At 41.2% G+C, this 71,266-nt stretch overlaps 4 protein-coding genes across 6 annotated transcripts; 3 read left to right on the top strand and 1 right to left on the bottom strand.

Annotated features, from left to right (window-relative positions):
- The first annotated feature begins 13,734 nt into the window (after nucleotides 1–13,734).
- On the top strand, nucleotides 13,735–17,345 carry LOC138203633 (protein FAM177A1-like). 2 transcript variants are annotated; one of them, XM_069158638.1, is made up of 5 exons: nucleotides 13,735–13,869; nucleotides 14,123–14,338; nucleotides 14,507–14,573; nucleotides 15,869–15,966; nucleotides 16,054–17,345. In XM_069158638.1, exons 1-5 carry the CDS (start codon nucleotides 13,801–13,803, stop codon nucleotides 16,273–16,275), a joined length of 672 nt encoding a protein of 223 aa, XP_069014739.1. In that variant the 5' UTR covers nucleotides 13,735–13,800; the 3' UTR covers nucleotides 16,276–17,345. The 2 variants fall into 2 exon arrangements, with proteins under 2 accessions (XP_069014739.1, XP_069014738.1); XM_069158637.1 differs by having other exon boundaries at nucleotides 14,123–14,344.
- A 20,509-nt stretch (nucleotides 17,346–37,854) lies between these two features.
- LOC138203632 (proteasome subunit alpha type-6) lies at nucleotides 37,855–43,184 on the top strand. Its single transcript, XM_069158636.1, has 7 exons — nucleotides 37,855–38,026; nucleotides 38,939–39,033; nucleotides 40,059–40,140; nucleotides 40,674–40,829; nucleotides 40,923–41,101; nucleotides 41,884–41,978; nucleotides 42,980–43,184. The coding sequence occupies exons 1-7, from the start codon at nucleotides 37,951–37,953 to the stop codon at nucleotides 43,035–43,037; spliced, it is 741 nt and encodes a 246-aa protein (XP_069014737.1). The 5' UTR covers nucleotides 37,855–37,950; the 3' UTR covers nucleotides 43,038–43,184.
- Nucleotides 43,185–44,476: 1,292 nt separating this feature from the next.
- Nucleotides 44,477–46,839, bottom strand: nfkbiaa (nuclear factor of kappa light polypeptide gene enhancer in B-cells inhibitor, alpha a). Its single transcript, XM_069158635.1, has 6 exons — nucleotides 46,550–46,839; nucleotides 45,906–46,011; nucleotides 45,583–45,790; nucleotides 45,380–45,468; nucleotides 45,005–45,265; nucleotides 44,477–44,906 (listed from the first exon to the last, which is right to left on the bottom strand). The coding sequence occupies exons 1-6, from the start codon at nucleotides 46,801–46,803 to the stop codon at nucleotides 44,877–44,879; spliced, it is 948 nt and encodes a 315-aa protein (XP_069014736.1). The 5' UTR covers nucleotides 46,804–46,839; the 3' UTR covers nucleotides 44,477–44,876.
- A 14,748-nt stretch (nucleotides 46,840–61,587) lies between these two features.
- On the top strand, nucleotides 61,588–69,616 carry brms1lb (BRMS1 like transcriptional repressor b). 2 transcript variants are annotated; one of them, XM_069158633.1, is made up of 10 exons: nucleotides 61,588–61,867; nucleotides 62,122–62,212; nucleotides 62,466–62,593; nucleotides 62,749–62,828; nucleotides 63,890–63,986; nucleotides 64,677–64,766; nucleotides 64,894–64,958; nucleotides 65,025–65,091; nucleotides 65,333–65,462; nucleotides 67,782–69,616. In XM_069158633.1, the coding sequence occupies exons 1-10, from the start codon at nucleotides 61,732–61,734 to the stop codon at nucleotides 67,897–67,899; spliced, it is 1,002 nt and encodes a 333-aa protein (XP_069014734.1). In that variant the 5' UTR covers nucleotides 61,588–61,731; the 3' UTR covers nucleotides 67,900–69,616. The 2 variants fall into 2 exon arrangements, with proteins under 2 accessions (XP_069014734.1, XP_069014735.1); XM_069158634.1 differs by having other exon boundaries at nucleotides 61,589–61,867; nucleotides 65,052–65,091.
- The last annotated feature ends 1,650 nt before the right edge of the window (nucleotides 69,617–71,266 follow it).

Raw genomic sequence — 71,266 nt, 5'->3', positions numbered from 1 at the left:
GAGGTTACTAGAGGTCAACCTGGGGCCGACTTCACTTGTTTGTGTAGTTGATTTTTTTTCCTCGCAGAAATAAAACCTGTCCAAAAAATGTTTTGCCTTTAGCTATGACAATCACAGAAATGGTAATAAGTGCTTTGTACTATTTATTATCAAGACATAAAAGTGGCTCATATAAATTAGAAAACTTTTGCTGGAGACAAATGAAAAAAATCATACATTTCCCATCATCAATAATTCACAACAGCCTAATTATTTGCTCATTTATACTCACTTTATCTAAAATTACATAATTTTTTTTAGAGGAAATTCGAATTAATGTGAGGAAATAACAAATCAGCACAGCTACAAGAAACATTTTTCAGTTTCTTGCCACTGAAAGTGCGGCTGTCCTCCAACAAACAAATCCTTGGCACAGCTACAGAAATTTGGCAGCTGAATTATCAGCTCCGGTGCTGAGCATCATTTCATCTGATGCGAAGAGTGCATCGGCCTTCAAACTCATGATCCCATCCGTCTTTTCAGGTTCCTCTTTTATTCGCCGGCCTCATAGCAGAGGGACACGAGTAATAAGGTCTATGCAGAGTTGAAGTGAAAATAATCCTCAGATTTTGGGTGTGCTTTTATTTTTATTTGTGTGTGCGGTGTCCTGCTTTGGACTCAGACACAGTTTCTCAAGGATGTCAACAGACGACGCTCCAGCCTTGGATGCCGAATTTCAGGCAGCGAGCCATAAAACTGCTACAGTAAAGCTGCTTTCACCTGCTTCGAGTTTCCTTTTTGCTTTTTCCACGAGTTTCCTCTGCACCAAAATCTGCAGCACGTTGCAGTGCTCCTCCTTTAAGCGCAGTCACGTCATATAACTTATTTGGGAGTAATTTTTATGGTCGTGACCGAGCAGCGGGAGGCGAACTTGGCTCCTCTCGGCAGCAGAGGCCCCTCAGTAGGGCTCCCGCACCGAACGGAAGATGGAAACATTGATCTGTGCCATTCATCTTCATGTCAGAGATGTGCATGTGTCTGTCTGCGTTTGTGTGCATGTGCATGTGTACGAGCGTGTCATGTGTTTTATTGATAGATGCTCTGACAGCTCAGTTGTCTTAAAACCTATCTGAGGGAGAAGAAGCAGCCTGTTCTGATTTGTGCGGAGCTCCGACGCTGCAGATGTCAGTAAGAGGGAGCAGCGAGCGGTTTGTGAATCTCTTCCTGTCTGTCTGCTCTTCTTTTTTTCCCCCTCCTCTCTGTTTCATACATGAGCGTGCAGCTGCAGCACTAATGCAAAATGTAAATATTGATAGAGTGGAAAACAGATTTGCAACCGCAAGAACGTTGAATGAAAAAACTTTCTGAAAAGGTACCTGTGCTGACTTTAGTTGACAATGTGTCATATTCTGCCACTTAAACAAACAAACATTAATAATGAGAAGTGTGTCAAATAGGGCTTCTGCTTGGCAACTGTGTCTGTGGTTTAAATCCCATTTTAAGTTGCCAACACGTAAGCAAAGGTTTGTGCAAGGATTTGCACGTTTGTGCAAGGATTTGCACGTTATCCTGTTAATGCAGCCGCACACACACTGCTGTCACACCGTCCTAATGGTTTGTCCGCATGTCTGACAGAACAGATATACATCTAATGTATATTCATGTCTGCATACACTGTGTGACGGCTCCTGTTTAACTGACAAAACACAGGTGACCTTATAATGTGGCTGTTTTAAATTTATCTAAAGAATCTTTGTTTGTTCTTTTCTGTCTGTTTGGGTCGATTGCATTTTGGATGGAGTTCATTATCCTTAGGTCAGGTCCGGCCTGGTTAGCTTTTCCACATGTCTGATTTGGTGTGTCACAGTGGCTCCACCCCCAACACTGGTCCTGACCTAGCCTGAAGTTGTGGCCTGTTTGGGCCCACAGAGCGCGCTCAGTGAAGCCCTTCTTCAGATGGACCGGTTTAGAGCAGGAGGGGCTGAGGCCTCTGCTCACCGAACAAGTTGACTTCCTGTTGGCTCCCCACATCTGAGAATGGCAAAATTGATAAAGCACTCAAAGAATTTCCAAATTCCAGTGAAATGAATCAAAGTCGGACACAAAAGTTTTCAAAATTAAGTCGAATTTTTACACCTCCTTTTCCAATTGTAACAACCGGCTCTAATACACAGGTCATTTTGTTTTTTTTGCCCATTTCTGTTTCTCCCTTCGTGCTTAATTTTTTTACTCTCTGCTGTCCCTTTCAGACGTCTTCACCTCCTGCTTTCGTGTCGGCCTTGCCCTGATTGTGTGCACCTGTGTCTGTTGTCTGCCTGCCCTCATATATACTGTATATAAAGTCTGCGTGCTCCTTACCTTTGGATCTCCTCGTGTTTCTGTGCAGTTTTCTCATCTCTCTTGTGCCTCTGTTTTGCCTGTGTTTTGTACCTGAAGCCCTGAGTTAAATGTTTTTGACTTTCATTTTTCTGAGTCTTGGTTTGTGCTTTTAGGTTCAGTCTGCCTTGTACTCCTTGCACCAATGAGAAAAATGGCAGTGTCAGACGTTGCAGTTACCCCACATGGCCACTATACCACATTTCACATGTTTCATTGGTCCACAGGTTCAGTAATCCAAATGTGTTACAAATGACTTACCCCCCTTAATACACTCACATATAGTACTCCTACATGTTAGTACTCTTACTTATGCAGTTCTTGAATTTCAACATTGTTGTCTCAAATTGCACACTGCTGTTATGCATTTACCAGAAATAATTTGAGTGCATCACCTGCCAAAAGGTCTGCTGGGTTCAATTATTTTACCCAGAAATCAATGTGTTTTCGTGCCCTCTCTTTAACGCACACAATAAACACACTGATGGCTTCTGTCCAACAGCAGTATGTTGGTGCTTAGTAAAAAATAAACACTTCTGTGCAGTGTTCTGCAGCTGCTGCTTCCTCAGACGCCGCAATTAGGTTGTTGGTCCCTCTCTTTTCCGCTATGTAGCCAAGATGGCGCCTGTTGAGTGTGGAAAGTGTCCAGCGTTTCACACTAGGTTTTTGGACTGTTTTGAGTGCACCATCCGGCTACTGGTACTGAGTGTTACTACCTCAGTATGCTGTTTGGAACATAGCATATAGGACTCAGTTACACCAATGAGAAAAATACTATTTTACCGAGTGCCAGAAGTTGCAGTTACACTTCGTGGCCACTAAGCCACATTTCACATAATTCATGGCATGGCCCAGCTCAGGTCTCAGTGGCGGCTCCAGCTTTGCCTGCCGTGAATAGACCTGGCACAAAAATAAATATCTGAAATAATCCAAATTTTAATTTTTTATTTAACATACAGCAAAAACAGCCACATCATAAACAACCATGTGTCTGAGTGATGTCTATGATTGAACTAAAGACTCCTCCTTCCTGAGAGAAATGACCTGAGCCCTCTTCATACTGTTTAATCAGGCATTGCTGACTATCATCTTCATCCTAATGGCTCTGGATCATCAGGACTTTAACACAAACTGTACAAAACCTGAAACGTGTGTGGAAGAAAACAGCTTCACCAAAATATGGTAATGAAAACAGTGATTTACCTTCAGAAGTCAACTGCCAAGAGATGTTTACGAGGCTGAAGTAATTCACTTCACGCTGGACGTCACCGTCACTTTCAGCTGCTGCACCGTGACAGCTTCATCCTCTTAATTTAATAAAGTCCAACATGACGAGCTCAATACTGCTCCCGACCGACTAGACAAAGAAATCAGAGGGTGGACCAGGTGAACTGATTCGAGAGGACATCTGGACACAAACAACCCAGCTGCCCAAAATACTACAAAATGATCTGTTCATTAATTTTTGGCATATTGATTAAAATGATTTCAAATTTTGAAGCAATGTGCCTTCCTTACGTTGTGTACACTGCATCTATATAATCAGAGACACTCTTGCCTACTGATTGAGTATATCCAAATCAATGAAATTGATTGTGGAGACTAATTTCTTTGTTTTACTACTAGTAATGAGGGCGGCTGAGTGCACAGGAGCGCTTGCTTCCACAATGAAACTGTAAGCAATGCGAACACATTTATTCTCATCCTTTTTTTAATTTTTTTTTTATATATATTTATGCCGTCTGCATCTTTATTAAACCTGCAAATGATTCCAGACAACGTTTGATGTCTCTTTAAAGTATTACACCTTTCAGTTATCAATAAACGTCTGTCTGGAACATGCTGAATATCTTAATAGCTCATTCAGCGCCGGGGGCACAGAGGAAAAGTATTTGAGTCAAGGTTTTTGGAATGTGGAAATTTTTCAAGTGCATTAAGATGATTCGGATTCGAGAAGCGCGGTGTCGAGTGCCCGTAGTCGCAGACAAGTTTCTTTCACTTGCAGGTGTGTGGCTTTCTTTGCTTGTTGTGAGGACTATTATATCCTGGCCCTTTTGCTCTGTTGATTCAGTTGTAATGAGCTGCATTAATATGCCCACACAAACACCGAGGCCCTGAGTTAACTGGATGTTTTGATGCCTGGACTCAGAATGCAAACAGGGGAAAATGAATTTCTTTGACAGACAGTTCCAATGGCAGAGAGATTGATAAGAGCTGATGAACACCTTGGAGAGTCACAGGCGCTGATTAGGAGACACAGAGGATGAGATTCTGAGTGTTTTTTCTCTCCTTCAAACTAGGTGTTGATGAATGCATACTTGTCCATACACACACACATGGAGAGGGTTCTTCGTGCTAGTGCAGTAAACAACCTGTGACCCACCACCCACCCACCCACACACACACACACACACACACACACACACACACACACACACACACACACACACACACACACACACACACACACACACAGGTATGTGCATCCAAGGTTGTTTGTTTTTCATGCTTTATGCTCTGTTAACAATCCAAATGCGTCTGCTGCAGCACACACACACACACACGCACACAGACACACACACGCACACGCAAACACGCACACACACACACACACACACACATGCTACCAAACTGTAAAAAAGGCAGCTGATACTCTTCCTGGCTTTCCTTTCTGCTTCGGTTACATTCCCTCGCAGAATCCACCCAAAAGCAGAGTAAGCAGTGAAAGCCTTTTATCAGCACAGCTGGCGCGCAAATATCCTGTGAAATACTATTTAATATTCCCTCCGTCTCTCTCGCTGAAGAGATGCCCCCTCATTTCCTTTGTGTTGCTGGAATACAGAGCTGCCTGTGTTTATGTTGAAGGCTGCTCGTCACATCCGACTCTGATGTAAGCTGTTGTCAGTTTGTAAATTATTCCTCAGTTTAGTAACAACCATGTTCAAATGCTCTTATTGAATAAAACCCTTCCATAAACAGTGATGTTACAACCGTAACTACTACTGTGGGCACTGCAGACCTGTCGAGCTTCACTTTTATAATTATGTTATTAAGATCATAACAGTTTTTTTTGTTTTTTTTCAAGGAATAGATGTTTACAACAAACAGGAAGAATCATGAACTGTGTTAGCTGTGGGCTACAATTTTAGCCTAATTTTTGGCAAGATATGTTCATGTTTCAAATTAAGTGCCACAAATTAGCCCATGCACAATATATACCATTGGATTTACTGTCAACTATCTGTAAATGATGCTCATATGGAATTTCAATTCAATTTGATCTGTCTTCAAGTGTAAAATCAACATGCAACATGGTCCTGAAACACTTTGCAATTACAAAGAATAAATAATACCAGCAAACAAAATGATAAACAACCACATTAGAATATCATCCTGTTCTACTTTTGAAACTACAGGAACCACAACGAAGCCTCTATTAGGATGATATGGTACCACGAGGTGCTTGAAATATGGTGGAGATAGAAAACATGATGATTCTCTGGCCAGTTCTGGACTAAAACTAGTGCATTTATTTCTCTCTGATTTCAAAGCAGCTTCAAGGACGTATTTGGTCTTCTGAGTTCATGATCATATTAATGTCATGCAAAATGCTCTCCCTCTGCACCTCACAACCACTCAGTCTGTTGGGCTGTTTAATGAGCTGACGTGGATAGCTGCGGTAGAGTCGGGAGTAGCCGGGAGCCGTTCAGTATCCAGCGCCTGGAAGTTGCCAGGTGGCAGCCGCAGCACAAACTGTTAACTGTCTGAAAACATTCACAGCTACACCTCATTACGCAGGCAGCACGTGAGAGTTACATATCGGTGGTCCTTTATTCTTAGAGCCTTTTCCTTTGTTAACATCAAAAGCAGAAAAATACAGTTTGAAAACACACTTGTGTATAAACTGAGCAGTCAAACAGTGTGTGGAGCTGCAGCGCTGCCACCTTTCAATTGTCCTTGAATAGTCCTTTTGTTTTGAGAAAATAATACGAAGTGAAAATTGTTTAGTCATACTGCGCATCTGTCAGCATTTATTAGAAATAGATTTGAATACAATTAAGAATGTTTGTCTTTTATTTCCTTTGCTGTGTTCCAACAGAAATACTTCCCTTACTAACAAATGGTGCTCTTCCATGTTAGGACTCTTACTCAGTAGTGCAGGAATTTTGACAGCGTAGTGTTGTTTCAAATTGCACACTGTCGTTCTGCACTGTCCAGAAATAAAATACATATCTGCAGCTTTAATTACTTTACCTAGAAAGCAATGTGTTTTTGTTTCCAACCTTTTTAACACACTCAATAAACACACTGATTCGTCTGTCCAGCATCAGCAGTGAAAAACAAACACATTGTTTGGTGTTCAGCAACAGCTGCAGCTTCTTCAGACTTCTTAATTTGAAAAGTCTTTACATCAGAAGCCCCGCCCCTTCCTCTATGTAGCCAAGATGCTGACTGTTTAGGGTGGAAGGTGTCCAGCTTTTTACGCTTCTTTTTTTGTCTGTTTTTAGTGCATCATCCTTTTAGTTCACTGCATGTTTGTGTACTTGACAGTGTGAACGCACTTATGTACCCAAAATAGTGAGAGTACACGAGTACACCATTTGGAACAGAACATATGAACTTCCTGTAACAGGTGCTTGACAAATGAGTGTGCAGGTCCTTCAGCATTTGGCAAACAGGTGACCTACGGCTGCTCTCTGATTGGTTACATCTGATTTTGAGCAGAGTGAACACTCCCTACTAATTTTTCTGTTGGTTTTCGGAACGCTGTCTCTCATCAACACCATCATAGTGTTTCTTGTAAGTGGACAGGTACTTAAAAATAGTTTAGCATCCGCCACTACTGGTTAGCATGAATGTATTATAATTACCATACAATAACTAATTAGTTCAGACTAGTTTATCTCCATGTGTTGTACAAAAATCATCAACTTGCAGACTTTTTTCCTGGGACATGTAGCTTCAGTCTCAGTCTTTTCGCACACTATCATATTTATAGCCACCAAGCGCACATTAAACTCCTTTTACAAGATTCTTGGTTTTAAAACGAGTCAGCTGGAAACATTAAAAAGTCAGCTTTCAACTCACAAAGCTCATCGAAAGGTATCTCAGCCAATAAAACAGCAGCTAGAAATGAGAGGCCTGCTTTTGTGTACCTCCATCTAAAATCATCATTTCAGGAAGTGCACAGTGTTAAACCTGTCACGGTTAACATTGTGAACTGCATTTTGTGTCGTGTACGAATGGGAGGCTTGACAGGCGCAGCAACAATAATCTTAAATCTCGAAATGGGCTCTGCATTGCGGTCCTGCAGGATTAAGCTTCTCGCATGCAGGACTTAGACTGTGTGGTTGTTTCCAGTTCTAAAGTTTGGAGTCTTTTCTTTTCCTTTCACACATAAGCAGAAATATTTCTCGGACAGAACTCGTGTGTTTGATTGGTACAGCATCCAGTGAGGAGGAGGAGTTCAACACGGCGTCGTTCAGTCTGACTAACCATGAGCTAGTGTCAGTGAAGACAGAGCTCAGTAAATCCTGGACAAGTGCTGAGACATTTGTTAAAGTATGTGAGGAGTTAAGGCAAGTAGAAGGAAAGTCAGTGATTCATTGTGCATCTGACTAGACTTTCATTAGTGAATGGAATGGAGGGTCAGAGCGCACAGAAAGAAAGTATAAAAAAAAAAAAGGTTCATTTTCTCCCTTTTTTGACTGTGTGTCTGCTGTGGCATCTTTCTGGCCACATCGCATCACATTACATTTCATTTAGCTGACGCTTTTATCCAAAGCACATCACCTTGACTGATGAATAAAGAAACACTCCCAAGACACTTCCTGTTGTCTTAAATAAAAACATTTAGTCTGATCCCAGGAAAACAGGCAACATAGAATCAGCTCAGAGTCGGCCTTTCATACTAAACAAAAATGAGGACGAGGTCGGAGTTGTTTTCTCTCTTTATTATAAATTCCAGTGAGAGCGGTTTATGAGACACTACGATCTTCATGACCGGACCTTCTGGATCTTTTCTGAACGTCCTTATGTGGCTGATCATTTATCAGTGATTCAGCACCTTCACAAAGACTGAAACCAGCTTAACTACATTCTGAGTGTGATGGATGTGATTTCCAATTGCTGAAATGATCATTTGAAATGTGATTAATAAATAAGGATGAATACCATGTGTTACAAAAAAAAGAAACAGACAGTTTTACCTGCTGTTCTTGAATTGATTTTTATTCACATTTTTGTTGTTTTTTTGTTATATGCAGATGATTTTAATTGTGTATGAGTAGAGCTGAAAAGGTCACAGATTGCAGTCAAGTGTGGTAGGTTGTCAAGGCGACGTCACGACTGTGATTTAGTCGCATCATTTGTGTTTCAGTTTTGATTTGATTTCTGTTTATTATCAGAATATCTTTCTACAAATGTGTCCTGCATCCTGATTCGTAGACTGTTACACATAACTAGCAAACACATAACATTTAACACAGAAAACAAAACAAATATATTACAGCTATTACATTCAAACATTACAAATACCAAAATTTCATTTTCATTGCTCATTGCTTTCATCGCTTTCTGTCCACGTCTTTGCGGGGGTTTGTAAAACTATCCGTTTAATGAATTTTAAATATATAAATATATTTAACAATATATAAATTATCTATATATATATAACAATATATTATATTGTATATAATATATATAGATACATATTGTACTGCATATACTGTATATACTGTGCATTTTATATTTTATATTTTTACTGCTATTTTACTGCTATTTTATTGCTTTTCTATTGTTCTATTATTATCTTATTGCTTCTGTATGCTGCTGTAGTGAAAAAATTTCCCCTCGGGGATTAATAAAGTAACTACCTAACCTAACCTAACCTAATATACCTCAGAGATCCTGTGAGCAGTGGTGGAAGAAGTATTTAGATCATTAAGTATCAATACTGCAGTGTACAAATACCCTGATACAAGTAAAAGTCCTCCATTCATAATCCTACTGAAAGAAAAGTAGCAGCATCAAAATGTACTTAAATACCTCAAGTAACAGTGCTCATTCTGCAAAATCACATATATTATAGCATTGGAGAATAATTATTGATTTATTTTTCACCTAAATGTTGCTGCAGGAGCTAATTTTAATTACTTTACATACTGCTGGGTCGCTTGATAATAATAAAACAGCATAATTTATAAGTTAATATATATTTCATATATTCATAACCTGGATGTGTAAAACAAACAAAGCTTTAGGGTAGATGTAGTAGAGTACAAAGTAAAATATTTGAGTAAAGTACATTAAAGCTGTACTTCAGTATAGTACTCCAGTAAAAGTACTTGGTTACATTCCAGCCCTGCATGCGAGCGAGTTGTTGGTTGTACGGTGAGACTACAAGCAGCAACATTTTATTTCAGCTGTTTTTGTTGTTCCACCGCCTCTCAAGGCCCTCCCATGTCTGTTCCCATGTTCTGCAGAGCTGTTAACAACACTCCTCCAGCCTCAGTGAAGAGCGCGCGCGAGGCCGTGCAGACCTATAACTATCTAGAAGCAATGGGCCAGTGAGAGGGGATGATTCACGTCGACAGCAGCGCTCAAATCACTGCGGGTGTGAAGAAAAAACACGGGACATCACTGAGAGGGAACTTGCCGTAATATGGATGCCACCATTAAAAACAGCGAAGGCGCCCTGCTTAGCACGAGGCACACAAAGCGCACAACACACACACTTTCAGTACAAAACTACACACGAAATATGCACAGTGCACGCAACTCTCCTGCACACACACACACACACACACACACACACACACACACACATAATTTCCACGATGTGCAGAGCTCGCACAGGACACCTGAATAAACTTTCCTCAAGGTTTAGGAGTAATAGCCCTAATATCTGCTCCCACCTCCATCATTTGAAAGCCATTATATTGGAACTGATTTCAGAAATGTGCTTTTATCCAGTCCAGGAAGTTAAATCAGGAGGTCTTTACTTGGCCAGAAAAGGTGAACACATCCACAAACCTGGAACTACTTCGCCCGCTACTTTTTTCTTCTTCTGTTTTTTTAACACCATATTTGGTGCAGCTGAATCAGATCCTGGACTGTTTGACCTCTTGTTTTTTTCGGCTCCCGTCAGGAGTGGAGAAAGCGCCAATCAAATCAAATCTGCATGAGACAGCAGCTCCCCAGCCTGCCCGACACACACAGGTGATTTCACGCCACTTCCGAGTGAATCCCAGAGGTGGCAATTTAAGGTGAGAATCCAATCAGGAACATGTTCAGTCGCCTACAAAACCCACAATAAAGCTGATTTAATCATTCCGTTTGACTGCTGTAATTTCTGCCCCTTTAAAGTTGCTTTAAAGTCACAGTGAAATTAAAAATAACTTCCAGATATTTGTCTGTCCTTTCTTTTATTTATAGTACTTTGTGGAGAAATGCTGTTTATAGTTGCGTCTGAAAGGTTATGATACAAAAATCCATCTAATAACAGACCTGCTGCCTCTCAGAGTTCAACAACATCCTACGATCGCAGTAACCTTTTCCTATATGACACAATAGATGCATCCCAGGGGTTGTCATTTTACCTTATCAAGAAATCCATAATATTTGACAGGCTGAGATTAATAATGTTTCGCCCAATGAACAGCTGACCTGAGCAGTCATGTGACTGATTACAAACAGCCTGCTTAAATGCCAGTGTCAGTGGTTAATGGCAAACAAGGCCGAGCCAATGAAAAAGCAACAGCACAATTTCTGCAAACGGGCAAACTAGGTGTGAGCAGAGGTAAGACTGTAAATCCTGAGAGAACGCAAGTTTAATATCCACAGAATAATAGACTGATGCAAAGAGAAGCCATAGAACGAAAAGATCCAGGGATTTCCTGGATATGAGGAAGTCTATTTTGGCTCAGAACTAATAAAAGTGTTTAAAAATGGAACTTATTTCCTTATGCACCTCCAGCAAACATTTATGTGAGGCCACAAAATGAGGCGGACATGCAGTTTTTATGGGGCGACTCCAGCTTTTACATCTCATGACATCATCGGTCTGTGAGTTAGTCCTGCGGTTTGTGGCCTCCAGTAAATCCTTCCCGCTGAAGTCGCTTTGCAGCCCTCCAGGGCGCGAGCAGGTAACTCAACAGAATGAGTGATTATTCGATGTGCAGATATTCAGGTGCCTGCTGGTGATTTGCATAAATCCAGACCCAAATAATTCACTTCCCACTCAGAGGCACAGCTGCCTCAGTCAGGTTCAAGTGTTAGATGAAGGTCTACTGACATCTAGTGGTTTGAAAAAGTAAATTTGGGTTGGGGAAAATGTGAAAGCTGAAAACGCAGACATAATGCTGTCCTCTCTTCAGACTCCTCTGAAATAAAGTGGTGGAAAGTTCTCATATGGTTTCATTTTAATACATTTCCAAATCATCCAACATTTCAGCAAAAAACAAAGATTAGAGGAAAAAGTCCAAAAACTGAAAACAGATCTGTGAATAGAACTTTGTTTAAATCTTTCCTCTCCCACACTGTAAACTCAAATGTTAAAACTAATTAAACAGATTAAGTAGTGAAAACTTTAATTAAAATACATTTTACCAACTTAAATATTTTGAGATCCTCTGACATGTTCTCCTTTCTTAAGTAAACTGATCATTTTTGATGAATTGAACTATTTTGCAGATTAAGTAAGGAACACTTAAATGTGTAATTTCACTGTACTTATTGTTTTCACATTAGAAACTGGTTTATGTGCACACTGTCAGGCTGTATTATGCACGCAATCATACGTCATATTAACTATGATCAAGAAAAACAATATAGTATGAACTCAGGAAGACCACTGTTCAGAGTTAAAATAATATCAGGATGTCCAACTATATCAGTTTTTTTGCCGTCTGCAGGCCGGCAGGCTTCTCTGGTTGTTCTGACCCACAATCTTCTGTGCAGCGGAAGATGCATCACATCAACTGAGTCGCCGAGAGAGTTGGTGGCTGTAATGCTCTGCCCGGTTGCAATTCACAAAAGGATGAAGAAAGAAGTATGTAAATTTAGTATGTTTGTTTGCGTGTGTGCCTGCAGGTTATCAGGTGTGTATGTGAAGGCTCCATCTGCAGCTGCTTCTCCTGTGATTGGCACAGCTGATCCTCATTCCACTCATCAACACAGCAGTATATCTATACTTCTGGTCGAGCGCTCAACCTTTTTCCTTCGTGACCCGTTTGGTGTGTGCACCAATCTTCATTCAGCGGTGTCTTCAGCAACAGATCCGTACTGTCCAGCTCCAGTCTGCCTCCCAGCCCGTCCAGTCCGGCTACAATGAACAGCGACCTCCTCCCCTCCCTCGTTGAGCCCCTGTCCATCACCTTTCCCCTCAGGTTTTTCCATTGTTACCAGTGAAGTCTGTTAAATCGGAGAGAGCAGGAAAAATGCTGTCCTGTACCTTTTTGCATGAATACTACATGCAACAGTACAGACATTATACGGGTCGCTGCAGTACTCACTAAAAGTAAAAAGAAAAACTATGCGATTCGGAAGGAAGCCCAAGTATCCCCAAGTCATGACACTGAAGTAAGTTATCAATATTTTAAAAAAAGGAATATATTTTAAGACTGAACAGTTCTTCCTAATACAGAATAATACTTAAAAGAGTTAAACAGTTGTAGCAGATACATATCAAATGTGAAAGATACAAATACAAATGTGATATCATAAAAAGACAGGACCACAGGGCAATGACCAAAAACATAAATAACAAAAAAAAAGAAAAAACAAGGGTATATATATTAGGATGGATCATGTGTAACTCATTAGTGTTGTACATTCCTCCTGCAGAGTATGTCACAGTGCTGTCCAGCGTTTGTGCGCAATAGGAGCACTCTTGAAACTTATTGATCCACCCTCGTATATATTCACAAATATAAACATATTCAGTCAGAGCTGTCAGTTTATTAATAGGCTTTTTTGCCGTTTAATAAATAGAATGACTCAGTTTGTCTCAATTTTTTTTTTCATTCTATTTTTTTTTGTATTCATGTCGTTGTCCTGTAGTACTGACTTTTTATGAAATTATATTTGTAACATTTACATTTGATTTGTATGTGCTACTTTTATTTATCTTAATTTCTGTATTTTCTTTTTTTTTTTCCATTAAAATAAACAGCATTGGTCATAATATCCAATATAGTAAAGCAGACTTAGGTAGTGATTTAAAAAAAAAATTATAGGTCAAGTTTTTTTTTTTTTTAATAAATACAAATCAAACAACATTTAAAATAAAATGATCATAATAACTGTAATATAATTTGTTATAATCATTACAGTGTTACAGTATAACGTGATGGCCGTGACGTCACGCCACTTCCGGGTCTGGCCGTGCAGAGGAGAGTCGTTGTTGTGGGCGCAGCATCCAGAGATACAAAGAAGACGGCGACAATGGCCGATATATCTCTGTATCTCACCAACGTGAACGTGTCCATAGGACGGAACATGGACGTGGGCCCGGTCGGTAAACAGCTCTCTCGTTTATTTGCATTAATACTGCTGTGCGTCGGTGCCTGCAGCTTGTTGTCACCTGTCAGCTGCGTCATCTCGGGCTTCTTGCTGAAGATGTCACCCTGTAAATGCACCGATTTTTTTTTTTTTTAATAGTTTTCCTGAAGGCAACCCACACCTCACATGTGTCTTTCCTCCCCTGAAGCCGAGTGTTTCTGTGGCTGCCCTGTGAAGTGTTGCCTTGTGATGTGTCTCTCCCCAGAGCCAGAGTCCCAACCCCGGGAGGGACTTTGAGAGCGTGGAGCTGGGGGAGCTGGGGGAGCTGGACAGCAGAGAGGAGCAGCAGAGGGAGAAGGCGCCCCGCCGCATCATCCACTTCTCCAGCGGGGAGACCATGGAGGAGTACAGCACCGACGAAGAGGAGGCAGAGGACAAGGAGCCCGAGAGGAAGGACCTGCTGTCATCCCCGGTCGATGCGGTGAGGGTGAGCAGCTCATTAGTGTTTGTGTTTTTGTGTTTTTGTGTGTGTGTGTGTGTGTGTGTGTGTGTGTGTGTGTGTGTGTGTGTGTGTGTGTGTGTGTGTGTGTGATTAGGATTTCAGTTTCTCTGATTCTTCTTCTTCTTATTATTATTATTATTGTTGTAGACGAAGATGACCTGGGGGCCTTATTTCTGGTTCCACATGTGGAGAGCAGCCACATCCACCATCTCAGGTGTGTGTGTGTGTCAAAAACACGTTTACTCCATGAAACCTCTTTAGTTCACACGTGATGATGAGCACGACGCCACGCCACAGACATGTTTACAAAAGTACCACATGTGTGAGGCTGTACATGGGCCTGTGTTTTGGAAACGCTGCGATGCCGGTAAACTTTAGTCGTTGTCTTATTCACGGACATATTTTCAATCTGTGTGGGATTGTGGTTACACTCACCAGCACGTATGAAATATTTATTTAGCTCAGGTTTAATATTAAAAAAAAATTCGGACACAATTTACGGCCGGCGTTAGTGAAGCAGTCAAGATCAAAAATGAACTGGTCTCACAGCTTTCCTTTGTTGGATTCCTTCATGGGTTTTCTGTCTTGTCTTGTCGCGTTTTGTGTGACATCTTGTCAACGACGTGCTCAGTTTTGACCAACAGCAGGTCTTCACCGGTGCGTTTCACCTGCACGATGCTTAAGAAGAGACAAACTGGCAGCGTTTCAAACCCAGATCGCACATCTTTAATTAAAACTGCTTTAACACTGATGTTTGTGGAACAGCAGTTTTACTTGATCACACTTATAAAGGTCAGTTGTCAGACTCCTGCGTCTTCCTGCCACCGATCGGTTTGTAGTCTGACATCAGCGTGTCGTCACTTCAGCTCTTACCCTTTATTGTTTGAATGGATGAAGATCATTGAAACTTTTTCACTATACTATTATTTATATGGCATCACTACTAGTTACGAGTTTTGGTATTTTTTAACGTCGACTTTTGATTTCTTGACCAACCTAAACACCTTTGTTTCCTCCTCTCACTGTGTGCAACTCAGCTTTACTTCTTTTTCCGTCTTTTTTTTCTTCTTCTATTATTTAATGAATGTTGATAGCCTGCCTCAACTTCCTGTAATTGGTCCAAAAGTCCAAACCGTCTTGAAAGTGTTTCACACTGTAAACGAACCAAACTGGGGTTCAGTTTGATCCGGACTGAGAACACCTCTTTTGGTCAGACTGAATTTTAGTCGTTCGGTCCGAACCGTCGTCTGAGGCGCCTTTCACAGCCGACATTTTACTTCAAACCAAAGTGAAAAGTCTGAAGCTGTTGACTAAACGTGGTACATGTGAAAGCACCTTAAAATTCCCCTCCTCCCTTCTAATGCTGTTCTAGTTGAAGGAGAAACTTCTATCTCACTGAAACCTAAAAAAAAAAACAGCCCTCTTCTACTGTCACGTTAGAGATGGAGAAGAATAAAAAATAATCAATGTAAACTTGTATTTTATCGTCGCGTGTCTTCTTCTTGCCAGCGTGTGACTACCTCGGGGAGAGGATGGCCTCCCTCTTCGGGATAACATCGGCCAAATATCAGTACGCCATTGACGAATACTACAGGATGAAGAAAGAGGTAGGAAGCTCTGCAGTTCGGATGTCCCTGTCATTTCTGTGAGCATTAACCAGGCTGATGTCATTCTCCCTTGTGCCTCTCGCTCAGCGGGAGGAGGAGAAGGAGGAAAACCGGCTGTCAGAAGAAGCAGAACAATCTTTTGAGCAGCAACAATCTCAGGAAGGCGAGGGGGACGAGCCGATCGCCCTGACGGACCAGCCGCCGGAGGTGGCGGCCGCCGCTCCTCCGGACGTGGCCTATCAGGTGGAGAACGAAAATCAGGCAACGTCGAGCACCATCAGAGTCCCCGCTATCGTCACGGCAACCTAACCGTCCCTCAAAAGAAAACAAAAGGGCAGTTTTTGCGCTTTGGTGTCTGTTTGTTTGTTAAAGAAGGAACACTGTCTTGTTTCACCGGGCTGTTTGGTTTGTGTATGACGCGGCTTTAGACGGGCGGCGCTGCTGTATTGTGGTTGAGCGGCGAGTACGGGAGGGGCAACGGCAGAGCAACCGATACGGAAGCTGCTGGATAGTGTGGTGACATATTCAGATATTTGAAGACATTAATATTAATAAGATATGTGTAAAGAAAAACACACAATATGGGTCACTTGACCTGCTAATGATAGCTTATTAGACTGTCCAGCATCTTCTGCCTTACCCGTTGCTATGGCAGCCTCCCAGTTTGAGTGAGGGTTAAATGGTGCTCCCCTGTGCCTCTGATGAGCCGGATACTGTGCCTAAATCCCCAATACAGCCAAGTCAGTGCCAGATCTGGACCAAGCAGCTATTTGAACATGATTTGAAGTCTTTGAAGACACAAAACAGCCTTTAATTCAGCGACGACACTCCGCACGTTTTAAATATCTACGGCTATTTAGTCCAGATGGGGTCGAACTGATGCGTTCCTGGTACACCTGGCTGCACCAAAGAGCTGGCCGTGTTAACACTCCCCATCACATGTTGATTCGTCATCATCTGTATTTCTGTATTAATGCATCGTAGGCTTGCTTTGCACTCAACTGTCTGTGGAAGCACTGAGCAGATTTAGATGTGGTTATCAAATCATCTGTGGAGCACGAGACCGACCGACATTTAGTTTAAAAAAAAAAAAAAAAAAAAAAAACGGGTTTAGGTGTTGTGTGTTGCTCTTGTTATCTGCCTTACTTACTGTGGACATGGACATAGTAGACGTGGTGCGGAGGCCTTCGATAATGGCAGGGAGCATTGTGACACTAAGTCTGTATAAAGACATGCAAACTTACATTTTTAACCTTTTTTTAGTACAGTTTTTTATATTTATGTATTTTACTGAACCGACTGAGCACTTAATTTAAGCATTTTTCTATTGATTTAACACTGTAATAAACTCTTAATAAAGTTATTGTCTGACTTTTAAACTCGTCTCTGTGCGTGTCGTTCATGTCAGAATAGCAATTATGAAGTTAAACGGGTCCAAGTGGAAACATTGGTTCAATTTTCCGAAGTCAACGTTGGCAGCTGTGCTAGCTTGTCTGCCTGTTCAGAGGCTCACGGTGCTGCTACAGTATGAGTGATGTGAGCGATCGCCTTTGTCAGTGGGAACAAAGAGCGCCTGTGTCACTGTGTGTGCAGACAGCTCTGAGGTCAGAGCCCCTCGTCCACTCGCTGCACAACGCGTCCATTCTCAGGCCGGAGTGGGTTTCTGCAGTCCAGAAAGACCGCTTCAGTCACGCCCTCACTGCTGCCCGCGTAAACAACAGTGACACATGCCTCCATGCCTGACTCCACTCACAAATGGACAACATGCAGCGTGACCGGCTGGTACGTCTGATGGCAGAATAATGCATGTGAGAATCCCCGAGAGGTCGGCAGGGTCATCATCTATTATCTTGGTATGTGTCTCCCTACAAGGAAAAGCATTTTAATGTGTGACGTCAGTTACAACTGCGGTGACGCAAATGGTTTGTAAATCATGAAAAATCTGTATCTTATTAAATCATTTCCCGGGCCCATTTGTCCTTTCTTAAGGAATGAAAAGTATACAAGCTTTGTAAGATTATTTCAGTAGTAGTTGCCAAGGCCAAGGCCTGTTTCAATACCAAACCAAACCACTGTTCGGCAACTTTTTTTAAATAAATAAAGACAGAATTAGGCAGATTACTCCTCTGTTCCCACTGTTGTATGTTTCCAGTCTTCATGCTAACATAAGATAACTTAAGCTCCGCAGCTACTGGCTCTATATTCTGTATTTAGTGTGGAAGTCTTGGCAAAAAATGCTAATAAGATTTATTTGTCAAAATGTTGAACTTTTCAGTCGAGTAATAAGACAAACCTGTTTATTAAAATAATATTAGGTTCCACCGACTTGGTTTTTTTGGAGTTTGGAGAAAAACTAGTAGGTACGTTATGTAAAGATTATTTTGTCAAAAGTTTCTGAGGTCAAGAAAGAACATGATGTGATAAAGTGGAGATGTTTGAAGTGTAAAAATCTTTAGTCTTGTTCTTTCAGGAATCTTAATTTGGTTTCAATGGTTTTCAACAAAAAAAAGTGGTCAACAAGGCTCGAGCAGGATGTTAGTATTTTAGGGCTTAATGAGAGACTAAGTGACTTGGAGATGTTTGGTGGCGAACATAACAGGAAAACTAAATTTGACTTCAGTATAATCACCGTTTTAGAATCACTGTTTCCTTCGTGAACGAAAGAAAACAAAACTGCAAAAACGTTGTCCTGCTCATTTAGACAGACTGTAAAATGACATATTTGAACACTTTATGTGTTTTGAACTTTTCAAACTCACAAACAAGATATGAAATCCTGTTGGTGGACGTCGCTCCATTTGGTGGCGGCTTACACGTCGCACCACGTCGTTGCAGCGGTGCCACGATAAGGCAGCTCATCTCTAACAGTCAGATAGTGAAGTGGATCCACGCCGCAGCCGGACAGCCACACAAGGCAGCCTCGCACAGCAGCCACACGACACACAGTAACACCCGCTGACACTGTGTCAGTCCAAGACTCGTGAAACTCATTCGTCATGCTGCTTCTCATAACTCAGCGACAACACAGAGAGACCGGGCAGATTTTTAAATGATGTTTCCAATCTGAGCAGAAGAACATTTTTGTCAGGACCATCGATGAAGATGTGAGCCCCGAGGTTCAGCCAAATCAGTCCAAACCTGCTCTAATTGAATAATTCTGGTTGGATGCTACAAAAACAGATCCTGTTTTTACATGATTTATTTATGTGCTCTTGAGTGAATTATGTGCATACTTAAAGTCTCAGTTCAGCCCGGGGCTTTTGTTTCTGATTGAACAGATTCTTCACAAGTTGTTTGTTCACACAGTCTGATATTATATTAAAGGTATCAGTTAACACAAATGGGAATTGGCTGGGCTAAATATTTGATTCTTTGTTCCTGAAGGGGCAATTTGAGGTAAGTGAGTTTGCTAACACAAATACATGTAAATAATGTATTCACTCACATACAGTGAAAAAGGTTTGCCACAAGTTAAAATACACAATATGCCCTCCTTGTTTTTCATGGGTTTTGCATCTATCTCTCACCTGGTAGATGCAAAACCCATGAAAAACAAGGAGGGCACTTTCACTGTTACAATATACTCTGACCACATTGTGTTTTTCCTCTGAAACTTTTCCATCCCTGGAAGTAGACTGACACCCAAAGGACTTGTTTTTTTTTTACTGGCTGCCAGCAGCCAACACACTACTGGAAAAACAAATCTAAATGTGAGCTGTTTTATGTTGATTTTCAGCTGAGTCGGCCCAAAAATAATTGGCTGCAAACTCGCTCAACAGACTGTAAAATGATGAGGATTAAAGATTTACAAAGAAAAAACAGGGCTGGAAGCATTATTGAATTTTTAATTAGTCAGTATATGAAAGTGGAAGCACAGCCAATGTATCAATTGTACCTTGGATGCTCCCATTTACTGCTTATATTTCCCGTTTTGACAGTGTAGGCAGGTATTATGGGTTATTTTTATTAGACTGTCTGGTACGTTATATATACCCCCCATCCCCCACCCGTCTCCCTTCTTTTTTTTTTTTTTTATAAGTTTCTCTCCAGTGTCGGTTTATTAATGGCTGGTGGGGAAAAGCTTGAAAAGTCAGAATTTAGCAGTTTCTTGTCAATCCACTAGAGGGCAGTGCTGTCATTAACAGGAGAGGCCAACTGGGGTTACCACATATCCATCAACACGTTCAAGTTCAAACAATGAATGTAAATAAACTGACTGAAGTTTGTCAATAACTTTAGGATTTTTTTTTTATTTTTATTTTTTTTATTGTGAAGACAAAGTAATTGTCAGTGTGAAGATGAGGCAAAAGACATAATCCACATAAAACTAGAAATCCAAATTGTGTCATTTTTTTCAACAGTTAAATCTAATTATGAGAAGAAAGTTTGACAATCAGTGTCCATCAGTGGTTTTATATAACTGTGAGGTGTTGCAGCAGAAAGGAAATCGACTCTCCATCCGACCAGCTTCCATCTGGGAGATGTGAGACACACAGCAGTCATCGGGCAATCAGTGATTAAGAGGGAAACTCCAGAGTTGAGAATCCACAACGCCACTCCATGTGACTGAGTGTGGGAGCATGTGCTCAAAGAAGGGCACAAAGAAGCGCACAGGCGGGCGTTTCTGCATGTATTCGCGAGAGGGTCAGTCCCGAGCTCTGCTGAAACGCTTCGTGTACCAAACTCCCCCCTCCGTCTGTGTGTCCACGCGTCGGACTTGAGAGGTTCAAACATACCTGACATTTTTGTGGGCTTTGAGGGGTGTGGGAGGTGGGGACGGGGGGGACCGGCTGGTACAGGAGGAGTGTGGTGATGTAGGGGGACCAGTTTAGCAAGCATTTTCACTTCTGATTTACTCAGAAATGTTGCACAGGTCTAACCACATGTCCTAAAGATACATCACACCACACCTGACTGCCATTATGTGCTGAAACATGCAGTTTAGTCACTTTTATTCTTACATAATCTTTCATAATGGTTTCTTCTGTAGAACAATCTGCTACCTGCTCGACTGCAGTTTCCTCGAGATGCCGCGTGGGGAAACAGACATGTACATGAATGGAAACAGAAGTGAGGAAGTAAAGACACACAGAGAGACAGTGAGACATACAGAAAGACAGGAGGAGGGAGGATGATGAGAACAGCAGCAGCCCCTTTGATGTGGGCCTCAGCAGGGCCTTGTGTGTCTAAGACAGGCAGGCCTGCTGAGGGAAGGGGATTTCCAGCGCTGCTCGAGCTCCTGTCTCACCCTCTTCAGCTTTTAGCTTCCTCCGTGGGCTGCAGCTTAAAAACACAAAGACGAAGCCTCCTGCAGCCGGGGCCTTCACTCTGGAATGACAGGCATTGTCACACGGGCGTAGGACCACATCGCTTCGTGGAGTTGGATGGTGGGCTGCCTGGCTGTGGGGCATCAAAGTCCTTTCACTATGGTTTTACATCTCCTCAGTGAAACATTTGCATCGTTTGTTGCATGAATATCCTACGTCAGTTTACTGTTTTCATTTTGCCCCAAACACACACACACACACATTTATTTTTACATGCATAGAAAACACTCTACATGCATGATTAGGAGCTCTGCTAAAATAACACAAATGCTGTTCTTCTCACAGTTGTTGCAGTTCACACTTCACTCACTCACTGTCTGTGCACAGTGCCCTTCATACACCCAAACACACAGGCACACACCCAGATGCAGAAACATGCACTTGACTGTCAAATACTGTACACACACACACACACACACACACACACGCGCGCACGCACACACACACACACACACACACACACACACACACACACACACACACACACACACACACACACACACACACACACACACGCTGCGCTGTGGAAAGTCCCTGGCCCTGCCTCCTATCTCAGCTGCACTCTGCTCGTACAGGTGGCTGCTACAGTGACAACAATGCAACGACAACATGACCTGGGACGGTGCTCACACTTTTATTGACCTGCTGCTTATCTACAAAAATGCAAACAAGTTGAATTAAATGCAGATTAAAAAGAAAAGGCTTCCAGGGTTTGAAATTAGCACCACCAGCCACCAGCTAAATGTGGCTAACAAACATCAGTTTGTATGTGCATGGGTTTTTCCATTTTGTACTTAATCATTTATCTCTATAACTGCAAAAACATATTTTGGATAAAAGATCATTTTGAATGCACAGAAGTTTGTGTCTCACGCCATATTTGTAGCCACACTGTCGTTAAGATTTTCAGATATCTTATATCTTAGTGAAATACTCCTGATTTAAATATGCATTAGACATTCTTTTGATTTAAAACTTGAACACATCAAAGACTGTAATTCTGTGCAGCCTGTTTCTGTACATTTTTGGTCTTGCTATAAATTAATACATTTCTTCTATCTTAAAATTTCAGTAAAAGCATCCCCCCAACTGTAGGTCTGACTCAGTTTATAAACGTTTCTAACTGACCAACCGTTGGGGATGTTTTTACTGCTTAAAGATAAAGATATTAGATAAATGCTCTCTTGACTTTGCATATGAACTTAATTGAATTCTGCAAAAAAATTCAGCTAAAATAATGAAAATGTCCTTTTATCCATTATCTATACCTGCTTTATCCTTAACTGGGTCATGAGGTGGCTGAAGTCTATTCCAGCTGACTTTGGGGCAAAAAAAACCATGTCAAAAGTAAATAGTATTTATGAGTCAGTTCATTCCATCAATAAAATTTACTGACAGATTCTTATCCTTTTCTGTGACTGTCAAACACATCATGACTCAGGCTCCCGTCATCAATCAGCCAGCGTGTCCTTGATCCCAATCTCTAACTGTGTCATTATCTGGACGCAGGTCACCACTGAAGTATGTTAGCAGTTTGGGAAAAGTTCCAGTCTGACTGGTGCCTCGTTTCTAAAAGAATCGGATGGCCACGATGATTAAAAGTGTATTTTATGCTGAAGAGATGTTTCCCAAAAACAACAAAAGACACACGCTACATTAACAAAAAGATCAGAGTGTCGAGTGGGAGTCTGATGTCTGTATGAGGTTTATATAAGATAAAACTGACATACATAAAACTTGATTAAACTTGATTAATCTGCCATTTTCTAGTCACTCTCCTCCTCTCTCGTCTAACTCAGTATATCTGCCTGTTGTGGCCGATGCAGCTTTCCTGTGGGTATATTTTGAAGCTCTAGTGCTGTTTCGTTTGCTTAAATACAGCAGGTTTAATACCATGCAGAAACAATCACTATAGCTGAGCTGCGTTCTCATTAAACTTCTAAGTGCAGACATCGCTTCAATTTAGGAGCAATGTTAGTTTAACAGTAACGTCTGGCTCGAGCAGCAGGTATATCAAAGTTTCCCTCCTAACTGACTCCCACTCAGTGACATGAACTATATAGTAAATAGCAGCACATTGATGTTTACTGCACATAAAGTTTTGTTTTTATACTGTCATCATAATCATAAATCTGCCTGACCGCCCTCTCCCTGAGTCACAGGCTGGTTGGTAATTGACTTGTTACCATCATGGATGGATTGCACAAAAGAATCACCACAAAGAGACGCATATCGACCGCAAAACTACCAGAAAAGAGAACTAAAACAACTGCAAACATAAAGCAACTACAAAAAAAAGATGCAAAGTGACTGCGCATGGAGATGCTAAACAACTAAAAAGAAAGAGAAAAAGACTAAAAAGAGACATAAAACAACTATAAAGAGACAAAATGACTAAAAAGAGACACAAAACATTTCTTTAGTCTGTGTCTGAGGGGTGTTGGAGCTTTTACATGTCCAGAGATCTATGTTATGGACCAGGGCCTTAAAATGCATTCAAAAGCTATAAAAAAATCTTAACGCGGTGGCAAAGTATAAAGTGTGTTTTTATAAATAATTATTACACTCAAGCTGTGCACCTTTTCTTTCCGTACGACAACTCAACTGTCTTTCTCACTTGGAAGACGCAGCAGCGAGTCGTACGGTTTCGGCCCTTTGACTGACTGGTCAGTGGGTGTTTTGTTTTGCAGGGTGGAGGGCCTGACTTATGTAACTGCTGGTCAGGGCAAAACGGCAGTGAAACATCCTCTGCAGAATAATGTGCCTGCATGGGCGGAGTTTGGTGCTGCAGCGGACATTGAGGCTCCAAATGTATACTTTAGGTACTTTCCTCAGTAAAGAGCAACTCCCCACCGCCCCGACCCCGCTGTCTGGCGCTGTTCTCTGATGTGAGATACACAGCGAACAGTGTGAAACAGAAAGCATTGCAATATACCAGCTGAGGCAAATAGCTCAGCTTATGGTTGTCGGTTTTGGTGACAAGAGAATCAGAATAGGGACTCTTTGAAACATCACTATTTATACATTCATTCAACAACAACAAAAATCCACGAGCAGTACTGATAAAAGATGGTATCACAGAGAGAATGAAGGGAAGTCAGTAATCATCTACTTTGCATTTTTCACTGTTGTATAAAGCTGCACTGTGGGTGGCAACTATACTTTGACATGGATGAAAAATAATGGCACAAACTATGTTAAACTCAATTGTCCTTAGCCAGTTAGTTTCTTATTTTTGGAGCACACTGCCTGCTCTTATGTGGCTATTATGACGTCCTGTGTTTTGAGATATATAGTAATAATAATAGTTAAAAAAAAAAAACACCAAACCCAGATTTAAACAAGTAGCACAGGTAAATCCATGAGATGCAGATTAGATAGTTTTGTATCGTGTAGCGATGTGTTTCGTTGTAATTGAGTAGATTAGTATTGAGAATAAATCTATAATAAATCCATAAATAGTATGCAATATGCAGGAATGCATTAAGCAGTTTATGAAGAGATACTGTATGTTGAACTATATTTATGTTATGTTTTCAAGCCATATTTTAAACTTTACTTCACTCAAACAAGAGAACAAACTGATCCAAAAGTGAAAACATATAAAGAACATTTCATTATATGCAACAATTTTATTTAATTATTATTTTCTTTTTACAACAAAATTGTCAGTTCTGCTGGAGACAATAGAAAAGTTGATCATTTAAAGCAACATTCAAACTGGTTCTTTACTTTTGGTTTTCACTTGGTTGCAGCACAACAAACGTCACCCATCTTTTGTGAACTGCAATTTCAAAACTGCAAGCTCAGTATGTTGTCCGTGGCCATCTTGGTTTTTTTTGGAGCCAAAAGTGAACATATTTTTAAAAAGCTAAGGAGAAGCAGGCAGTGGATCTGACTCGATCTCTACTATGAACCCGAGGATATCACACTCGCCAACCTATAGCCCAAAGCATGTCAATCAAACTAGTCAGGCCTCCAAATTTGGAGTTATCTAACGTGTTAGCAAACAGTTGCAACATCAAGCAGAAATCATAATTCATTTGCGGTTGTGCTTCTTAGTTCTCGCTGAAAACTGGTGTTGAAGAGTGAAGCACAACGGTGAAGTTTAAAGCCAAAAGAATTAGCCAAAAGATGCTAAAATGGTTGTGTCAGGTTAACAGGAAGTGTAATCGTGTGATTTTTCTCTGGATTTGTCTCTGAGTGACACCTTTCACTGTACAAATAGACATTTGAGTCATTTCTAACATAAACATAGTGCTGCTTTCAATATAACTCATCCCTCCGATGGGCCAATAAGCCAGATGGATCCCTCACAGTCTGCACTGACGTATATACACTGGATATGAGCTTTGACTAATGCAGAAGGCACAGAAAAAAAAACCACCTGAAACTCAGAGGCTTTTCATTTCTATAGTTAGACAGACTAATCCTGAAAGGAGAACATAAAGCCCCGTATTTATAGCGTAGCTTTCTGTCCGTGAGACATCTACATGCCAAACGAAAGCATGGGCAGAGACACTGACTCATGTCCTTCCACAAAAAGACCAAAATATGTATGAGGGGCACATAAAGGGCACATACGTCCTGAGCAGCGTTCCCGTTCAATCTCCACTGTCACTAATAAAATCCCCCAAAAATGAATCTTAAAAAGATAGCCCAAACTGTGTGTATATTTCTGGGTGTGCCCGGTCACTGGAATAACAGAGGTGAGGTTTAAGTAAATGGAGCCTATGTGAGTCTTCAGGAAGTGGCAATGTCCTATTACTGCCCACATCAAAGGGACAACAGGAAGACACCACCAACATGAACACACGAAACACAACGGAGCATGATTTTATAGAAAAGATAATACAAGACCAGCTGGCATGTTTTACTGAATGCTTTCGATGCTTCATGTTCCTGAACTGATTCCATAAGAAATATCACAATGTGAAGAAGTCGGCGTCACTGTGGAGGTCGAGCACTGAAGTGTATCTCAGCGTACATCTCGTCCTGAATCTTGAAGTGCTGGTACGATGAAATCTACCGACATCCTGGAGAAGAGGAAACTCCCTGCCTTTGTTGTGCTGCGGCCGACCCACGCAGCAGCAAAAACAATAGATATTTATAGCCCCTTTTGTTAAATTTAACTCACTTACCAGCGCTGTTAAAATTAAATTACTATTTTCATTCTTCGGAGGCTTTTGAGGCAAGCGGAGGCCTGTCTCTTCCTCACCGCTTTGATGAAGCACTTGTGGCTGAGATCGTTTTTCCTTTGTCACCGTAAGAACATGTGCAGTGAGGTGCGTTGAAAGCCCACGATACCAAAACACAGTCTCATAGCTATAAGTGCTTGTTATGTCTGCGCCTCGTACGCGGCACTCTACTGTATATTTACGGAAAGGTTTGGCTCTTTTATCTTCCCTTTAAATGTCCTCAATACAAAGGATCCCACGCCTTCTGGAGTCGCTACCAGATGGGCCTGTTTGTGTGTCTCTGGGGACGCAGTTCATGACACACAGGAGGGAAATATGAGAGGAAGAACAGAAGGGAAGCCGTCGGGCAGCTCATTGTCCGGAGACGAGGATTCAACGGGACAACATATATGGAGACGTGCAGTGAGAGGAATTCCCCCAGTCAGTTCAAATGATTGCAGATGTGCGCCTGGCTGACTGCTACTGCACACATCTGGGCCAGAAAGCCCCCCCCCCCCCCTCCACCACCACCTCCTACACCTCCTCTTCCATCCTCTGAGCCCTCCGTGTCTCGTCTCTATAGCGCTGCCCTGTGCTCTACCCTGGAAAAGCAATTAGGTGGAACACATGGCCGCAGTACGCTGCTACTACCTCGCCAGGCAGCCAGCGCACCGGCTGCGGTGGATCCAGCAGCAGAGCGCGTGTATCATTGGAGGCCTGAAAAGACCATTATCCTGGTGGCTGGGAGGAGAGGTTTGGCGAGGGGGAAAGTTTTGGGGATTTCAGAAGGGAGAGACGCAGCCTCCATGAAACCATGCTACTGGAGGTCAGCAGTCGTCTGCAAAACTACTCTTTTAACATGCAGTTCTGCAGGCAAGCAAGCTTTTTAATCTGTTGAAATGACTTTGCTAAATAAAGCAGCTTTTCACCATATATGTGTGCTTTCATTTTGGAATGCACAAAAGTCCCGATGTGTCATTAAGTCTAAAAGAAGCTTAGAAGAGAGATATAAATAAGCGGCAACCAACGGTGACGTCACCCATTGGTTTCTTAACTGCTGTTATGAAGCATCGAGTTCGTCTTTTGGCCGGCACCATCTTGCTTGTCACGAGCGGTTTGATGCCGGTAGGGACCACATTTGGACGGGCTGGGGGAGAGCGATCGTTGGATCTGACTCGATCTGATCAGAAACCCGACGATACTACGTTACACCCAGCGATAGCTGTAAGCTGACTGCACCACAGGCCTGTCAATCAAACAGACACGCCCCCAAAAACATGTCTTTTTGAAGCTTATTTTTGTAATTAATTAATGGGATTATTTTCAGATGGACCAACAGAAAACGAATGAGTAACTTTAGCTAACAACACCGAGATAACTCGTGGAGAAATTGTATTGACTGCGACTTGTATGAGAGAAGTTGAATGGGAGTCTATGGCGCCAGAGGCTATTTGGAGACGACCTCTAGTGCTTAAGGCATTTCTGCATCAGCCTCATTTTTCAGACCCAGAAGCAACGTCCACTTTTATATAAAGTCTGTGGGTATAAATGAGTAATTGTGCATGTCTGGGTAGCTTGTTGTTACTTTTAGAGTACAGCGTGTCCTCTTGAACAGGGAACTAGCTTCTAACAATAGAGCATAATTGACCCTGAAATAGCATTGACATACAATCAAGAGGCATTTTGGCACCTCTTACTTGCCACACACTTGTTTATCTTCTTAAAAGTAGACGTGCACCTGAGTCAGTTTGACTTGTTTATGCTCCCTCAGCAATAGCAGGCGCTTCACATGAGGCTGGACACACACTGCACTCGTGCAAACACACACACTGGTGGGAAATTCCCAGCAAAAATTCCACTCTAGCAGTCCTCTGTGAGCACATTCCTGCGTGCTTCATAACATCTCACAGCTGAAATGAAAGTCAAATTTACAGTTGTGGGACAGTTTTGAAGATCCAGCGTTACCCTCAAGCGAGCAATAAATCTTCCTCGACTGAGGATATTGCATGTAAGCTTATATCCCTGCTAGATTTCCTGGATGCAATTCACTTCGGGAATGTGGGGGAGCATGAAAGAACAGGCAGTAAAGACGGGAGGCGGAGGAGTAGACCAAAGGGTTTTCTTGAGGTGTTCAAAATATTTTGAAAAATGTCAAGGTTCATCCCTGAAATCATTTGTTTACATTTCCATGTTTTGCCACAACACAAAATAGCATCATGACTAAGCTTTCGATAAGTAGTCACATCGGCTGTATCATTTTTGGGAACAGTTTTCTCGTTCAAAATTCCCCCACCATTCCCTGCGTGATTTACAGCTGAATGTGGCTATTTATTCCTAATCCTGTTTGACTATCATAATATAACCAAATAAGATCGATGAGAGCGTGTTTTCCATTTGCGGACAGTGTGGACACTCAATTAATGAATGCATAAGCGTGCGAGAGAGGGGATTTTTACAGGCGTACAGTAAGTAGTGTGCTGAAAATGAGTCATGCTTTTGGGTGACTTGGATCTTTCACAGTGTCCCTTCCATCGCCGCCACGAGCATGTCCATCTAGCCGTGGTCCTGCTTGCACGATTGCCCAATATTTGATAACACAACAGAACCATTGTTCTTGTTTGTTTTTGACATAGTGGTTGGATGTTTTCTCTTTCATCATCATGTATGTAATGGTCCAAAAGCACAGTTGGTTTGGCCGCTGCTGCATATGGTACAGTTGGCATTGCTGCAGTGCAGCAGGGTGTTTCCTCTCTTCTTAAGCCATCAGGAGATTACTGACTTCTCTCTGTTATTACTGAAGCCACCAGGAACTGCTGTCTTCCAGAATTACTCCGTAAATCATCGTTCTCGCTTTGTGTCAGCCGCAGCCTGAAAATCTCTATAGTTTTACATTTTAAGAATAACTTTGTTTTACCAAGTGCCACATTGATGTCAAAATTTTCTTTCATAATGCTGTTGGTTAGTTTTAAAAATTTGCCTTTAAAGCTGAATTAACGTACAAGGTGAAAGGAGTCGCTTGTGATTGTTCACAGGAACAGGCTAACGTCACACTATGAACAGTACTAGAGGAGGATGGTGCAGCTCGTCCAGGAGTTGTAATAATGCTAGTAACTGGATATTTAATTGAAAGAATAATTACTTAGCTTTGTAATTGTTAAAACAATCACCGATGATTTCAGTTTTTTGTAAGAGCAATTAGGAACAGTATAATATTTTAATAATATCTTTCTGTTGTCCGAGTTGAGTGTCGGGTGGATGCAGGTAAATGGTCTACGTGCAGAACTAAAGACATGTTGACCTCAGGATCCGCATCTATCATCTCGTGACAATTTAGCTTGTTAACTGAGTGTAAACTCTCTAAATGTGGTCTTGCAGACTACACAACACACACATTTTACAACATAACACAACTCCTGAGAAAACGAACCCTAAAGGATCGAGGAAAACACTATCAGGCGATACCCCCGAAACTAAACTTGAGCGCCTGCTTGGCCGCGACACGTCACTGGTCGGACCAATTAGAGACAATCCGTCATTGCAATGTAAGTAAAAGCCAAACTTTACCTTCTGTGAAAACTGGATGTTGTCCCCTGAGGCTAATCATTCTCAGATTGATAGTAACATGTAGTCAGGTCAAGTAACATATCCGCTGCAGTGTTAGTGACTAGCTCATCAGAGCTGTGTCTGCTGATACGTTACCTACCAAACTTCAGACATCATGTTCACAGTGTCTTCTGTCTAAAAGTTGCCCAAAAAAAAAATCAATTGACACTGCTTCAAATCATCTGCCTCTGTAAATAAAATAAAAAAACATTCTACCATTACTAAATTAATTGTGAAGAAAATAGGAGTTGGCGCCAACATTTTGACCCATTACACTTTTTGTTTTCTGAATCAAGCTCAACAGCTTCAAAGCCTGAGGGCGAGGAGGGCAGTTGGTCTCAAGCCAGCGTGTTAGGAAAACCCTGAGACTGTATCCTCGCATGTCTGGTTTGTATACTGCTATCAAATGATGGACGTTAAAGGTACAAATAATGAGATGGCTGTGCATGAGGTGTTGTCGACGGCAGAGGATGTCACGGTGAGCCGGGTGTGAGGCACGGCTGACAAAGACGACCAGAAAAACCTGATAGCTCAGGCCTGTCTGGATACGCCTGCCGGTGTGTACTCAGAGACGCTCTGCAAGGGTCTCGGGCTCAAAAGACAGAGAAACTTCGAAAAAGAAGAAGAGGTTTTGGGTTTCCTGCTGCCCTGTGGCACAGAGTGAGACATGTTTACTTCCTCGAGCGGCTGACTTAGAAAAATGTGAAGCTAAGGTTACTCTTTTTCGTTTGGGTTTTTCTTCAGGTCCAGTTTATTCTGTGGCCTTCATTTTAATTCTATTCATTCAGCTCTGATGTAGCAACATGCAAATAACAAGCCCAGTAATATGGTCTAATACAAACTATCCATCCTACAGGACATCTTTGTGTTGTATTCAAGACAAAGAAGAGGTGTGTCTGCTGATCTCACCCATTCACATTCAACCATGCTTCTTTGCATAATTGTATTTTTAGTTTGAAATAAATGTCCTCAGAGTCTGTGAATGTCACGTGTGTTGAGTCTATCTCGGGGATTTCATGTGCCGTTTATTTAAGTTTTTTTTTTTCACGGGACATTTATAGTAGGATATGTGGGTTAAAACCACGGATATCCCCCCGCCCCCAACCCCAGTACCTCAAACCTTTCCATGCTGGCTCTATTGTTACCGCAGACACCTGTTTTTGATTCACTCAGAAAGAGCAGAAAATGAGAAAATCCTCAGCTCTTCTTAATGTTTTCTTTACAGTTTTTTTTAGAGGAAAAAGTAAAGACTGAAACACTGAGAGCTTTACCGTAATTACCTTTATCCAAAGACTATACAAAAGAAACCTTCGGTGGGTCACAGCTTTAAAATAACATGCTTTGCTCACTTCATTTTCAACCAATGTGATAAATTCTTCAACTTATTGCACAATTTCCCATCTGTCTCTTCCTAAAAGCAGAAAACACTGTCAGCATTCTGCTTGCGTTCAGCTCTTGCCTTCATCTTTGGTTTAAGCAAACTGCACAGCTAATACGCCACAACATTATCAAAGTTAAGTACTTTTAAGTACAAGGTTTTCCTTCTTAAACCCTTCAAAATCAAATTTTGTGCTGTAGGTATTTGAGTCCACTGCATAAGTGTTTCTAATGCATCAACCATATCACATAAAAAGCCGCTTCATGCTGCGCAACGTGGCCCCGTAACACCAATGTCATTATGTACTTTAAGTTAGTGCTTTCTGGCAGCAGGAAAGTCTTAAATACCAGTTTAGATGACAGAGCAGCAAAAATGGCTCCAGTATTTCAACTTTACAGCATGTTCTATACAATATGTATAACACTAAAGGGACAATCCACAGAAGTTACACAGAGGGTGCAATTTATTCATCCAAAGGAGCACAAATTACTCAGTGACACAATTGTATAAAGTAATGTGTGGCTCTGGAGGGTGCTTTCTAAAGTTATTATGATATTTTTCCCACCACGTTCAGTGGGCTTAACTGTTTCTTTCTTCACACAGCCGCTCACTGGAGTCCTCGAGTTGAGATTTATGCTGGCTAAGCCGGCTGACTTCCCGTTGGCTCTCCGCACACATGTAACAGATAGAATCCAATAAATGAATGGCTCTCCTAGACTTTCCAAATATTCTTGGACCAATTTAATTAGATTCTAATACTAAGAAGAGTCGTTTGATTTTGGGGTGGTAGGAAAAAGTACTCACTGTTTTACAGCTACTCATTTTCCAGTAATTGTTTGTGGGGAAGAACAAGTGATAAACCTGGAATTTTTTCACCACGTCAAAACAGCTTCACAGCATAATTTCATTCCTGGAGAATTGAGTTTAAAATGGAAAAAACTCTTCATTACAAAGTCTGTAAGACAAACTAGGGGCTTGAAAGGGGTGAGTCAGGGATATCTACACGTGCTACTGTGTTGCATTGTGGGAAATGCAGGGAGAGTCAGGGTTTTTGGAACTAGACTCCTACTAAGGACTACAAGTACATCTGCTGCATCAATGCTGACCGTTCGTATCTGTCTCTCCAAAGTCCCTCAACTTCACACAAATGTAATCTTTGAAACATTACATCTGTATTTTATAGCGATTCCACACTTCCTATATGAACACATTACATGAATAGTGACACCAAATCTACAGGCCTTTGCATTTACACCTGATATTAAAAAGTGTTTCAGAATCTGCCTCCAGATCAGATCTTACTATGCAGATTACTGAGGCGGGCTTGGTGGATTCTCAATAAACATGTCGGTGGACGTTCCACTTCCCAGCTAAGAGCTTTCACAGGCAACACTTTCAGGAAATCTGCTGTTTCTGCTGTCTGAATACAGAAACGTGACAAACAACCTTGTCATCATCCATATAAACCAACACAGGGACCAATTAGAGCTCCAGAGGTCAATAACATTTGTGCACTACATTTCTACGCATTTGATTTTCATTAATAAGGCAACTGCAAAACAAGCCTTGTACTAACTGCTGTGCTCTGTGTGAACTGAGCTGTGTTTTGCTTTCCATTTAAAGTAAGTAGGTTTTGCGTCCGCTGCTTTCCAGTCTCAGTGGGTGTTGATACATCCAGTTTTTAATGTGGAACATCATCAGATCAGCAAGGCGGGGAATGTGAAGATAGGATTATTAAACTTACGAGTGCATGAGTGGAAGACATGCCAAAAAATAAACACCAGCAGCTTTGGCAAGTGATTCTGTCAACAAAAGTGAATTAGCATAGTTGTCAGCTGAACAACTCATTGATACTGGAGTGAACACACATTCAGAAGAAAAATATAAAACATTTTTATTTGTGCTTTGTGTGTCAGTAGTATTTTTTAATTCAGTAAAGTTATAGCAGCAATACAATAATTTCTTACATGAGATCAGGGGATCAGTGTTGGTTTTATTCATGAAATAATATTTTTTTTTATTTTAGCCTGACATCTGTTCAGTGCTGCAGAGTTTATAATCTCTCCCAAAAACCACACCTTCTGCATACTGTACATGTTAATCTACGTGGTTTAGTTTTAAGCGCCAGTGTCATTACACCCAAGAGATGCACACACTCTGCCATCTAACTGCAAACACACAAAAATCTATTAATTACATCTCAGTCTAATACCTTAAGCATTTCCAAACTTGCATAACACAACTAATTGCAGCACACCTTGAGGCTACTCTGCAGCCACCCGAGCAGTTTCGCAACACGACCAACCATCAGATAACTTACGAAGAACGACAAACAAATTCTACAGAAGATGTTTGGTGCTGAAAGGAAGTATCATCACACGCACACTCAAAAGACGTATATCATCCTTGCCTCACTCAGTGGTTCACTGTTCTTTCGATAAGCTGCATTTTCAGAAATTGAGTGCCTATCGCATGCAATGAAATATGATAAATATCTTGGGTTTTTGGAGGCAAATTATTGCCTGCTTTTTCTTTTCATGCTTTTTCAGAGTAAACACTTTATAGAATCTGCTCAGAAAACAAACTCACAAGCAATCGATAGTTTCAGAGAAATGTATCTGGAATTTTATACAAAATGAGTCAAAACTTTTCATGTTTAATTCATCGTAGATTGTCAGCATTTTCTACAAAAGGCCTCAACATTTCCCTCCTTGCCTCACATCTGAATTTCTGTGCTCGGAAAACATGAGGGAGACTGTGGCTTTGTGATGTGAAAATATTCATAGATGGTGGAGATCCCCCCAGCCCCCGCCTCTTCTGGTGGGAGCTGGGGTGGGGGGGTCTTTCTGGTTTCTAAAACAGTATTGCAGATGCAACGAATGAGCCGTGCTTTCATAGAGTGAGAACAGAAGCAAGAAGATAGAGAACAGAGGTGGGGAAGAGGACAGGAAACATGGAGGAAAGTGAGAGGTTTCAGGACTGAGGGGCATCTATGTATGTGTGTCGGTGGGCGGGGGGTGCTGTCGAGGTGAAGACACTCTCACATCATCACCTGGAGTCATGCTATTACACTTCTTTATTAAATATGGCAATTAGGCCTTAGAAGTTTCTATATTTCTGCATTAATATAAACTATAACATCACCAGATTTCCACACAAGTCCTTAAAGATAGAAGCTAATTAAACAAATGAGATACAAAAGTTATACTTGGTCATTTATGTATTGAGGAAAATGATCTGATATTACATATGTCAGTGGAAAAAGTATGTGAACCTTTCCTTTCAGTATCAGGTGTGACTGAATTATGCAGAAATAACTGCAACTGAATAATTTCTGGTAACAGTTGATCAGTCCGGCACATCAGCTTGAAGAATTTTAGCTCATTCCTCTGTAAAGAAAAAGGTTGCGGGTTCCTCACATTAACTGATCGCTTAAGGGCTTTCCACAACATTTCTATTGGATTAGACTCAGAAATTCCAAAACATTAATTTCACTCTTTTGTGACTAATAGAACGGCTTGAGTGCTTTGGGCTGTTGTTCTTTTTGGATGACAGACTTTCTTGAGATTCAGGTCAGTGACACATGTCTAAACACTTCCATCAAATTTCAATGGTATAATTCAGAATTCAAACCTAAAACCGTGATACTTCAGTGTGTTTCACAGATCAATTAAGGTTCTTCTGCTTCAACGCAGTGTTTTCTTTTTTCCAAACATAACACTCCTCATTTCAACCAAAATGTTCTATTTTGGTTACATCCGTCCACAAAATATTTTTGTTAAACCTTCCGAATTTTTCCACGCAATCTTTTTTGAACTTTAGACAGGAAGCAATGCTCTTTTTGGAGAGCAGTGGCTTTCTCCTTTCCACCCTGCCATTCACACCATTGTTGTTCAGCGTTCTCTTAATGATGGACTCCTGAACATGCCCTTTTGTTGATGTAAGGGAGGTCATTAGTTCCTCAGAAGTCCCCTTTTGTGAACTCATATTCCACACCGTCTTCTTGTAATGATCTTTGTTGCTCAACCACTCCGGGGGAGGATAACAGTGGCCTTTAATTTCCTCCAATTATACACAATCTGTCTTATTGTCTGGATTGGGGGCGTCCAAACTCTTTAAAGATGGTTCTCTCATCTTCTCCAGACTGATGAGCATCAACAACTATTTTTCTGAGGTCCTCCGAAAGCACCTCTGTCCGTGAACACCACCACAACGTCTGTTGTGAAGCATGTGTTCTTTCAATAAAACAGGTCTCCCACTCAAACCTAATTATCAAACCGTTGACAGAAAAGATATCCCTATTTTTTAATTTTACCTTAAATTACCTGCTGGAGGTTCACATACGTTTGCCACTGACAGACCATTTTAGTCAATAAATAAATGACCACACAAAATACTTTTAGTCAATTTGTTTAATTGGCTTCTCTTTATCTATTTTTAGGACTTGGGTGCAAATCTGATGATGTCATATTTATGCAGAAATATTGAAACTAAAGCAAGCACCATTATTATTATTATTATTATTATTATTATTATTTGGTAGATTAATATTTTTAGAACCTGTATGTCTTCATGTAAAACTATCACTGCAACAATGACTGTAGGATGTTTTCACCTTTCTCAGAAATGTACATTTTGGTGTTGCAAAATCAATCTTTATCTTTCTGCAGTATTGTCTGGGGAGAAAAAAACATGTGTGGTTGTGCAGGATCAGACTGCCTTTTTGCAATACTGGATTTTGCATGAAATAAGATGATTAACTGTTTGTCGTTTAATTACAGATACTCCAATACATCTACTCCAATACAATTACTCCATAAATGGAGTGTGATTGAGTCACAATTCAGAAATGTGATTCACATGTTAAAACCGTTTTTATAAGAGGAAAATTGCATTGCAACCCAAGATAGGGACTTTTCGATATCATACTATAATCATACAATTTTATAAGAGAACACTTCGTGCCGTCGTAGATTAAACTTCTGCTCACCACATCTAGTAGCCTTATGAGTCATTATCTGGATGCGTTAGTAACTTATAAAGCGGAAGCAAACATCCTCTGTTCAGCTGTATGAATTACCTGGGGAACGGAGGGAAAATCCCAAATGACACATGTATGTTTGCTGTTTTCATCAGGAACAAGGAAATGGGATGTGGGTATTTACCAGAGGTCTAACACGTGAAATGAAAAAAATGTGCTTCAGCATGTTCCTTTAATAGTACATCATGGCATCATTTTCAACTTGGCTTGTAATGTGATCGAGAAAAGTAAATCTGTGGTGTCATAATGTTAATCTATTTTCAGTTTGTTGCAGCAATACAATGTTACGGTTTCAGATTTTAAACGCAGGTCGAGCAGAAATGATGTTGGTGTCCAGAGCAGGTGAAAGGAAGCGGAATTGTTACACAATACAATATATAGCAACAAGACATTGTCCAATGATCCGGTGCAGAATTATCACAATTAAAGGAGAACTGAATCGTTGGATTTCCCAGAGTAGAACAGGCCATAAACTTGACTTACATATTTGATGAGGGTGACATAGATTGGTAAAACTCCATTTTTAACCTTTTAAAAAGAAGCTCTATTAACTTGAATCCTTATAGATTATTTTTGGATTAGTTAGAGGTGGATCTGAACAAGTATTGTTGAGGCCAATCACAGTCAATTGGATTTCACCATGTTTTACAGCTCCTGTCCAGCAAACTACTGAAACATTAAAGTATATTTGTTAGCAATTCTAATTAAAATTAAGAAATACCATCATTTTTTTAACCAACCAAAGCCTCCGTGTTAAAAATGGTTTAGGATAATCCAAGTGTCATTGGTCAATGTGCACAATACCAGGGTCAGAGAACTGGATAATCAGTATCATTTACTGCACCTGTGCCTATTTGTGCTTTCTTTTTACTGTTCCATTTGATTTCATATACATTGCCACAAAAGCACCATCTTACAATTTACCTCTATCAGAAGCATGATGGAGGAAGTCGGCTTTTCGTAACTCAGCTCATTAATGTTCTTTACTGAGAAATGTTCTGCATTAAAAATTGTTAGAAATACTTCAATTTTAGTCCTAACTATGGGGACTTCGACGTTCCCTTTGGTGATTATTATTCAATATTGTACTACAGAACTGCTCTTACCAATCATGTGTAAAGTGTATTTTAATGCTGAAGCTTGTCAAGGTGTCGCGAATTCTAACTACTTTGTTTACAAGTTAAAACTTGTGCACATCCAGTATTATAGAAGTGATAAAAACATAACGTAAGTAGAAGCATGATTGTACTCAATTATAATACTTGTAGTAAATAGTTTCTTTGCCAGAAACTAGAAACACACAACACCGCGTCACGCGGTCACGTGTCACCCCTTCGCACCGGATGTAGTTCGCGTCCCCGTCAGTTCAACTTCCGGAGTCGATATATTGTGCATGAAGTAAAATCTTGCTCGGATATTCATTTGGACGAACTTCTCGGCCAATTTTACGTTGTTAAAATGTCTCGAGGCTCGAGTGCAGGGTTCGACCGACACATTACCATCTTCTCCCCCGAAGGCAGACTCTACCAAGTCGGTCAGTATTGAGCGGAAGTTCAACGCAAAAGCCGGCTCGCGTGTTTGCTAGCTGGCTAAATGCTCTGTCATGGTTCGCGTCGCTTGGCTTCTTGCGGGAAAATGACACCCCGCCAAAACGAAAGCAGTCTCGTATATTCCCACCGCAGGCGGTGTGCCAGGTGTCCTTTTTTTTTAATTTTTTTTTTGGGTCTACTTTTCCTGATAGCTCCATCAAACAAAACGGAGTGAATCAAAATAGCTAGGTGGCTATTAGGCTACTTAGCATGGTTAGCATTGCAGACAAGCTGATTCACTGTCTGTTTGCTACCGAGTCGTTTATTTTCAAAGTTAGTGTCATTTTTTTTTTAAATTATATATTTATTATAATAGATATTAGCATTTGGTCTCAGTGGCAGAACTTCTGTGTACTTTCTTCACCGGCAATTGCGAGTAATGATTGAACTTAAAGGGGAAAATCCATCCTTTAATATTTTAAATGAGCAGTTCAGTTTGTGAGTTTGTTCCTGAACTGAACTGGACTGGACGACAATGTCTTCTGGTCAATAACAGTCAAGAGAGACATCCTCTCGTTCCTCCTCCAACAGTAAACAATACATGTTTGCAGATTGACTGCAATTCAGAGAGTATTCCCAGATGCACAGCTTTTATAAACTATTCATTTAGCATTTCCTACTTTGGATGCAATGTTTCTGACAAACGTCAGATTCTGATTTAATTCAGGATCATCAGACCGATCAGACGACACCTGACAACAGCTCTTTGCTCCAGATTTCCCGCTGAGACGAATGAGTGAATGAACGCTGCCTTTGTCCGTTGTGTTCATTTCCAAACATTCATTGTTGTTGTCACGTGAACATTTTTAAAGACCTCTCCCCTGATTATTTTTTGTTGTTGTTGTCTTCTTTTGTAGAATATGCTTTCAAGGCCATAAACCAAGGTGGACTCACATCAGTAGCGGTCCGGGGGAAGGACTGTGCAGTTGTTGTAACACAGAAAAAAGTACCGGTGAGTTTGATGTCAGGTTGCTGTAATAGTGGCGGCAGGTCGTCATGGAGACTCACAAGATGCATCCACCTGCACTGAAAACACCGGCTCCCCTCCGCTGCACACCGTATGTGATGGAGACGTGAAATGTTTTTTTTTTTTTTTTTTCCCCATTATGCTCTGTACATATTGAATTGTTTAATAAGTGTTATGTCAGTGCAGTTCGATATGATTCATTCATTAGTGAATAATTGTGGGTTTTTATTTTTATCCTGTATTCGTAATCAGATTGAAATCTTTTAAACATTTTACTTCAGTGAACCTCATGTTTCTCTGTCACAAAGTTATCATCTAATCTGGGTAAAGAATTCACATGATAGATTTAAGGATCTTTTATTAAGTTTTAAAAGTACAATCTTACATTCTTTACTTGTTATAACCAGCAGTTAAAAGACTTGTTTTCATTTTATACCATTTGATAAAATAGATAATGTATTGAATCAGTTCATATTTTCATACTTTTGTCCTAGCTGGTAGGGGTATTAAAACAAATCTTGTTTCACTTGAGTATTGCAATATCATGTTTTGTGGTACTGTTTAGATTCTCAATGAGGCACTTAATAATAAAAAAAATTTAATTCAAAAATAAAATAGTATACATGAAATTCCTTTGCTCAGATTGAATAAGTAGTGCTGTGATGTTGAAAATGCAGATCCCTCTGACCTGCTTGCTTTTAAAAACCTTTTATTCCAATTTTGTGCATATGGTTTTGTGATACTATTCCTAAAATGACATTTAAAAAATGTCAATATGTCACCTTGCTTGCAGTATCGCAATATACTGCAGTTGTGTCTTTGAATGCTGCCAGTGAGACGAGTAGACATTTCATTGTATTTTCTTGCATTTTAGTTGATTGTGATTGGTTGAATATTTTAGGCACTGAATAATCAGAAATGTCAAGTAAATGTTTTGGATACAGTTTTGTAATCAAATGATGAAACCGCTATTGCACATTCATTCTTTGTTTGTTTCTGCCTCGAACCAGGACAAGCTCCTGGATGCCGCCACAGTGACGCACCTTTTCAGAATAACAGATAATATTGGATGTGTAATGTCTGGGATGACGGGTAAGAAAATGACATACAATTATCTCGATTGTTTTTAGGGTTAAAAAGGCGCCAGTTTTTCTATCTATTTTTGTAATCCTATATTTGAATAGTGAAATTACAATACAAATTAAAACCATAAAAGTCCCTTTAGTTTATTGCTTTATTTATTTGTCTAGTGAGCAACTCCCTTCACTTTCTATTACTGGAACATTTTCTAAAGGATTCCGTTAGATTCTGTTTGAGTTATTGTGCACAACTGTGATCTGGTCGTCACCATTGTGGTGCACGTGAACGCTAAATTTAGGGGGATTTTTTTTTTAGGTAAAATTGGTGAGCTTTTCAGGTCATTTGACATCTGTGTTCTTCTCATTCCCAGCATTTACTGTGGCTGAAGGTTCCTCTTTCCAGACAATTGTAATTTTATTTTCTGCATACGTCATTTAAAACAGTGCACTAGAGAGTTGAAGTACTAGTGAAAGTATCAGCAACCGCTTTGAAACAAATCAAAACTTTTTTTCTTTTTTTTTCTTTTTGCTTTGTCCCTCTAACAGCTGACAGCAGGTCTCAAGTCCAGCGAGCTCGCTACGAGGCGGCCAACTGGCAGTACAAGTACGGTTATGAGATTCCAGTGGACATGCTGTGTAAGAGAATCGCTGACATCTCGCAAGTCTACACGCAGAACGCTGAGATGCGACCACTCGGCTGCTGTGAGTGCATTCATTCATTTCTCGTGACGGCACATCTCCCGGCGCAGCGGAGCGTCCCTCTCATTGTCCTCTGTGCCGCCCGTGAACCTGCAGGTATGATCGTGATCGGCATCGACGACGAGAGCGGCCCCCAGGTGTACAAATGCGACCCGGCCGGCTACTACTGCGGCTTCAAGGCCACCGCCGCCGGAGTGAAGCAGACAGAAGCCACCAGCTTCCTGGAGAAGAAAGTGAAAAAGAAACTGGACTGGACCTTTGAACAAACTATTGAGGTATAAAAAAAGAGAACAACCTTGATTTGCTGATGTTGCACAGGTTGATAAAGAAGGAACACACATGTGAAAGTGCTCTGCAGGACTCACGGTGGTTTCCAGGTATTTATACTGTGCTCAGGGGTGTGGTGCCACTTGTTGTCCCGTGATGCATGAATGTACACACAGGCGCGTGCAGGGTTAAGTTGCTCTTTCTAAAATTATGTAACCACCATGCAAGTTTACTCATGATGGGCAATAGTTTTCATCTCTTTAAATTAATAGTCTACAATATAACGCTGCTATTTCTATAGGTTGTTCTGGATTACTCATCTAAAATGTGTCTGATTTCACATTAAAAGCCTTGTTAAGAAATCAATGGCTTCTGTCTCCTGAAAAGCGAGCGAGCTTTTATTTTGAAACGGATACAAGAAGTGTTGAGTTTGTATTAACATGTGACGCAAAACAAGGCTCCAAGTTGACGTTATGAAACAATTAATACACCCTCAATGTGAAGATGACAACTTTGACCTTTCCATTTATTTTTGTTGGCTCTGTTGCTCGACGTGCTTCAGAGATTATTGGATCTTCAAGCGCTTTCAAGCACAAAAATGTAAATGAATTTTAACCGTATCAAGAGAGCGGTGAACATTTTATTTCTTCACTCGGAGAAAAAAAAAAGTGATTAAGCGACATTGAACACCTATAATTATGTTCCTTTTATGCGACGTAATAAGCAGGTAAACTGCAATAGATGTTGATTATTAAGTGATTGTTTTTCTTCCGCTCTTTCTCACCTTTAGACGGCGATCTCTTGTCTGACAACCGTACTCTCCATCGACTTCAAGCCCTCTGAGCTCGAGGTGGGCGTCGTCACGACACAGGACGCCAAGTTCAGGTAAAAAAAATCGACAGCATATGATGATTCGGCAAAGAGTTGTTGTTTTTTTGTTTGTTTGTTTGTTTGTTTGTTTTTTTAGTTGTTGCCCTTTTACGATGAGCTGAACACTTGCTGCAGTTGTAGACATTGCTGCTCATATTTAGAGTCATGTTTGTCCAAAATTCTTTGAGGTACAATTTCAGCAAACATGTTGGTGAAGTGACCTGATGACGGTGATGCTCATTCCTACTGTAACATGTTTGGGTTCGGGCTGCTAATAACCATCATTTTGAATCTTGAATAATCTGCTGATTATTGTCTTGATTAATGAAGTAAATCAAACAAAATGTTACAAATATAACCTTGGAAACGCCCGTCCGGTTTTGAACAGTCCACAACTCAAAAGATATTCAGTGAAAATCACCAATGGCAAGAAAAAGCATTGAATACTCAAATGACAGCAGATGGAAGCAGAAGTTCTTTCAGGCATCTTTGATGTAATTCAACTTCAGTCAGTAAAGTTATCAGTTTATTTACGAACCCTTAAAGCTTAATTTAGCCTTAAAATTCCAGCCTGTCTGATTCTGGATTTTTGGCGCCACTAATAATACTGGGGAGTAAAACAAATAACTATATTAATATCTCAGCTTATAAATATTACTTAAATACAATATATATGAACACACATTTCTTTTGCAATGATCCCTCAAATGTGGTTATCAAACACTTTTGACCCTTGTGACAAAGATCAGTAACGGCTGCAGGATATTTTCCAATTTAATGTCCACACGGTCATCAGTGCACACTGAAACTTCACTGGGAATTTATGAACTATTAATAGCTCATTCATCATTAGCATCTTTTGCAGCATTGTGTTCTGTAAAAAAAAAAAAAAAAAAAAAGGCTTTCATATCAAGCCAAGATATGTGAGGATAAAATCATCCGGCTAATATTTCAGTCTGGTTCTAGTTCAAATAGATTTTGTTCATCAAGAGTCCGTCCATGTTTACTTTGTGCAGGATTCTGACAGAGACTGAAGTGGACACCCACCTGATGGCCCTGGCAGAACGGGACTGAGCGAGCAGAGACGTCTCCCCTGTTAGACTGAGTTAGAGCATGATGGGATATGCAGGTCCCAGATGGAGGCTGGTGTTATCTTTGTTTGCTGTACATTTACCCCACTGTTTCATTCAACAATAAAACAAGTTTTTGGAGTAAAACGGACATTGGTGCTATTAATTTTTTCCTATTTATTTTTTACAAAACAATCTACTGTAACACAAAGCTTTATATCTCCTGGGTTCTGTTTTATCAGCTCAGTTTATCAGCGGGGAGGAAATGTTTCTGGGAAAACGAACTCGACCTCTGAGCTTCCTGTTTGTGGCGCCGAAGTGCACTAAAGTCACATGACTGACTAGATGCTGCACGAAGGTTATTTTACTCCACTACAGAGTAGTGTAGACCTGATTTGACCTCATTCTTGCTACCTTTTTGGCTTTTCTTTGTCAGAAATATCAACTCGGCGGAAATGTCATGCAACATAAATAGTTTCTCTCTGCAAAGGGGAAAATGTGTTGGCCTTTATAATTTAGAACGGTTTTGTGAGATAAGGGTGTGTCGGACGGGAAACTTAGATTCCTCGTTGATGCTGACGGGGTCTTTGACTTGAATGCTTAGCTGTCATCGGCATGATCAGAAATGATGCGAATGTGTCATCAACTCGTCATCCTCGGTCTCATGACATCACTGTTTTGTCTCCTGCACTTCTCTCTTTTTCCAGCGATTGCTAAATCAGACATGGAAATACAGTTACAAATGATGTTTTTCCACATCCTGGAATACAGTAAGAATCTTTGGGGCTTTTTGTTTTTGTTGCTTACGTCTCTATTCTGTCAATGGGAACTCTTCCTGTGATTTTCTGTGTCAAGTGTTTCCTCCAGGTTTACTTCATACGGAGGAAACATCGTAAATAATGCCAGTTACTTCAGGCGATTCCTTCCTGTAAAAAATTCCCCATTTAAGTGTGTGTCCATCAGTTGACAAGGAAATCTTGTATTTGCCAGACTGCCGCAGAGTTTCCTGGTGACGATGACACAGCACTAAGGGTAATCCAACTCTTGGCACATTTTCCATATTTGTAAAAAAAAAAAAAAACTTCTTTCCTTTCTTACCCAGCAGTTCCAGCACAGAGCTGCTACTCGGCAGTAGTTCCAGGACAGGGCGGAATATTTAAAGCACATTATGTTCTTCTTGTGCCGCCCGGGGAGTTTTCAGCGCCGTGACTCAGAGACCCGGTGACCTCGCCCAACAAAGGAAATCCCATTCGGTTCCAAGCGCCTAAGTGTGATCCTTTTTTTTTTTTTATGTCTGTGTATCTTTCACAAGTCTGGGGTGGACAAATGTGCCTCATCACGCTGAGTAAGAGTGAAATGATGCTTGTTTTACGGTGTGTAAAGAACACGAAACAATCATCCCGAAATTCAACTGGGTACAGGAAACACAGCAGTCACAGCTCCTTATATTCATAAACTTCTTTTTTATTTTGAACATTTGTCTTAATAGTGTTTGAATTCACACACATGTACAAGTACAAAAATAATATCTCTATATTTACAATATCTTACACATAGCTGGTATATACATATTCATATATATTTATACAGGCACAGAAAGACCAAACGGAGGTCTTTGATATTTGTTGGTTTTCTTGGTGCAGATCTTTCAGTGATCTTGACCGAACTCGACCAGACTGGACTCCATCTTCATTCTTGTATGCGACCCCAGGGCCAGCACCTGTGGACTTGGACCTTGGACGGAGGGACGTGGACTGGTTTTGTCCCCTGTTGGAGGGGCCGCGGCCTGGCGCACCCAGTAGCAGCTTGACGTTCACACCACCGTTAGAAGGGTGGTTCTTTTTTACTTTCCGAACTTTATGTCGTCGTAAAGCTGGAGGACAGAAAAAAAATATATATATATTAGGGACTCATACTTTCAAGATCATATACGATTATATGAAATGTTACTGTTCTGGACCAGATACTGACCTCATCTTCCGACATGTCCAGATCCTCCATATCGCTCTCGTCTGATTCGCTGTCGGGCAGCTCCCTCAGCTCCAGGGCCGTCCTCTCGTACAGCCGGCAGCGGATCACATCGTTCTGCCGCCCGTAGGTGAGGTGGTACGCCGTGAAGCCGCCGTAGTTCAAGCAGTTCACGTCGGCACCGAGGTCGAGGAGGCGGCACACCAGCGTGGGGTTCTGGAGATCCACGGCCAGGTGGAGCGCCGTCCGACCGCTGCATTGTTCCTACAAGAAACAACATGAAAGTAACATTAATTTCCTGCATGTGACTCGGCTTTTGATTTTTAGATCTTCTTTTTGCAAAAAAACTAAACACACTTCTGAGTTAATGACACCTACCTGTGCGTTGATGTCTGCACCGAGCTGAACGAGGTTTTCCACCAGAGAAATAAAGCCGTTGATGGACGCCAAGTGGAGACAGTTATGTCCTAAGAGGGGAAAACCAGGGAATACTCGGTAAACAACCCAGTTCGAGAACTGCTTAAGTGAAACATGAGAGTCTGTGTCTGTCTTTACAGGTGCTACTCTAACTCAGTACCTACCACTGTAGTTGGGGAAGGAGATGATGGAGGTGAGGTGGCGCTGGCAGTTCTGTGTGATGACGCCGAAGCAGGCGAGGGAGCCCTTTTTACAGGCGATGTGGAGAGCTGTGTTCCCGCTGTCGTCGGCCAGCAGCGGGTCAGCACCGGCGTTCAGGAGTCTATCCACCAGCTGGGGCTGCTCTGTGATCACTGCTAGGTGGAGGGCAGTCTGTGAAGGACACATTCATAAACATGGGTTATCTTCACTTTAAGGACATTTAGTGTGTATAATAAGGAGGTTATTGGATTGTATTGATCTGATAATCAATGATCCTGGTTATTACCTGTCTCTGGTGGTTCTGTACATTGAGGAACGGGTGATTGTGGGACAGCTTGATCATCTGTTGAGCATGCTCAGTGGCTTCATGAATGATGGCCAAATGGATCAGCCTGTGGGGAGGGGGGAGAGAAAAAGAAGAGAGTTAGTCAAAATAGTGTTGTTAAAAAAAATTACGCACGGAGGAAGTGGTTCCAGCCAAATAAGAGAGAACAAAGCCTTCGCAGTGGAGCGTTTCGCAAGAATGGAGTTTTGTCGGGTTATTTCCACCAGTTGTGGCTTGACACATCTGATGCTTTATCAGTTACTGGCAGTGAGCCAGGGACTTTCCTGAACGCGCAGAGCGGATTTTAGCACCGCCCAGGCTGCACTCTGAGCCAAAGCACGCGCACGCGCACAACACACACACACACACACACACACTTTATATGCGCATACGTACACGACTTATTTTTGTGCAACTTTCGACATTTCCATGCGGACTTTTGCAGCTTTTTTTTTAAATTTATGTATTTATTATCTTATCATTGCAATGCATTTAAAATTCAGATGCTGCACTCTGGTGCAAAACTCCTTTTAAATTTACGCAGAAAAGTGAAATGTTCCAAATGCGCCATCGCAGGGATAAAAGTGCACACAAACTCCACTTACGTGTCACCGTCGTCCGTCACTGCAGTTCTCCACGGCTCGTATTCCTGCGTGTGATCCTGGCCCCTGTCCACGATCAGCTCCACAAACTCGTTCACCAGCTCGTCCTCCTTTAAGGAATCCAGGCCGCTGTCAAAACGGTCCTCGTGGCAAGGCACCATTTTCCCGTGTTTGGGCTCCACGTTGTCCAAGTTGTAATCCATTTGATTGTGGTTAGATACTCTGTGCACGTCCATGTTGACTTCGCAAACGGTCATAAGACACAGCTCCGTCTGCTTCCGAAGGTCAGGGCAGAGTCGTGCAGCTGAGGGAGGCGCGCTGGGTTTTGTGCGCTCGGCTGGGCGGAGCCTCGGCGGGGAATTCCAATTGACTTATCTTAGAAAAAGCAAAGGGAAATCACACCGGCCTGTGCTTTTGTGAGAAAAATCCCCCCCCAAAGCCACTCAGAATGAAAACTTGTAGTTTCCTATTAGACACCTATTTTCACCTGTGATGTAGGTTAGGGGACATGTCATTATTGATCTCAGTGAATGAGACGTGATGAGCATGAATGAGGGAGACAGCCTCTGACTGGCTCTTCAATAATTCCCTTGTGCTCTGGGGAAATTATCTGTTGTAAGTGGCTAACCAAAGTAGCACTGCATATTTTCCTTTCTATTGCTTCTTCAATTTTTTTTCTTTTACAAATTCAAATGTAAAAAGAGACGAGTTTCCTATATTTCACAATTTACCCTGAAAATGAACCACAGTCTGCACTTACACTAACCACGTTGTGTTAAAATGCAGTATGTCTGTCCTAAATTCTGTGGTTGTCATTATCACGCAATAGATGTCCCAATTTCTCAAGTTTATCCTTTTTTTTTTTACTTCATATCTATATCTATATCTATATCTCCATCACATTCAAATGGAATATATTTCATGTGTTGGTTGTGTGCTGTTACTATGAAGAATTTGCATTCAGTTGAGAAAAGAATAATCCACAGTTAAAAGATATTTTTAAACCTGCACATTCATCCTGCAACTATGTATTTTTGATCAACTTTATTCATTCTACATACAGATTCATTGTTGTTGTCAAAGACTTTAATAGTATCATAATAGTTGATAAGCATCAGAACATGATGGCTATAATCAGACCTGCTAAAAGGTGATGTCCATTTAACCCTGCAGTGTAAACATTTAAAAAAAAATTACATCTTTACAATAGAGCCTAACTGATGTCTGGGCTGGTAATATTAATTGTCACAAACTTATGTCTGTATTGGCATAAATATTGGCCCATATGTGCCGATATGTTATCTTAATGCAGAAAAACATGCTTAGGGGTAAAATAGAAATTGTTCTATTTTTTTTTTTAAATTGTTATTTATAATTAATTGCTGCATTCGTGGCTTTAAAAAATATATATATATTTCTAATTACTCCCAGTGAAATCTATTGTTTCAATGCTCTGATGTCAGTAATATCTTGCCTTTATTACATATCTTTGTCACGATGGTCAAAAGTGGATCATAACCAGTAAAGTGTTCATATACTGTATTTACTATACATCTATATATAGAAAGAATATCAGATATATTGATATTGGAATATTTTTTTTATTCCGTAATATCGACAATGGCCCCAAAAATACTGCATCAGTCAGTCCCTACTTTACATCAATGTGAGAAAATAGTGCATATGGTGTAAAAATGTCAAAAATCTCCTCATAGGTCAGACAGAGGAAGACGACAGGATTTCCATACGTTTTTCAGAGCATGTTTTAAAGTGAACACGATGAGCAGAGGAGGAGGAACAGGAGCGGGGAGAAGATTCTAAAGTTTCCTCATGGAGACTCCCTCATGACAGCAACACTTGCATGTTCCACGTAGGATGTTCTGGACTTACCCATCTAACATTGCACAGGCTTAACACACTTCAGGAGGTGAAATCCTGCATGACTCGCTTCGATCCTGGAAAACACTGCATGGAGTCACACGGAGGATGAAGAACTTTATTAAGACTTTTGGGAGGAATTTCTAATATGTTCCTCGTCTGTTGTGATTTCTTTAGGATCTTTTTTTTGGGGGGGGGCTGAAATTGTCACTGTTCAAACTGTCCCAGGCAAGTCTCAAAGAGGAAATTCCTCTGTTGAATAACTTGCGTGCACAGTACGTGACAGAGTGACCTGTGTCTGCTCCCCTGACATTTCACATAAAAAAATCCCAGGATCACCTGTTTACACTGTGAAAGGTAGGCTGGGTGAAAACATAGCAACGGTCTCCAAGCATTCGCACCTCTGTGTGGGGCAATACTGGATTACACTAAACCAAACACACACACACACATCTACACACCCTGCAGGGCTGTGATGTCACAAGAAGTGTGTGAACATGCGTCATATCAGACAAACGTCAGTCGGACAAGCATGCACCATCTCTGCATTTCCTTTCAATTCCAAACATTCTTTCATGTCGGCCGAGTATCTTAAGGAGGGATCTTGGGACAAACTGTTCTCGCAGCTCTGTTTTGTTTTTCTCCTGTTGCCAAGATTGCGTGCTTGTGTTTATATTTGGTCGGATATTTACCCCACATGGGAAATACTGGGACTTCCACTTTTCTTTTCTTTTTGGAAAGCTATGCAAGTACTCCTGTCTCCACTTGCCTTATATTTACTGCAGGTTGCTATGGAGACTAACCACTGAGAAAGCACTGACGCCACTTCAGTGTCAAGTGCTGTACATTGCCCTCTGTCTGCATACTGATAAAGTACCACAGCTATCCGAGTCAAATAAGTGTCCCAGGAGGCTTCACACCCTGCTGGCCTGAAACCAACACGGTCAGCTGATATAAACTCATCAAACATTCCCGTTTTCGTGAATGGCCAATTTCACCTTGCACTTTGAGAAACAGCTGAGCAGTTATGTCAATTTAATGGTTCTAACGTTTAGTTTTTGTTAAAAGAGGTTCCTGCTCTCACTGATATGAGCTACGGAAGCAGCTATTTCTTTAATGTTGTTTAGCTGGAGATCACGAGCTGATTACTTTGTTATCTTGAGAAAACAAAGCCTGTTCTCTCATGATAACGAGTTCATTCACTATCCTCTTATCGCGAGAAGACAAACGGCAGATGTTTTTGTTTGGTTTGAGACTTGCCAGCCGGTCCCACTGAACATAGGGACACCCACGGCATCTCGACAGACACCTTTAACTTTTATTAAAAGTGTTATCATGTACGTTCCAATATCCATACTGCCATACTATTTAGTATGCCAGAAAAATATTTAGTATCGTATGTTAAACGTAGTATGCCAAAAGTACCAAGATGTCCTGCCACATCCGGCCGTATTTTGCAGTATGGAGGCCAGCATGCTACTCGAGCTGTGCTGACCCACAATCCTTTGCGTGGCGGAAGATACATCACATCGACTGAGCCACCGAGAGAGTTGGCGATGACGCTCCGCCTACAAATGGAAATAGAAGGAGAAGAAGAAGAAGAAGAAGAACAAGGAGGAGGAGAAGAAGAAGAAGAAGAAGAAGAAGAAGAAGAAGAAGAAGAAGAAGAAGAAGAAGAAGAAGAAGAAGAAGAACAAGAACAAGAACAAGAAGAACAAGAACAAGAACAAGAAGAACAAGAAGAAGAAGAACAAAAACAAGGAGGAGGAGAAGAAGAAGAAGAACAGGCCTTAAAAGGAAGGGTACTCGTAATGTTCAACCTGGTTGCAACTCAAAAGGAAGAAGGAGAAGGAGAAGATGAAGATGAAGAGGCATTAAATAAAAGCATACTTCTTCCAAATCGCATTCTTTTGTCTTTTTACTTCACATATCGCGCTACAATCATGACGGATAGGACCAAGAGGGTCAAAGTTCAAGGCGCATTTTTATGAAGTAGCATGTCCCAATTGTACACACACTCCATTCAACAGTATGTACTTTGTAGCTGCAGTACATACTAAAAGTAAAAAGAAATAGTATGCCATTTGAAATGCAGCTACTGTATGTTGTAAAATGAAAATGGAACAATCCCTGACAAGAGGAAAGATTTATTTACAACATACCAGCAGCTGAAAGTTAATCATGTTTTTATTCGTGTATAATCACCTGAAATCATCGTGGGTTTTTTTTTTACCTCACAATGAGCCTTGCATGTTTACACAGTGAGCTGGTCCTCCTCCACGGAGCCCGCCATGTTGTACCGCCATGTTTCTACAGGAGCTCAGAAGGGACAAAACAAACAACGGCTTTAGAGAGGACCTTTCAAGTTTTTTTTGTGCTAATTTCATGGCTAATTTAGATTCTCTTACAGGCTTGGAAGAGGAAGGTGAGGTGAGGGGGGGGGGGGCGGGTCAGGTGTCATCTGCAACCTCACCACTAGATGCCACTAAATCCCAAACAGAGCTGCTGTAAATGATGAGGACTGATGAGTGTTTTCTCTGACAGTAAGACAAATTGCAATGTCTGCGTTTGACCTTGATTGATGTACAGTCTGATGCATTGATCATTATTGGGTATGATCTGACATTTTCAGGTTAAATCAGTCTCTACAGCTGTCAGAACACCATCCATACACGCTGTGGTAGCACTCCTAATCTCTATAAACGTTTATGAGTAATAAGAGGAAACTACCTTTTGTTCTTCTGTGATAATGGGTTAATTATTTTATTGTTGCAAGAGAGCAAAGGTAGTTTTCTGGAGGTAAACAATAATAAACTTGTGATCTTGAGATAACAGCATTAGTTATGAAATAATAGCAGCCTGGGATCAAGCTATTTCCAGTTCTCCTCCCAGTTCTAGCTCCATATTTAGTATACAGACATGAGATTGGTATTAAACCTCTCATCTCACTTTTAATATCAAAGCCAGTTTATATCTTTAAACGTTTCAAAGTTTCCAAAGTGGAAGGTGGATATAAATTGACTATGAAATAAGCGGCAATGTAGTTTATCATTGGTTATCTGTCAGTAGTTGCTTTTATCATCTGGCCCAGCAGTCTAAAAACAGCCTCAGCTTCCCAGATGTGTGCATGTCATTCATGACAACTTCCCTCCTGTTTCAGAAGGAAGCCATCACTCCGTTATTACAGTAATCTCTCCATGGACACTAAAAGTCGACCTAAACCAGTGCATTTCATGTGTGGGTGCAGTGACACAGCAGTATACTCAGAGTTTACACAATGTACTCCCACTATCTGTTTTCACAGTGTGCATGTGTGAATGTAAAGAGCGATATTTAACCATGACAGGTTTACACACGGCTGTTTTCCATGGCTTATTTTGAAATAGTTTAGTGATATGAGTCAGGCTGTTTCTCTGTCAGAGGGATTTCACCTCAACCTTTCTCCATGAAACTTTATTATTCCATGTTCTGTACATATTATATTACACCTGATGTGTTTTTGATGGAGGCCTGAGGAGTTTATGAATTAATGGTGTGTGTGACCTTTGTCCTTGTGACCTTTTTCAATGATCTTATTCAGAATGAAACAGGTTTCCATACCTGCTTCCTTTTGCATGTGATGGTCATGAGATTTTGTGTTTCCTCCTCTTTCTTGTGTTTGTGAAAAAGTGACAAAAGACACGTCAGACTTGGTGCGTTGATTGAAACTTTCAAAGTGAGCTGACAAACTCTGAGGTCCTCCCCTTTATTGCCTTGGTTTCGTGCTGAATGTGCAACTGCATATTTTTTCGGGGAACAGTGGGTGGTTTTCGGAGAAGGGGTAATCATTTTGTTTCCCTTCCCAGGCTTCCCCACGGTGCCGTGCATAAATGTACACATTCACACACAGAGAGATAGAAACAGACAAAGGGATTAATGTTATATCACTTGTCCCACTGCCTTACTGCCACCAGGCATCTCCCATGGTCACACTGTCACTATTGTGGCTGAAGTTTTAAAGCTGCATGGGAACACATTAAAGATCAGGTCAACCAAATTACTAAAAATATATATAACCTCACTCTCATTTTTGCTTTTAATCCCTGAGGTATCTGTTTCTGAGATTTCTGTTTCTTTAAATGAATAGTTTTCATTTTAGCCGACTGTCATGTTTGTACCATAAGTATGAAGCTACAGCCAGCAGCTTGTTAGCTTAGCTTCACATAAAGAATGGGAAGCAGGGGGAAACAGCAAGCCTAGCCACATTACACAAAAATTGCACAAACAAGTTGGGGTTTATTGTCATTGTCACGAGGTTTCCAGCCAGCGGAATATCCAGGAGGTCATTGCACCCAGCTAAGGAAAAGTTCCTGCATGTGACTCGGTGTAAAACTTCCTGATTTAACTGTTATGACACTATTGAGTGGGAGTTTATCATCACATGTATGCAAAATGTTGTACATGGACTAGTAGGGGCCGAATGAACCTACTGGTGCGACCCTTTAGAGGCCGTAGTAAAGAGCGACAAAGCCCACATATGTAGGTGAGCTTGGGGTGGTTAAATGATTAAACAGGACTTTCAGCCAGAAGACCTCTGTTGATGTGAAAAAAAAGTCACTGTTTACTTTTTAAAAGTTATGTACAAGTTTACATCGTAACTTTTTTTGAATGACATTATGTTTTTTTTTAAGCCTAACCAAATACTTTTAATGCAAAAATGAATCCAAATTGTGACCGCCTCACAATGTTAACGACGTGATTAACATACAGTGCATCCGGAAAGTATTCACAGCACTTCACTTTTTCCACATTTTGTTATATTACAGCCTTATTCCAAAATGGATGAAATTCATTTTTTCCCTCAAAAATTCTACACACAATACCCCATAATGACAACGTGAAATACATTTTTTTGAAATTTTTGCAAATCTATTAAAAATCAAAAATGAAAATATAACACATACATAAGTATTCACAGCCTTTGCTCAATACTTTGTTGAAGCACCTTTGGCAGAAATTACACCCTCAAGTCTTTTTGAGTATGATGCTATAAGCTTGGCACACCTATTCTTGGGCAGTTTCTCCCATTCTTCTTTGCAGGACCTCTCAAGCTCCATCAGGTTGGATGGGGAGCGTCGGTGCACAGCCATTTTCAGATCTCTCCAGAGATGTTCAATCGGGTTCAAGTCTGGGCTCTGCCTGGGCCTCTCAAAGACATTCACAGAGTTGTCCCGAAGCCATTCCTTTGTTGTCTTGGCTGTGTGCTTCGGGTCGTTGTCCTGTTGGAAGATGAACCTTCGCCCCAGTCTGAGGTCCAGAGCGCTCTGGAGCAGGTTTTCATCAAGGATGTCTCTGTACATTGCTGCATTCATCTTTCCCTCCATCCTGACTAGTCTCCCAGTTCCTGCCGCTGAAAAACATCCCCACAGCATGATGCTGCCACCACCATGCTTCACCGTAGAGATGGTATTGGTCAAGTGATGAGCGGTGCCTGGTTTCCTCCAAGCATGACGCTTGGCATTCAGGCCAAAGAGTTCAATCTTTGTTTCATCAGACCAGAGAATTTAGTTTCTCATGGTCTGACAGTCCTTCAGGTGCCTTTTGGTAAACTCCAGGTGGGCTGTCATGTGCCTTTTACTGAGGAGTGGCTTCCGTCTGGCCACTCTACCATACAGGCCTGCTTGGTGGAGTGCTGCAGAGATGGTTGTCCTTCTGGAAGGTTCTCCCCTCTTCACAGAGCAATGTTGGAGCTCTGTCAGAGTGACCATCGGGTTCTTGGTCACCTCCCTGACTAAGGCCCTTCTCCCCCGATCGCTCAGTTTGGCCGGGCGGCCGACTCTAGGAAGAGTCCTGGTGGTTCCAAACTTCTTCCATTTACGGATGATGGAGGCCACTGTGCTCATTGGGACCTTCAATGCTGTAGAAATTTTTCTGTACCCTTCCCCAGATCTGTGCCTCGATACAATCCTGTCTCGGAGGTCTACAGACAATTCTTTGGACTTCATGGCTTGGTTTGTGCTCTGACATGCACTGTCAACTGTGGGACCTTATATAGACGGTGTGTGTCTTTCCAAATCATGTCCAACCAACTGAATTTACCAGGTGGACTCCAATTAAGTTGTAGAAACATCTCAAGGATGATCAGTGGAAACAGGATGCACCTGAGCTCAATTTTGAGTGTAATGGCAAAGGCTATGAATACTTATGTACATGTGATTTTTTTTTTTTTTTTTTTTCGTTTTTGATTTTTAATAGATTTGCAAAAAATTTAAAAAAATGTATTTCACGTTGTCATTATGGGGTATTGTGTGTAGAATTTTGAGGGGAAAAAATGAATTTAATCCATTTTGGAATAAGGCTGTAACATAACAAAATGTGGAAAAAGTGAAGCGCTGTGAATACTTTCCGGATGCACTGTACAGTGATGACCCAGGTCAAATGTCTCTAGTAACTTACTCTTGAACCTACTGGTAGGGTTAGTATGGCCTTACTGGCCCCAATATTTGGGCAGATGATCGATGATCACTATTTCCAGTCTTTATGCAATGCTAACATCAATTAGTAGAACTACTGGCTTTATCTTTATATCAAGCATACAGATGTGCAATTTTCTAACTTTTAAGCACCTAAATGTAATTATAGGCATAGCTTTACACATAAAAATGAAACAGTGAGCCGGATGGGCTGCAGGAACTCCGGCTGTAAAGATGTAGGACCAAGAGCTCTGTAAAAATTTGAATTTCAATAAAATCTTACAGCAGATGGGATTTACAAGCATTTTGCTTGGCCTCAATTCAAATACCAGCTGCTGCATATTAAACAAGCTGGAGATGCAATAGTGTCGTCGGAATGAGACAAGAATAGTGGAAGCTGCCGTAGTTCAAAGGCGATCAGATAAAAGCATCAGAGACCAATTTCTTGTTTTGTTTTCTTTTTGATTGTCATTTTTCAGTTGCAGGAGAAAGCTCTGCTTGTGTCTCAAATGAAGGAGAACATGGATTATTATACATGAAGTCACATTCATACACAACAAATTCAAATCGAATCAGAAGAAATTAGAAACTAGCCAGTGAAGTTGCAATTTACATCAATGTCTGTCCATATTCATATTGATTCTGATCCAACACAAAGTTCAAGCCAAGCCAAGATCATGCTTCAAATATGGGTGTTGCTGCAAAGAAGCTACAAATTAAAAAACAACAACAGATGCTTCACACACTTCTTTAACCTAACAGCACAGAAGTACAACATTCAGTACAGATTTAAAGTGGACACGCAAGATTAGGGTCATTAATTCAGACTCTGACCAAATATGAACTACGGTCACAGTCTCCCCTTTCTGTCTCTGAGTTATGGTCATTGAATAATAGACATTTTGATACCACAGTGAATATGATTTTTGAGCTTTTGGATGTAGGCTTCAGTAGTGGAAGGTTGTCCAAGGTTCATTGTGTGGTCAACAACAGCACTATCGCGGGAGCTTTGAATCTGAGGACGGCGCCTGCAGCCTGCAGGGAGGGAGGTGGCAGAAGCAGCTGAACAGGGCAGTCTTTGGATTTGGTGGTCGTGTATGGCATGTAAGATCTTGTGGCTTTGAGCAAAGACACCTCTGCCAAAGTATGCATGTACTAGTTTACATGTTAAACAAGTAGAGCGGGTTGGTGTGTATGAGTATTGAAGGGGAGTAGTTCTGGGACGCCAGGACTGCTGTTGATCCTCCCCGAGGTGTCGCGGGCCTGCCTTGACGAAACACCGGTGAAGGGAGGTGCCCACTTGATAACCCCAGTGAGATACTGCACACTCACCGTGTTGCTATGGCTTTGTTTACAGGTGATTTCTACTTTGCCGTGTGAGCACAGCATGCATCGTGTTTGTTAGGGAGCTGTTTGGCAGATATTGAGTCTGCTGACTCTTGCGGTATTTTTCTGCATGACTTTTTCACTTTGTGTATTGTAAAACTAAACTGAATTCTTGATTTATGGCTCGAGGCATGTTTTGTGACGTCACAGTGACCTTTGACCTTTGACCACCAAATTCTAATCAGTTCATCAGTGTGAACCTTTGTTCCAAATTTGAAGAATATATAATTTAACATAATTTATGCAAGTATGTTCTGGTAGATTTACATTGATTACATTGAAGTGAGTGCACATACAAAGTAGTTCAAATGAGGCGAGTAACATGGCACTAAGAAATTCCTCCAGTGAACAGACAGACAGCTTTACGGCTTTAATACAAGTAGTGAATCGTGAAACCTGCAGCTGACCGTAAACTGTGACTCTCTGTTTGGTTTCCTTCTCGTTCTTCAGTTTCTTCCTCATCTCCTTTGACTTCATTGATCGTCCATTGAGTGAACGCTGCACAGGAGGGGACTGAAAAAACAGGTAATGAGTGTTATGAGATAAACCACAAAGACAGCTCAGATGTTCTGCGAGCACACTGCGCTGCCCTAAATACAAATTAGACCAGCAGAGTTTCCTGACACATTTGCAGCAGTTTGAAAATGGATGCGAGCGTCAGTGCGCTTACACACCACGGAAATAGTGCGGCTAAAAGACAAACCGCAAAATCCTTCGCTCTTTTATATTCTCACGTGCAGTTTTGGATTCATGAGGTTTCAGTCTCTCTGTCTGTTCTGCTGGATTATAGTGTAAAAAATAAAACTCCAGCCTTGTGTTTTAGCTGTTGATTGTTTTGATTGCGGTTGATGATCAATGTTCATTTCCACAAAACTAGAACTGAGCAACATTTTAATTGTGGCACTGAGAAATATTAATGATGAAAAGGGAAGCTCATGCATTGAATCACACACCAGTAAATGGTTCGATGGCCAACATCAGCCATGCAGAGTAGAGGAGAGAAACCGGGCACGTTCGTAAGAAGACCGAGAGTTGTGAATTCTTTTGGAGAAAGGCTGAAGAGCGCGACAAATTTAACACCAGACTGTCCAGAGAGACAAAATACACCTACAATTTGTGGGGTACATATCTGACTTAGTCTAACTTGAACCAGAAGGATGGATCTTTAAACCCATGGTCTAAGTCAACCTCCCCATCCTTTCCATCAGCAGGGAGAGGAGAGAGAGTCAAGTTTCACTTAGAAGATGTTTAAAAAGATAAGTTTTATAGAGGTTAAACTTTAGAGAAAACTGGGAGAAGGAAGAAAAACTCCTGTCGATGTTCAGGTCTTTTAATGTTTTACTTCCCTTTATAAAACAGAGCCTGAATGCATTGTCAGTACCCAAGTTAGTGGGGAACAGAGTAACACAGTCACAGTCACAGTCGTATGCATGCAGTCACTTAATGTCAGGCTCAGACTATAAGAATACAGATCTGTTTTGACACGATTTAGTCATCACCAACAAATTGTCAGTGTCGAGTCTGAATATGAACGTTGGGAATAACAAACAGGTCTTTTTGTGAGACATAATTGAAGAACAGTGAGGTAACGTCTAGGACGCCTCATGACACCCTGACCAAGAGTCTAGCATGTCATAATTTTTGTGGTTTTACCTGCTTAGTTTGACATTTCTTACGACGTGTTTCTTGAATCCACCAATAGGATGAAAGCGTGCTTCACACATTGTGCCTCTGTAGCCACAGTTGGCAACTAGTTGACGGTCCTCCCCGACGAAAGGAGCTCATGCCATACTTGTGTCGCCAGGCACTTTGATCACCTAATCTGACATAGTTACTATCGTGAAAGACAAATATATCGTGTAGTCTGATCTCGGCCGAAGACCAGAGCTGCAGCGCTGCCAGTAGATGATGCTGTGGATGAGGCTCAGGATTATGGGCTGAGAAGTTCCTGAGAAGGAATTATAGAGAGAGTTATGTTAAGGCAAACGAGATTTCAAAATTGTGTTCATTTTGTTATATTATTTATGAATTGTGATATTCACATGCGACTGCAGCAGATCACATGGATTTAGAGAGACACAAAAATACAGGAACAAGGAATAAAGGAAGAACAGAACGTCTTACATTACATTGCACACAACGCTTGGTCTGCACAGCTCAAGTTTCCTATAATAAAAAATGTAGCCCTTAATGAGCAATAAAACACAAAAAGAACTTCAGTCTGGATCACAAAGCAAACAAAGTCTAATGTTTTTGTGTGTATATTGCAGAGTGTAACCTTGGAGGAGGATTGAAGGACAGACCGGTCCTCGGATATAATGGAAGGGCTAAATTGTACATTGAATGCTTTTAGATTAGTTAATACAACGGTGTTAAGATCATGTGAGCTGTGCTTTTTATTATATTATTGCTAAAGTATGGTTGAAAACCTTTTTATATTTAATGGTCTGCTAAAGCTTTTTAAAGTTACAACCCCTCCCCTGAGCTGTGTTCCATATTTTTACATTTATTTATACTCCAACAATCATTGCACTATGATGGTCCTTTTATTCCTCCCTTTATAAATACTTTATTCTTTCATCCATTCTTAAATCATATTCCTTTTTATTGTGGTTTTTTTTACATTATTATGAATTTTCAATTTTATTTTTTTTTTTAAATAAGGATAAATCACACTTCTGGCATGATTTGAAGAACGAGCTTATGTTACAAGAAAGGTCTTGATCGCCCCCAAGTGGTTAAAATGTGAAGAACAGGATATGAATACTCAGGATATGAATAAACAGAATATGTATGTCAGTTTTTATTGCAATATAGTACATTTTGTCAAAACAAAGAAAAACTTTTATAACCAGACTGGAAATGTCCATCTTGATTTGAGGCTGCTGATAAATGAAGAGAAAAATCACGCGACTTCATCACATTAATGCAAAATTCCATATTACCACATAGTAATATTTTAATTTACATCAACCACAATGTATAAATACAGACATATTACATGGTATGGCAAAATATCCGACAGTCAAGAAAAGGTAAACTTCGTCTCACTGCATACAGTATATTGTTATATTCACCATAGATACATTCCATTCTCCATAGATACAAATAGAAAATACACAAATTTCTTTTGACAAAAAGAACATTTTACTTCTTAAACTTGAAGTTATCTTAAGTTATAAGCTAGCAATGGATGTCAGGAAAAAACAAAAAACAAAACACACTTAAAAATGAACATGTCTTTATGGAAATTATAAATCAGGTCATTAAAAACGTGACGTAATTGAAAATATTTTATTTTTTTTATTTAAAAAGGTTAATTTCAAATCCCTATGATGGAGAAACATCTTTTCCCCAGAATAACCTTCTACACACAGATGGTAGACTCAAAGCTGAGTATGGTTTTCCAGGACAGCATTGGTTGATGATTGCACGGCCGAAGGACCCTGATGTTTTCATTTCAACAACATAACAGTATCACTATGGTGCTTATACATATATATTTTATAGTTTTAAAAAGTTTTTCCTTCCTCTTCATTAATCATGATGTTTAATTTGGATTTAGTAAACCTGACAGGGAAGGTTAATCCTACTCACTAGACTGTTTTCCATCTCCCGAAGGTTGGAAGTTCAAACTGAGGCAGCTCGTGGAGTATTATCCAAATGATAACTATATGAACTAACATAGTTATTATAGTTCTATTGATATACAGTATATAAATGACTGTTGACATGTGAAAGCTCTTGCAGTGTTTATCTGTTAAGCCCTAATATGCATACAGTCAACCGTTACACTGATTTTGTGATCTGCGAACGACCAGTCATGGAGTACAAATGGGCCCATAAAGGATTTCAACATGATTGGACATTTTCTGATTTTATATCACTGAAGTTCTACAGTATTTCTCAAGTAAAAGAACATCATTTCATTTCATACTTCCAGCTGTCCATCACACAACGGCAAGACAACACGCCACGACTCCAGCCTCCGCTCACTTCTCAGTCCGTCCATCACCCGCTGCCACCCGGGTGAGTCAAGCAGCGAGCCGTGACAGCTGTAACCCCGGGGTGCCTGAATCATCTGCCAGTCAGCCAGCAGAGGCTCTCTGACACTCCTGCAGCTGCACAGGGAGCCTCCGCTGCTCACCCCCCCCCCCCCCCCCCCCCCCACCCCCACCCGTCTGCTTCCAGGTCCAAACCTGCAGGACGAACACACACACTGTCACTCAGCAGCCAGCTCATATGATACCCTCTCTGTGGTGAGCAACCTGTCTACATGTTCATCACACCTACACATCTTCTGCAGTAACCCGGGCAGCCTTCTACCCTGCAGCGACAGAAATATACCGCATGAGGAAGAAAACAACACAATTTTCCAGAGCCTCTTCATTAATTACATGTTATTGGAACCAAACAAAATAGTCAGAAATCGAATAAAAATAGAGCTGCAAGTGGTAATGATCGGGGTCAAATTGCAAGCAGTGGAAGACAAGAAAGTAAAAAGCACATGCACGCAACAGTGTTGACCAGTTGTACTTGTCCACTAGTGGATCGGAACGATGGATGTTCAGGTGCACAGAGAAGGTGACTTACTGACTGCGCCACCGGGGGATGCATTTTGCACAAATGACTAGTAACTAGAGAGAAGATTATTACTTGTGTGAAAAACATCACATCATTCTGATCGTGTCAGGTGTCCAGTGAGTGTGCGCGGTGGTTAGCGGTACTCCCTCACAACAAGAAGGAGTGACGATTGATCCTCCCCGGAGCTGGTCTTGGCAGGAGAGCTGCAACTGTAATTTGTTGAGCTTTTGTTTGATATTTGTTTGTTTTTAGGTTGTATTGTTTTTATTTGTTTATACTTGTTAATATATATACTTAGAAAGTGAGCAACTCATAATAGATAACACATACAACTTTTTAAATCATTCGTGAGTTAAAATAAGGATTGTGCGGGTAAAATTAAAATCAAATCAACAATAATAGAAAAAAAAAAAGGAACTGACACAATTAAGGCAAGTAATAAAACACACAAAGAAAGGCTGCCCTATAAACATCAAGGGCCTAAAAAGAAATTGGTTCAATTGGTACATTTTTTCTACGTATTATGGTCGTCAAAAATATTATTTATTTACTAATGGTGGGGGGGGGGGGGTGAGCAGTGGTTAAAAAGGTTTGTTATTTTTATATACACAATATCAGGCTCGTAGAAGATTTTTTTTTTTTTTAAACTACAAATCCCTTCAAGCTTCAGTCGTAATTCTTTCCTCGCGCCGACACGTGATCGGACAAACTGAGTAAGGCGTCTTCTGATTGGTCGACGGTGGCCATGTTTGCATTTCCAGCTGGTGGACACGGGCTAGCTAACCGGTTAGCTGTCGGAGCTGCATTTGCCTTCTTCCTTCGCGTAAAAAAAAATTGTGGTACAGCCGTGCCACCCCGTTCGCACCGGCTTATCTGAAGGTCGCGATGCCGGTCCACTCGAGGGAGAAGAAAGAAAGCATCCACGAAGAAATGGAGGTGGATTTTCCCGACCAAGACGGCAGCAGCACAGACGAGGAGGACACCGTTAGCTCGTCGGTGTCCGAAGATGGAGACAGCTCGGGTAGGAAAAAAAAAAAAAAAAAACAGGCCTTAAACATCAACTGACGGTCAAATTCATGAAACATGGTTGTCTTTCAGATTAAATATTTAGCAAGAAAGGTGTTTTCTGTCGAAAACCAGCTGACGTTATGACCAAAAAATAAAAAATAAAAAAAAAATACAGTGCGGAGTGGAGGCGCTTATGGTGAGGCTAAAGGGGAAAAAAGCGTTTGATGTGGAGGTGATGTGAGAGCTGTCATGTCTTCCTGTGAACAGAGATGGATGATGAGGACTGCGAGAGGAGGAGGATGGAGTGCCTGGACGAGATGACCACACTGGAGAAGCAGTTCACGGACCTCAAGGAGCAGTAAGTTCTCCACCGTGTCGCTTCAACCTCACTACGACTTTGCAGAGTGAAAGTCACCAAAAGTCTTTTTAATATAGGCTTTTAATCTTGTAAAAAGAAGAAGAAGCTTTGGCTCCTGTATTTGAAACACTTTGCCATTTCATGTTGAGTTTCTAACCCCTTTAGTTACCGTTTCAAATAGCCAGACACGACAACAATGGTACAAGAACGTACGAGTTTGATTTGCCTTGCCTCCTTGTTTCTTGCCGTTCAGGTTGTATAAGGAGCGTCTGAGCCAGGTGGACATCAAGCTGCAGGAGGTGATGGCCGGCTGTGCACAGGAATACCTGGAGCCTTTAGCCAACCTGCAGGAGAACATGCAGATCAGGACCAAAGTCGCCGGTTAGTCGAATAACAGAGTCTTCTCTATCTTGGAGGGGGGGGGGGGATCATGTCGATCTCTGCATGCGTGATTAAAACAAATTGTCATGTTTCCTGCAGGCGGCCTCAGACTGATTTAACACTGCTGTTTGTTTTGTTTTTGTTTTGTTTTGAAGGGATCTACAGGGAGCTTTGTTTGGAGTCCGTGAAGAACAAATACGAGTGTGAGATCCAAGCTGCTTGCCAACACTGGGAGGTGAGAAGCCAACGAGTGCTTTAGGACGTATTCAAGGTTTAAGTTTGTGTTGTCTAAGTTAAAATACATATTTTTCAGACAGTTAGGTGAAAAAAAAAGGGCATATAAAAAAAAATAATAATAAGTACCATGTGTTGAAATATAACGGCTAAATTTAGACATATTAGGAATTCGTTAACAGCTAAAGAGTCTAAAACATATTTGAGTGCATTGATTTTTTTTTTTTTTTCTTACCTTTATTATTGCACATCATGTCGGTCTCAGTCAAACTTGTCTCAAAACCTTGTAGCTCACTTCACAAAGAAGCACTGAAAGTCCTGCACAGGAAATCACAGCTGACTCATCGTTGTGATGTACTTGTGAAATGTAAAATGTTAAGCTTTGACAACTTCATTTTGTATTCAGATGTCCATTTAGTGGATCAGATCATTAATAATGCTTCACACTCTGCTTCGAAAGGAGATTGTAGCTTCACTAAACGAGGCTCTGCTTTTGTTTTTTAAAGGATGGGATAAACTCCCTGTCGATCTAAAAACCTGCACACGTTTCCAAATCTTCTCCAGTGACATTTTAAAAAAGGGATTTCAAATAACCAGACTTGTCAGAATTCATTTTACATGACAACTTTTCTTTTTAATAACTTTGGATATATCGTATGTAATATATTGATACCTTTATTCTGTTTTGTGTTTATTCCTAAGGAGTGTGTGTGTGTGTGTGTGTGTGTGTGTGTGTCATTAGTCTTTTGTTTCATTTGTAACAGAGATATTAAGTTTTGTTGTGTTTCATTGTTTCCTCTCGCCCATTCAGGGACTGCAGATGGAAATAAATTAGTCGCTAAATCTGGAACAAAGCATCTTTCCTCCTTTTAAGATGAATGTATTTTGTACATCCTGGATACAAATACATCTAATAATCTAATAATAAATGAAGGAAATCCATTCTAATTTGTTGATGTTTGTTTTTATTTTGTTTTTTCAGTCATCTCCAGTTGGACTTCTGCAGATGGTTTCTGATGGTTCGGTCCAGTGTGTTGACCCGTGTGTCTTTCTGTGTTGTAGAGTGAGAAGTTGCTGCTGTTTGACACTGTGCAGAGTGAATTGGAGGAGAAGATAAGAAGACTGGAGGAGGACAGACACAGCATTGACATCACGTCAGGTACCTACCAGCTTTTCAACAAACAATTGTCTCAACTTTTTCTCTTTTCATCCTGTCACGACTCGACAGCCATGACAAAAACTGAGGACACGCAGGTGGAAGGAAAAACAACTACCAGTATATTTAAACTCAAACAAAGTTAATCCAAAGGTACTTTAAGCCCAGGTGTCTCCTATCAGTCTGACTGCCGGCTCCAGCCTCCGAGAACACAGAACTAGAGTAGACTAGATCAGAAAACAGGCAAGCTATCACAATACAAATATGTTTCATTTAGTCAATAAAATGTCCAAAATCAACCTGAATTTGGGCCTGTAGGGAAAAATCACCATCCCAAAACCTCACAATATTCAGTTTATGTTCATATGAAATAGAAAAAGCATTTTGATTGACAGTGATTGATAAATATTTGGTCATTTATTTGAACAATAAGTGAAACGTTTATTTATCACAACTGGAATCTGTGAACTGTCAAACTTGTAATTGAACTATTACTGACACACAACTACACAATAGTGTGCAATTAGTTTGAATGAATAAACACTGCAGATTTGATCAGGAGCATATGAACTGACAGCGCTACATTGTCTATACCGTGACACTGAATGTCTGAGGCGGTGCTGCAGCAGCTCAGTGTTTCCTCTCTCTCTCTCTCTCTCTCTCTCTCTCTAATCTCTCCTCTTTGTTTTCCAGAGTTGTGGAATGATGGATTGCACTCACGGAAAAACAAGAAAAAAGACCCGTTCTGCCCTGTCAAGAAGAAGAAGCCTGTTGTTGTTTCTGATATCCTTTTCCTGTTGTCCTGCCCCGTGTCTCGTTCCTCCCATCGTTCATCTCCACCACTCTGTCAGTGACAAGCTGTTAACCACGCGCGTTTCCTGTCGTTTTATTTTTCCTAAACCTCTATCACGGCCTTATATCGTTTACATGCTGCAAGACCTGGACATCCTTGAAGACTGGACAGCAATCAGAAAGGTATTTTTCTACAAAAAAGCCCACAGAATGATCACCTGGTGAATGGATCTGAGTTTGACCTTTCAGGCTGTGTCTGTTTCCCCTCCTTCACAGGCGATGGCATCGCTGGGGCCACACAGGGTGAAGGTGGACGGTAAGAGTTTCTCCTCTTCCTCGGTTACATTCAATATCTGGCTGAGTGCAGCGATCGACTCACACTCACGCAGGAGGGGTTTGATTCAATACTTTCTGCTAGAAGTACTGAAGATCACAGTTGGAAAAGAGACGGCCTGACCTCCACTTTTTAATATTATTCCTTGTAACCTTTCACTTTCTTTCTCACGTCTTCCATTCTCTTCCTGACGTCTTTTGTCCTCCTCTTTGTCTCCATCAAGTCCCGGCAGTAAAGCCCGACAGACATCACCACGTGGCCCGCTCCGAGGACGGCCGGCTCTTCTATGACAACCAGTGGTACTGCAGAGGACAGGCCATCTGCATCAACAGGAAGGACGAGTACCCGACGAGGTGAGCGTAGGAGGAGGGTTCATGGATGATTGTTATTGCTCATCTGCAAATCAGTGTTTGTGCCTGTTTGTGCCTTACTGAGAGGCTGTGGTGTCTCTTCTGTAATGTAAATGTTCATGAATGGACTTAAACAAAGAGACACAATGTGAGTATTGGGCTGAATGATTGTGTGTGGGGCCACATGGTGCTCCGTGTGCTGTCAGGACAGGATGCACAGTCAATAGAAGGGGTATGCATTGATGTCACAACACATCACACACACACACACACACACACACCCTCTCCCCTCTCCCTTTCAGGGGCCCACAGACACACCCCCACACACACTATTGAAAGGCAGAACAAATGCAGCAGGTGTCTGATGAGAAGAGGAGGAGCTGTGACGCTGAGTTTGGTACAAAAGCAGACATGATTCCTTACCATGACCAAATGTGTTCCTTGAACGTACAAGCAAGTAAAAGTAAAACTTGTTTATCGTGCCTCCTCGTAGCTGTAAGCCAACACGCAACACGAAGTAAACAAACAACAGAACGACCCCAACAAAGAAAACACACAGAACAATGGAGCAAATTGAGGGAGTGCTATTGTTGACTCTTGGTATGAGGCTTCTTGCCACGGGGAGGAGACTCATTGTGTTTCAGCTGAAACTGAATGCAGCGAGACAAAAGACGGCTGAAGTGCCAAAGAGACTTGTGCAAATATATAGACACCAAACTATCAACATCCTCAAATACACCAAACAGGAACAGGTTTCTGTCTTTATCTCTCTTGTAAACTTGAGGAATTCCTGCCAAAAGATCCTGTAGTTTATATACAACTAAACACCGGAGAAGTCATAGTAGACAAACAGCCTCAGGATATGTAGACATCCGGGAAACTACTTTCAAACTAAGCCTTGTGAATACTCATCAAAGTCTGTATATGTTGTGTCGTTGTCGGATTAATAAAGTCCTGTGTGTGTGTGTGTGTGTGTGTGTGTGTGTGTGTGTGTGCGTGTGCGTGCGTGTGTGCATCATTCTGTTTTACATATTTCACTCATTTTTAAAACTCTGCGAACATGCATGGGCCACTGCTTCAGTCAGCCACGAATGGATAAAGACAGTCTGAATCTTTTCCTGCACAGAGAGCAGGCAGTAAAGAGGTCGTGCAGTTTCACACGTCGTATTGCATCAGCAGGGTTCTCCGACAACGCCAGAGCAGCTGTCGTCGTGTGCAAACCTTTTGGCTGTTGCTATTTGCGGCGTCCATTTCATTGATTTAAGTGCTTTAAGTGCTTCACTATATTAGACAGAATGAAATGGAGAGAAACAGTTGCTGCTGATGGAGTAATTCATTCTTCTTTAATAGTTGTACACAGTCACTGGCTGTTGGAATAAACTGCCTGAAGGGAGGTTTTGATATTCGATTCCTTTTCAAAAAAAAAAAAAAAGCACAGGTATGCATGGTCTAGGTAGGTAAGCAAATAATGTGAAACCTGTGTTTTTCCTTGTCTGTTTATCTATCTTATCTCCAGCGGCCTGTACGACAAAGCAGGTTCAACATACCCTGGGTATCTTTCCGTTATCTGTCCCAGCAAACGAGGTCGTGTTTAACGATCACGCTAAGCTGGTTCACAACTCGTCATGTCAACTCAGCGCTTTCCAGTCTAGCTTTGAGCGTTTCACATAAAAGAGGAGGGGTTGGCAGCTTCTGACCAATCACAAACATGAACAAGTGTACCGGCAGCAGAGTGGCATATTTCGTAAACGAGGAGCAAACTATAATTTTAGAAAAATATGAGGAAGTTAAACACATAATCCAGACTGAAAGCAGCACAGCTGCAGCTGCTGAATGACGGCAGGATGTGCTGATGCCAAAAACAAAATCGCAGACTGTATGAATGCATAGCCAAAGTTGAAAGGCTTAATATCACTTTACCATAATGTGAACAGGATGATTGGAATATAATTACATATGTGTCTGCAGCATAAGTTACCATGGCGATGTAAGAAGTAAATCAGCTTGGTAGTACAGACCTTTGGTCCCTGCTCACATTTGACAACCTGATCGCACTCAAAGCATTTCTAATGATTTCCCTTCTCTATCTTAACATGTTGAAGACATAGATTTAATCAAATTTATACATTCATCCATTCATTTTTATCTCCACAACTTTTTAGAAAGTAGAAATTTTGACAGTTTTCTCTTTAAATTATTATTATTATTTTATTTATTTATTTTTTACCTGTGGTGACTTCACATGTCATCTCCTCCTTCGTTAATGATGCCTGGGGTTAGATTTGGCTCTAACGTGATTTCCTGTGTGTTTGTGTCTTGTAGCGCCATCATCACGACCGTCAACAACGACGAGGTGTGGTTCAAACGGCTGGACGGTACCAAGTCAAAGCTGTACATCTCCCAGCTGCAGAAAGGCAAATACACAATCAAACACTCGTAAAAAAAAACAACCTCTTAACACACACACACACACACACACACACACACACACACACACACACACACACACACACACACACACACACACACACACACACACACACGTACGGACAAAGACCATCATCTCTGTGTTTCTTATTGTCTCCTTTTACGTGTGGTATTTTCCTACATTTTACGTCACATACTTTCATTCTCTAAAAACAAAACCTGTCTAAAAATAGACAGATATCAACTGACCCTTCCAATATAAAGAGATGATCTTCTCTGTAAATATGTATATGTATGTTGATATTTTTGACAAGGTCACAAAGTGTCATTTTCTCTGGAACGGAGATCAATGCAAAGTGCTGCTACAAAAGAAACGAGGGGAGGAAAAAAACAGCGGTTAGCAAACTGAACCGCAGAGCTCAGTCGCGTGCCTTTTTTTTTTTGAGACAAGAGGATGCCTCGGCTGGCGGGGCAAATAATAATAATAACAATAAATAAATCCCTGAACTACCGTTATCGATGCAGTGAGGCCTTACTCTGTGCTGGGTTAGCACCAGGAGGACTGAAAGCGGGTCGACGAACGTGTGCATGAGAAACCAGGTGAGGATGTCGTCAGCGGGTACGTTTGATTCGCCACCCCGGACGCACCAGTTAGACTTGAATTGCATCCTCGCCCTAATACATCGCTATTAGGATCCCCAGGGACCCCAGAACAACTTTAGTTTAGTAAAAAAAAAAAGACAAAAAAAAGTGTCAGTATGGAGCCGGAAAACGATTAATCAATATTGAGTAAATGGTTTTTATTGTGAAGATAATGAGATAAAACTATTCTTCGAGAACACCCCGGGGGTTCGTTGAAACCCACTCGGGGAAACGTTGTATTTACTGATCTCTTTACGTCTTGATGTTTTAGTGTAATTGTTCCCACACTACATTTTTTTTTAAAATCGAAACCAAGGCTGCACTAAGCAAAACATACACGTGTCAATCTGTGTTTTCAGCGTACAGCAGTGGGAGCTGCCCTGTACATGGAGACATCTGTGTGTTTTGTGATTCTTCTCTCTGTCTTCTGTCATTGTTGCCATTCGTCTGATCCTGCACTCAACATTGGGATTCAGGCTGAAGTTTGGACTCGGGAGATGGGTGGACTAAAAGCTCTACTCCACATGTTTTCTGTGGTGGAGGGGCTCACAAACCCTCAAATCTGTAAACATAGTGCCACTTTTTTTTTTTTTATATATATATATCCTGTTTACTGTCCTCCTGTTCTTGTTTCTTTTCTCTCACTTCTCTTTCCCTATTCCACTTTGTCTTCTTCTTTGCTGTCAGTAAAAAAAACAAAAAACTCCCTCAACATTAATGTTTTAATGCAAAGAAAGAATCAATTATTTTTGTGTGTGTACGATCCGTCCAATCAGACTCTCTGTGTCAATTATGTTTGAGGAGGAGAAGGAGATCCTGCTTTGCGCTGTATTTACGGCGCTATATGTTTTTTTGGGCGTTTTTTTTTAGCATATTTTAAAGTGTTACCTGCTAACAGTATTGTCAAGAGAGGTTCTTGCAACATATGTCTCTGACAACATATGTGGCATCCACTGAGTTTGACAGTTTTCCTTCTTGACCTTTTTGATGCATCCTAGTCTCTTTTCCACATTATAGGTCAAAATAAACCCGTGACATTGTGCCAATGCATGTACAACTGATTAAAGATTTTGTTTGTATCATTTGAAGAGAGTCTAATCTGCACATAAGTAATCCTCATCATCATAATCTGACCTTCATATGCACGAGAGTCTTAACTCGAGCGCTTCTACTGTACTTTAAAAGCCTTTCTGTCTGCGTTTCCAGCCAGAGAAGGAAGTGTCTGTGCATTTCAATGATTGCAGCGTCGTCACGTGCCGCTCGGCTTCGGTCGAGCTAACTTCCTTTTCTTGAGCTTTTGGGTCAAATAAAAATAATATATCAGCATAGAACTTTGAATATCCTATTGGATTTGGCCTCGCTTGCACCAAAAAGCTCAGATACAATCTTATATAATACGCGACTACAAAGAGAGAAAGTCCCTGACAGTGCTCAACCCAAAGTCACCTCCGAGGTGCGCTGAACCCTGGCTCCAAAAAAAAGAGTGGCTTATTTGGAAGAAAAATGCTGAGCTGGTCCGTTTTGATAATGGCTCTTTGGTACGCTGTGCTGTTCAGTCACTTATTCCTGCCAGAGGGCCACTCTCTAGATTAACACCACATAACATACCAGTATCGATTTGGGATCTACACTGATGTACCACTGCTTGCCCCCCCCCGCACGCGCGCGCCACACACACACACACACTCTGTCCATCACGTCATACGGAACCACTTGCAACCTTTGATCGAATTATTGGGAATACTGATCGGATGCGGCAGCGTAGCGTGGAATTCAAATTAATCGATTAAAAAGGTAATCAGCTGGAATTCTCCTTCAGATGGAGCCGTATAAACAAACCCAATTCTTTAAAAATGTGTTTACTTTGCTATGAGTTTTTTTTATTTTGGACTACCACACAGTCGCTTTAGGTTAACATCATGAAATGTACACAAGGAAAATGTATTTCAAAATCCCCGCATATCAAACTGGTAAATACAGCTACCCTGCGCCTCTACGTTGCAATACCCTCCCTGGCCAAAGGGTGTCAGTAGTGCTCCACCGTGGAGAAGAAGCGGCCTCTGCGCTAGATGGGAGGAGGGAGGTGGTCTGTTAATCTGGGGCACCCTGCTGCTGAAGCCTTCCAGCTGATGAGAGAGAGAGAGAGAGAGAGGAGGGATGAAGGCACAGTTTGATCACAGCTCGCTGGCCACGTCTGCTACCGCAACAGAGGGAGCGCGAGAAAGAGGAAAATCCCCATCACCGCATCAAAGGCACAAACAGCAGCAAGCGAGCTTCAGAGCTGTCTGTCTCTCCTCAAGCCCGTACAGCATCTCTCCAGAGCTTTCCTTGAATCTGCGTCGCACATTCCTGACAGTGAAATCATGTAAGAACAGGGTCACGCCATCGGCTCCCCACACACAACATCAAAGCAACACAGGGGATTCTGGTGTGTTTGTGCATGTGGTGCTCGTCCTGAGGTTCTGGGTGGTTCTGGGGAGACGCTACGGTGACGAGTTCGGGTCCTGACGGATGAGAGAGGCCGGCCATCTTCAGCTCCATCTATACTTAATGAGTAACCAGAACTGGAGGGTCATTGGGACGTGTTTACTGCGACACTGGGGCTAATTAGACCGTGAAAGTGTCACACTGTGCTAAATTACTTGCATCTCTGCCCCCTTTGTGCGATGTACGCACCGTTGTGCACCGTTGTGCGTTGGCTTGAAGAGCAAGGCCGCGGATGTTGGATCTCTGTGCTT

Source organism: Embiotoca jacksoni, unplaced genomic scaffold, assembly GCF_022577435.1.
Source record: "Embiotoca jacksoni isolate LCO1_2020_lvr unplaced genomic scaffold, fEmbJac1.0.p SCAF_23, whole genome shotgun sequence".
In the NCBI taxonomy this organism is placed as follows: Eukaryota; Metazoa; Chordata; class Actinopteri; family Embiotocidae; genus Embiotoca; species Embiotoca jacksoni.
Note: the sequence above shows the minus strand (reverse complement) of the source record. Positions and strands in the feature narration are given on the sequence as shown.

Coding starts and splice junctions, on each gene's coding strand:
- brms1lb (XM_069158633.1), top strand. CDS start 61,732: ATGCCGGTCCACTCGAGGGAGAAGAAAGAAAGCATCCACGAAGAAATG. Junction 63,987..64,676: donor CAGCATTGACATCACGTCAG/GTACCTACCAGC, acceptor TTTGTTTTCCAG/AGTTGTGGAATGATGGATTG. Junction 64,767..64,893: donor GAAGCCTGTTGTTGTTTCTG/ATATCCTTTTCC, acceptor AACCTCTATCAC/GGCCTTATATCGTTTACATG.
- nfkbiaa (XM_069158635.1), bottom strand. CDS start 46,803: ATGACCGTTTGCGAAGTCAACATGGACGTGCACAGAGTATCTAACCAC. Junction 45,469..45,582: donor CTCCTTCCCCAACTACAGTG/GTAGGTACTGAG, acceptor TTCCCCTCTTAG/GACATAACTGTCTCCACTTG. Junction 44,907..45,004: donor TGGACATGTCGGAAGATGAG/GTCAGTATCTGG, acceptor TCTGTCCTCCAG/CTTTACGACGACATAAAGTT.
- LOC138203632 (XM_069158636.1), top strand. CDS start 37,951: ATGTCTCGAGGCTCGAGTGCAGGGTTCGACCGACACATTACCATCTTC. Junction 39,034..40,058: donor TAACACAGAAAAAAGTACCG/GTGAGTTTGATG, acceptor GCCTCGAACCAG/GACAAGCTCCTGGATGCCGC. Junction 40,830..40,922: donor GATGCGACCACTCGGCTGCT/GTGAGTGCATTC, acceptor GTGAACCTGCAG/GTATGATCGTGATCGGCATC.
- LOC138203633 (XM_069158637.1), top strand. CDS start 13,801: ATGGCCGATATATCTCTGTATCTCACCAACGTGAACGTGTCCATAGGA. Junction 13,870..14,122: donor GGAACATGGACGTGGGCCCG/GTCGGTAAACAG, acceptor GTCTCTCCCCAG/AGCCAGAGTCCCAACCCCGG. Junction 15,967..16,053: donor ACTACAGGATGAAGAAAGAG/GTAGGAAGCTCT, acceptor CCTCTCGCTCAG/CGGGAGGAGGAGAAGGAGGA.